Genomic DNA, 72,089 nt, shown 5'->3' with positions numbered 1-72,089 from the left:
TAATTGGAAGGCTTATCAGACAAAAGTAATTTAGAATCCAAATCTATCTAATATATCATTGAATGATGAATATACCAATCAATTAGCAAAATAAGATAAATTCTGCAAATTTCACTGAAGACATCCTATTATTATAAGTGGGAGGATATTTGGAACAGTTAATTACTCCTTATTTTAGGTTCTAAGTATGCAAAAATCCTTTATGTGAATTTTCAACATCCTTCTCTCCCCCAAATTACAGATATTTAGAAATTTTTTTCAGACTTGTTTTAAATAATGGTGTCATGTTTTCAATAACACTGTGGCAGATATAGAAGAAAGACATTTTAATGTGAATTAAAAAGAAAAATCCTTCATTCTTACATCTGTGGGATACTGTGTTGTTTTACAAAAAAGAATAATCAGTGCAAAAAAAAGACAAAAATGTTCATTGCTATATTTATTGAAAATGGGCTAGTTTCTATAAAAAATATACATTACATGGCAACCAGTTCCCTCTCTTTGATGGAATAAATTGTTACTGATAATATTAAATGTTTAGTTAGTAAATTTCTTTCCACTCTTTGATTTCTCTGCATAGAAGATATCAAAAATATCATAGAGGGCTAAGAATGACACTGAAATAATACACTTAAAGACCCAAACAGTCCCTCTCCCACAAAGTCCCTGTGCTTTATTTTATAGATTTGAAAAGCTCTAAATAGTTCACAGTTCAAATCAAGAGATTTAAAATATCTGACATCTGTTGAGTTTTTCCTTTCCCAACAAGGTTTCCAAGTCACAATCTGAAGTATAAACCCCTACCACCCTTCTAGTTAAAATTTCATACAGAAGTTGCAATGACAGTAGCTATCATACTTCAGAGATATAAAAAAAAAAAAATCCAAAGATATCTAGAAGAGAAAAATAAAAGTTTACCTACTTGAAAATAACAGAAATTTAAAAATAAGATTATTTGTGTTAGAAAGGAAAGTGTCTTTTTACTTGTACAAGAAGCTTTCTTTAATTTATTTAAAATAAGAATGCCTTGGATTACCTCAGTCTGTGATAACAAAGACTTTGTCACACTAAATCAGACCACTACACCGTTAAGTTCAGAATCTTGCCCGCAGGCCCAGTGGGTGCCCAGTCTATCAGACAACAGGAGCATCTATTCTTCCTGACCCTGTTGAATGAGAGTCTCCACTTTGAAGAAGGAACTTAACGAATATTTTTTTTTTTTACACAAATTATTATTTGATATTTTTTTGCTGCTAGAGCTTTACAAGTTAGCATTCATCAATTTTATATACAGAAGTGTACAAAATGCTATCTGTCTTAATCCTAAGTAGTATTATCATGACTACGTACAGGCCCATCTCATACACGATATAGAGCTTTGCTCTGAACAGGAATAGCTATATATTTCTGCAATATCCCAAAATCATAATAAAGAACCAGATTTTTTGCACCACTTAATGAAATAAGCAGGCTGGGAAATATGAAGATGAAAAATTGGGCCAAAAAATGTTGCTAGAAAATTTTGCATAACTGTATGATCTAAGGATTCAAATATTTCAGCTTTGATCCAGCAACAGGACTGCATATTCTCTCTCTTTTGGACGTGGCAGTGGAATTCTAGTACAGCAGGCTTTTTGTAAATTAAGTTTTTAAAAATAATAAGTTTTAGAGAGAAGAGAATGGCCATTCTGACCAAGATCCCTATAATATCTAGAATTAAAAAAAAAAGGAAGAAAAAAAGACTTGCCTAAAATTAGACTTCTGAATCCATATTTAGGCAATCAAAAAAAAGGCCTAATTATGAAGACTGCTAAGCAGCCAGGAGCACCTATTTTACTTGGTGTTATCCTATTGCAGAGAGGGCAGTGAATTAGCTGTCTCCTGAAAAATGTAGCTGAGTTTCCATGCTAATTATGTAAAATACTTGCTTTGTTACAGAGTGCAACATCAGTGAGATTTATACAAGCAGATTTAGCTGCCTTTTATATACTGAGTGGTACAGAATGATTTTGGCTCTCCACGTGCAAGTTATATATGATATGAATGAGCACATGAATCAATCATGGATAAAGTGTTTATTACAACTCTTGATTTATGCTCTTCTATTCTGTTTTCTTCCATTTTCATAACTTTTTTTTTGTTTAATCTTCATCTGTGCATGACTTTGGGGTTTGGCAGGGACTTGAAGTTTAGTCATGAAACATTATCAGAGCACAAGTAATTAAAATATTACAAATACATTTTTTCCAAATATTAAAAAATATTAAAATGATTATATAAGAAAACACAAGTACTGATTTCATATTACCATGCCACTTGAAAAGGACAGTCAAATGAATGGAAAAGTAAATCTTATTTATTTTTATGAAAAGTAGCACATTATTATAGATGGTTCTGTTTAAGAAACTGTACTAAATACATGCATAAGTAAAAAACAAACAAACAAAAAAAAAAAAAAACAAAAAAAAACCCCAAAAAACCAAAAACAAACCTAAGAACACTCCAAACCAAAGTCATCTGAATTCTGTTTGAATAGCTGTCAAGTACAAGACAGTAAAAGAAACCTGTCAAGGCTCAGAGTTCTTATGGGACAGGTTTCACTGCAGGACTGAAACATTGATTTCCAGGAAACTTAAAAAAAAAATCTTTTCTAAATGAGGCTATCACCAAACCTTGACATGAAATATTTTCTTCTAGAATCATTGTTGCACCTTCACTGAATGTGCAATGGATTTCATGCACTCAGGTGCAACCTGTTGAGAACACATGTGTGCATCTCTAATCTCTTAAAATTATCAATTTGAAGTCTCCAACTACTTAAGGTTGACTTCTAGTAACCTAGAAGATTCAATTCAGCATATTGAGCAAGACTGGAATCCTAACTGAACTCATTGAGTGACTTTGGAAAGACAAGACAGTTTACGCTCCCAGCTGCATAAATAACAGTAGAGTAAATGTGGCTTTTCATAACACTATGAGTTGCAATGGACACCACAGCAGGCTGAAAGGGATAAGCAAGCTCTCAGAAATTACTCAGGTGATATCATGCTCATTCAGTTAGAAGAACTGAAACCAAGACAGATTTACAAACCTAAGCAAAAAAATCAGACTTGTAAAGAGTATATATTGCTTACTCTCTTATTTTCTTTCTTTCAATAATTTCTGCAAGCGTTTATTTATTTGGGAAGTGCAGATCACCATGAAGGAGACTGTAGAAAAGAAGAATTTCCTGTTATTTTCAGTTCTAATGAAAATTCTCATCTAGTTTAAAACTCTCATACCATTTTAAAGTGCTATTATTCTCTACATCGTGTTCACTGTCCACAATGTCTGAAACAGGAATTTACAGACCTGTAAGCCAAATCCCCTCTTTTACTCATGGTTGTAATATCATATCTCTCTAGAATGTACCCAGGACTAGCTACACTGTATACCTCCAGTCTTTGCTCAGTTCCCTATAATTTCAGTTGCTGTCCTCCTTCCATCCTGCTGGCCTTGACAAAGCATCCCTCGAAGCATGGTACCTGTGGCTGTCCCTCTCTGTTATACATGACAGGGCTCACCAGAGAGTACAGCATCCTGAATCCAGACCTCAAGAACATTCAACATCCTTGCGAATTTTCCTCACCTGTGAAGTAGAGGGGGAAAAATACATCACATGCAGTTGTTTTACCATGCAGCCTTGGTCTGGTTTTAATATCTGCAGTTTTTGAATTGAAATGGTGTACAAAGATGTCATTCTTTATGACAAAAGCCAAATAAGTGCAAATACTGTCATTAAACAGAAAGTTGAGTCTGGGGTGTAATGGGGAGATCAAATTAGAGATGCAGTAGCTTTTGCTCAAGGACAGCAAATGTAAGCACTCTGTCTTTAAAAGTCATGCCACTGCAGCACACCATTTGGGTTACACTGATCTGGGTGCTAAATAGCATAAATACTCCAAACCAGGCCCCCAGCAACTATCACTAAGCACAAGAAAAGTGATTAATCCCTAGACTGAAACAATACATTATCTAGCTGCTGTGATAAATTTCTTATTTCTGCTGGAGCCTGGACTTGCCTGACCACATTCTGCAAAAAAGCCCCCAACTGCCCCTCAGAGTGAGACATGTGCACACATTCTTTTTGATACAAAATGCATAGTTATTAAATACAATTTTTACCTGTAATATAGATACATGTCCTATGAGTGAGGCCTCACAACTTCATTTCTTGACTGTGATTATCAAATAACACATACTTAAACTAGATGACAAGAGGAACCAGAACTCTCTGTGAGTCAATCAAAGACAGTGTGGTTTGTCTAGCTTGGATAAAGAAGCCTTTCATCTTTACATGCACATTATTTGTTCTGCCATTGCACAATGCCCACCATGGTGAAACCCTCATCCAGAGCTAGAGCAAATAGACAGTATAAAATGGAGAAGCTCTTACCTCCTTTCATAACTGATGATTTATCATCTTCTCAGGCATCTAAATACTGTGCTTGTTCATAATGCTGACTGAAGATCAAACGGACACGTAGACAGCCTACCTCCACAACCTCCCATCCCTCTCCCCACACAGCTGTTCACATCATATTTGAGGTCAGTCCATCAAAGTTACCTCAGCTTTCCTACAATTTCTGACAATCCTGTAGGTTTTGGCCGCCAGTGCAAACAAGCTGCCATCACATCCCCATGATCAGGGAAGATTTTAAATTTCAGTCAGCTTGGTCTTATTTGTTTACCTTAGCTAAAGATGAGGAGTTGTCAAACTACAAAATTTACATAGCTGTCAAGGATGTTTTTGAACATGCAAATCTGCAGTACCTTTTATCGCAAACATTGCAAAAAGCTTTAAAAGCAGGACATATGAAATATGTATACTTTTTTTTTTTGTTTAAAAAAAATCTATGTCAGCATATAGGCCTTCACCCTGCATATCAATGTATTGCTGTCTCTTTTGTTTTGTAGCCAAATGGAAACAATAAAGCATCAACAGCATTGTCAGCTCCTTCGATATATCTTGTTTCAGCCTTTTATTATATACAGGCATGAAGAATGTTATTCTTACTCAGTTCTTATTTTGCTTGGAAGCCTTGAAATTTTCTGACGATGTGATCTAATCTCATATACCAGGCCTAATTTACCCTATCAAGGAGGTATCCAAGAGGAGGATACAAGGAGGATAAAAGGAGGGTGTACAAGACAGCTGCTTGTCTAACATCCTGAGGGATGATGAGCAGTCTGGAAGGTACTGGGTTCATTTATCAGTTGTCAGATAAACACTAGTCTTCCTCACTTGTGATCACACTGTCAACCCACAATCCAGAAAACACCTGGCTATGGCGTGTGCGGGACCTTAAAAGTGAGTAAAAGATGTCACCATCTCAGCACTTAATGCATGAGAAACTGTTTCAAATAACTAGATCATTATAGCAAACTCTTTCCAACAGCTATCACCACTAATTAAAGTTCATTTGGGCAAACAAGCACATTTAATATTAATGAACTTATAATAAAATGTTTTTAGGAAATGTGTGTGCAAGTGCCAAATTAATTTCATCTTTGGTGTTGTGAAACAAAGATGTATAAATGCATACAAAGTTTAAACTGATTTGGTTTACTTTAGGCTCACAGGCATCTTTAGCTTTTTTACCCAATGCTGTGCCCTCCTCTTTCTACACAGACCTCAGTGGCTTTTGATGCACACAGGGGCAGATGTGGTGCTGATTCTGTCAAGTCTGATGCTGAACTTTGAATTCTTCCAGCTATATATTATGTGTTATAAACCACACATAAAATGGGTTTTGCACTCACAACAAAATTGTGCCTTTTTAATGAGAAAACACTCTTTGAGTTTTACCTGCCTAGGAGTTTTCCTGGTTAGAATTGGAGGTTTCGTGGTAAATGGCCTACAACAACAAGGGAAGATTTGAAATGGTAATGAAAGATCCAGACAAAAGAGGCTGAAGAATCTGTTGGAGAAACTGTGAATCAACCAAGATGCAGAGAAAGACAGTGAAAAGAGTACAATATTTATCTCTACTGTGGTGTATTGCCTTCATCAGGCAGAAATGTTGAAGACTATTCCCTGCTTTTGAGCCTTTAGTTTAGGTTCATTTTAAGACATTTATTTTGAATAAGTGAGATCACTCTGTTCTGGTTCCAGGACCCCTATACAAAACACCATGCTTCCCCACTTCCCACATGAAATAAACATACAGGAGCAAAACAGACAAGATTTCTTATTATATTTGGCAGTTAGTCTTATGACTCATTGCCAATATACATTTTTTCTAGAAACACATTGGTTATAGTATATATAGAATGTTAAAACCTTTAAATCCTAGAATATTGTAAGACTAAGATGAGCACAGCTATTTCCAGTACAGAAATACAGTTGTCAAAAAATAAGAGTGCCCTTTTACTTTTTTTTTTAAGGACAAGAATCCTCTGTGCTCCCTCAGACATCTTCAAGTGGTTGTTGAAATGTATTATTCTGCATGTTTAATACCACATAGGACTCTGAAGAGATGAAGTTATACAATGCCTTAGGCAATTATGAACAAGGATTTTAGGGAAAAAGAAGGCTGCAATGTAGAGAATAAGCTGCATGATATAAGCAGAATATTCGATATTTAGGGCAACAAAATGAATACCATGCTGTCGTGACTAGCACAATACAAGACATCATATCTTTTCTATGCATCTCAGATCTATTTATCTGAACCAGAAATGTTCAAATTCATTTATGAAGCCATTATTGATTTGTAGAACGTGACTTAAAATCTCAGCAAACACTGAACAATCTGTGAGAAGCTCTTAAATACTGAATGTATGTAACTAGACATCTCAATTTAACAACCAGACATACATTTAACAGCATTAATAGCTAGGCACTTAATGGATCAATTCCCACTGTTTGTGTAATGTGAAAATAAAAAAGGCTTATTAAATGACAAGCTTTCCCTGGTTTGTGCTAATTAATTATATACTGCATCTGACTGCTAATTTAGTGGGAAAATGCAGCCCAAAACTATGGTTTCTGCTTGAACTTTGCCTCAGCACCACCTAATTCTGCTCAGAGTGCAGCTGCGACCTGCCTCTGAACGACGGCAGTATTAAATTAGAGCACAAGGCCATCAATTTAATAAGTACTGTAGCAGGTAATTTGAATAAGGACAGTATTAGTATTCTGACAGTGCACAACTAAAAGCAGCTGACCTTTCAGACCAGAGAAGATCCTTGAACACATCTAGCTGAATCGGTGAACACAATAATAATCTGACCATGTTAAGAGTGCCAAGAGAGACTTTTACAGCTCTGCACCCATTACTATATATCAGCTATTCTACAGTATATAGGAACACTTTATGTACAGAAAAACAAGGTTATAAATAGAACAAAGGCAATGTGAGAGATATATTTCAAGTGGCACATTTGAAAATTTTCCTTATTACCTTGATTTATGGTGTAAAGAATGTAAAATTAATCAATGCACATAAAAATGCACTATGAACACCCACATAACAACCCAGTGACTTTTTACCACAAATTTAGTACCAGGAAGAACACAGGTATGTGTTGTACAGTACAAGTAAAAGCACAAAAAATTATTTTGCCATTATATCTGTTCTAAAAAGAGAAATATAAGAAGAATATAGCATTTTGTCAGGAGAAAGTGAATGTTTTTCAGCTAATTGACAAGGTTTTTTTGCGATTTATAACTACAGTAAAAAGTCCCTAACAACAGACTGTTGGTCAGTTGTCACAGCCTTAAGTGAAATTCCCTTAAATTCAGTGAATCCACTCTGAAAGGAATAAGGAGGTTTTTTTGCAAGGGTCTGCTTATAAAAATTAAGGATCACACATTGATAGCAACAGAAGAAACATCATGATCATACCCATATGACTGAGGGAAGAACAATCTATATGAAAAACAGAATAATGGTTTTTCTGGTTTGTTCATTTTGTGAGGAATTGGTGGCAGAGGGAGTTATTTTCTTTAACCATGTGAAGGGAAGGTTTTTAAAGAGTAGATAATACCAATCAATCAGAGATGTCTTCTAGAAGATCTTTTTAAATGGGGGTAGGGTTTTCCATACAGTCCTAATACCTATTTGTCAAAATGTCCCTTTAAGTAATTCTCAGAATTATATAGTAGAAAAGCACAGTATGGTACTAAAATGTCTCCAGAAGCTGGGACACACAGTAAAACCTGTCTGAGGGTCTTGTCTTTTATTTCCTTCCTGAATGATACAGTTTAGGCCCTCAGGTCTGCCATATCCACTTATTTCAGAAATGGTCATGCACTCATGTACTGTCAGTGATCATACAAAAAACTGTTTACCAATGCATGACTGAAATGTTTAGCAATACTTGATGCCCCTCAAACTGGCAGGCCATTTATTTTAAATGACATAAACCTGTTTAACATGATTTTCCTAGACCTTAACATAGAACTGCACAAAAAAAAAGATTGAAGTTTAAAGGCAACTGTTCTGTGGACATATGAATTGCTAAATAGGTATGAAAGAATTGATATTTCTTTTGTGTCACAGTGCCCATTGGTTTTTGTAGCATTGCTTGCAAATATTTGATACAGTCTGAGTTTTAAACCTGTCATCACAGCAAACAGATATAAGTTCATTTTGGACGTTTACCTTTTATCCTCCCAAGCTGGAGCTAATGAGAGCCACCCATTCAGGTTGGCAGTAAGACTCAGTAGAAGAGTTATGCATATTTATGCAGACTCCTGGAAATGGACAGAGTTTTTCACATCTCCTCAGAAACCAGTTCAGAATTTCAGACCATTTTTACTTTCCTTAGTACTGCAGGAAAATGGACCGAATTTGGAGGGACAATTGATATTTCTGTACTACTACAATACTGAACACTTTTTTCATGGCAGTAACCAGGCATACATCATATTGACAGACAATTTACAAAATGGTATTGTTCAGTTAAAATATGCATAAAGCATTGTGGGCTATATGAAATATTTATGTACAGATGCAAATAGCAGGTTAGAGGACCCCTCTGGGGCAGAGGGAGTCCAGTCTGGAAGAAACACAAAAACAACATGGAGGATAAAAAAGCTGATATGAAACCGGGGAGGTGATTTGCTGACTATAAAAAAATGCAATCCTCACCTGTGGTTTCACAAAGTCCCGCAGTATTCCCACCATGAAATTTTTTTCATCTATACATATTTCAGATTAAAACAAGGATATTGTACCAGATTGCAAGTTTAACAAGTGTGAAAGTGAACTCTTTGGTGGGAGGAAAAAAGACTCAAAATTAGAACAAAATATTTAAAAAGAGACCAAGACTGAATGACAAGCAGGACCATGTGACTCCAGGTTTGTCCAGCTTGTCCATCCTAAATTCTAGTCTAATTCATGCCTTTACTTAATAAGAGGTTAAATGCAATGGATATATCTATACCCAGCCTATCTTTAATGAAAAGATCCATGAAAATAAGGATTGATAATATTAGAATAAAGGAGGAAGTTGAGAAAAAAAGAGATATGTAGGGGATTGAGATATCTAAGGAAAAAAATGTTCCTTTCCTCCCCCATCTATTTCAGCCTGTGCAGATTTTGCAGTTGCCCAACATCAGACAAGATTTCTCTTAGTTTCCAGGGCTAAATTAGTGCTGGAAACTTAAAATCATGAAGTAGACCTGTAAATCAGCATTTTTCAGAAAAAAAAAAGTTTTACAAATTCATTTGAGTTTCCTCTCTAATATACTCATCCTTCATACCTCTTTACTTTTGTCTTTTCTTATTTCCCACAGTTTAAAAAAAGGTATTATTACATGCTTAAGCCACAGAGGACTGAGTGCAATTTAAAATGTTACACAAAAGACACACCGCAAGGTATTTCCAATAAACTTACACTATATGAAAATGGAGGGTAAATGGGACATGATTCATTCACAAATAGAGCCTTTAGTCTGATTTGTGGTGGTAAGAATGCTGTCATACGCTAAGAATACATTAAATTACCTTTTCTGCAATTATTAAAATTCCTTCTCCACCTTACAAGTGAAATTAATTTCAAGTGCAAATAAACTCCCCAGTGAGCTTTCCCATCAAATATTTTATAACTAAAAAGTTAAATACATCTGCTAAAAGGGGACAAGTAATAGTATAATCCATTTTATTTTAAAAAGGCATGCGATTTCAGAAAGAACTAATACTAATAATATAACCACCTAGTTTAAGTGTGATGCTGTAAAATACCTTATCTGCCAGTTTACATATCTAACGTCTACAGTAGCTGTACATACAGATGGTATTGCTTAACAGAAACTGCTTAATTTTAGAACTGTAGTTTTTGAGATCAGTTTTAAAACATCCAAGCAGAAAATGATAATTACTGCAATAAATACTGATTTTCTTCAGGGCATCCATGTCATGTTAGAAAAAAATTCAGTGTCTTAGCTGTGCTTAATTAGGCAACTCATGTTTTCACTAACTGAAATGGGGAAAAAGTAGTCTATAAATTTGTTAATTAACTAAATGTATTCTGGCATTTCTGATATAGCTACAGTTCTGGAGAGAAGGAACCAAAAGGGTGAAATCCCACTATACAGTATAGTAGAAATATAATGACGAACCTATCTTTCTAGACAAATATATTATTTTTCATTGCTAAACCTGAAGCTCTCACAAAAGATACAATGACAACCAGATCTTCTTTTCCACTAGCAATATATCTTTTAGAAATATTTTTAAGGATGAGATTACTGGCTGCAAGGGTAAAAGGTGTTGAAGTAGGAACAGTTTCAGAATGTTTCAGTATAAAGCAAGTTTTGCATCCATTCCTGAATATAGCAGAAATAGTAATTTTGGTGGCTGGCTTTTTTGGCTGGCTGGTTCTCACTCCCTTGTGATTGAATTCCAGAATCTTTGGCTGTGAGTGCTTTGAAGATTTCGGCTCTGGCACAACTGCTGTATTGACAGGACTTTTTATTGCTTCAGCTGACTACTGCAAAGGAAGGCTGTGACTGGAAAAACTTCCTGTTGGTGTAAGGACTAGTCCCTCACCAGGACTTGTAGGTCACAAGTTTGAATGGATTTGTGTTCAGTGGAAAGCCAGTACTATATCACAGTATGGTATTTTTATAAGGACAGTAAAACAATTTAATTGTTTTTGTTTCTGCACTTAAGCAAATAAGAGAATTCCATTCCCTTTACTTCTTACAGTAAATGACCTCTCATTCCTGTTTCTGTGCTAAGGAAATTTAATGAGGTTTTTACATTCATTGTATAATAGAATTAATCTTATCTGAATCCAGCCTTGATAGTCCCAGTCATGCTTGCACCTTAGTAAGAGCTCTGCTAGTCTTTAATTATCTTTTCCTCTTCATCCATATTCCTTTTCACACAATAAATATCTTTAATGCCACCAATGACAGACTCTCTTTGGCCCTCTTATTTCTGTGACTCACCACAGGAGGAAAAAGCTAATCCTCATATACATCCCTATTCCTTGGCTCTACATTAGTGCTTCTTGGGAAAGAGCTCTCTAAAAATGCTGAAAGGCATTAAAAGTGTTAAAAATTAAGACTAGACTGAGAATCAAGTAGAAAATGGCTAACATAACAGAAAACTATTAATGAAATCCTGAAAAAACTCACATCTTGAATATGACTTAAAATCTAGTCACCATGACTCAGAAAACCATCAAAAAGCAAGGTAGGACCATGGACAAAGAAAAGATCCAATGCAGGGAAAATTTTCAATGGGGAAAGGCATAGTAGGTTAGGAATGTATCAGGAAAAAAGAACCTAAAAGTAACAAGATGGGGGATCATACAACAAAAATCACTGAAGTCAATAAGAGTACACTGAGATGTTTAGAGAATAATTAATAGCTATTTCATCCTGAGAACTACTAGGCATTTAGAGAACCAGTATCAGCACAAATGGAAGTAACCAAGTGCATTATGCAAACAAACAGAACCAATCTTTGGCTCAGGATACAGCCAAGTACAAACAGATTCCAAAAGGTTTCCCAGGGCATAAGACCAGGTTTGTATCCTTCTGGATGTCCAGTTCTCAACATAACATTACCATGGTCAAATAAAACTGCGAGGAAAATCTGTCCACATGGCTGTGCCATAATTTACCAATACATGGTCAAACACGATAAATGATTGGAATTTTCTCTAAAAATTAAAATGTCAGGTTTTAATGGCTATTGTTTATGTTTTATTGCAAAGTATGAATTAATGGAATTATCTTTCTTCAAATACTTGAAGTTTTCTTTTTTCAAATACTTGAAGTTTATAAACATGATCCAGGTCTCAAACTCATTTTATTAATTCACAATAAGACAAAAAAACAAGCCACAAACATTATATGTGCTTGAATTCAGACCTTGGATTTATCATTCTCTTCTCAGTGACTGTTGAAATCATCCCAGTCCTGCTATCATACTGATAACTCTGGCATCATTTTTCATTAGGTCCTCTTCCTATGGCTTCAATTCTAAACTTTAACTAAGTGTGCTGATTTTTCCTGCCTAAGGAAAAATCTCCAATATACTGTCTAATCTATTCATCCTCATAAACCATCTCACATCCTGATTACTGGGACATCTTCTTCCATCACACTGTTAAATAAAACCTTGTCTCCTTCATATCCTCCAGGATGCCACTGGAAAGATACAATGTATTGCTTTTTACATGTGATCTTTGTCTTTTTATAATACAAACAACCCATAGTATTATTGCTAAAAAAAATAATAATAATATAATGGTAAATACAAGAATAATACTCAAAAATAATTACATAGTACACACTACAACACACAAATCTCAAACAAATATCTACTTTCCTTTCAGTTTTATTAAGGTAGACCCAAAAAATTACTTGAATAACTTCCCCGCTGACAATGGTTCTCACAAGAGGAGAAGCCCCTATCTTCCAATCTTGACTGGCCCAAAGACCCTAAAACAGGCAATTAAAAAATGTGTAAGGATTTTCCTAAGGATTACCTTATGCTGTTCTAGTTCTTGGGTTTAACTGAAGCCCCCAGACCAATAAAAGACAAATATTCATTGAAAAGGGAATACTTTTTATTTTGGTATTTCTTCTTGCTTTTAAGAATGGTTTTAGTTGTAAGGGATGTTTAAAGGTCCTTTAATGCAACTCCACTGCCATGGGCAGGAACACGTTCCACCAGATCGGGTTGCTCAAAACCCCATCCTGCCTGGGCTTGAACACTTCCAGCCAGGGCAGCCACAGCTTCTCTGGGTAACTTGTTTTACTGCCTCACCACCCACACAAAGAATTTCATACTACACTTTAATACAAACCCTCCCTCTTTCAGTTTAAAGCCATTACCCCTTATCCTATCACTCCATGCACTTCACAATAGTCCCTTTTCTGGTCTCCTGTAGTGTCTCTAGGCACTGGAAAGGGCTAAGGTGACACCAGAGCCTTCCCTTCTCCAGGCTGAACCCCAATTCTCTCAGCTTGTCTTCATAGCAGTGGTGCTCCAGTCTTCTGATCACCTTTGTGTCCTACTCTGGACTAATTCCAACAGATCCTTATGCTTCAGAGGTGGATGTAGTATTCCAGATGGGGTCTCAGAGTAGAGGAGCAGAGTAAAGAATCATCTGTCTGGCCCCACTGTCCATGCTTCTTTTGATGCACACATTTGGCTTTCTGGGCTGCAGGTGCACATTGATACCTCATGTCCTGTCTCTCGTCCACCAGTAGCCTCAACTCCTTCATCTCAGGGCTGCTCTTGATTTGTACATCCCCTGGCTGTTACTGGAAATCTCCCTGACCCATGTGCAGGACCTTGCATTTGGTCTTGTTGAGGTTCATGAGGCTCACATAGACCCACTTCTCCATCTTGTTAAGGTCTTTCTGAAGTCCTTCCACCACAGCAGCAGCACCCCTCATCTTGGTGCTGTCTGCTGAAGCTTTTTGAGAGTGTGCTAAATCCCACTTTGTATGCAATTGATGAAGATATTAGAAAGTATTGGTCCCAGTACAGAATCTTGAAGGCCTATTTGTTCTTGAAAGACTATTTGTTCCTGATTTCTACGTGAACACTGAGCCATTGACTGCAACATATTAGAAAAGGCCATCCAACCAGTATCTTATTCTTCTAGCAGTCCATCCATTAAACCCATATTTCTCCTATTTATAGGTATGCATGGTCCATGGGAGCATACCAAAGCTTTACAGAAGTCTAGGTAAATGACATCCACAGCTGTCTCCTTGTCCACTGATGCAGTCATTTCATTGTAGAAGACCTGTAGATTAATAAGGCACAACTTGACCTTGGTGAAACCATGTTGGCTGTCTCTAATCAGCTACTTTTCTTTCAGCATATCTACCATGAGGATCTGTTGCATGATCCTACTGGGCATGGAGGTAAAAATGACTGGTCACTTTTAATATTTCTAAGGATTCTCCTTTTTTAACTCTTTTTAAAATTAACATGATTTTCCCCTGTTTTCAGTCATGGGTGACTTCACCTGATTGCCACAAGTTTTCTAATATGATAAGGAACTTGGCAACTACATCATCAGGACTCTAAGATGCATCTCATCGGGTCCCGTGGACTTCTGTATTCCTCAGGTGGTCTTGAATCTCATTCCACTTACAGTGGGAAGGAATTAATCCCCCAAATCCCTGCCTTGACATTCAAGGGTTTGAGGGCTGTGGGAAGAGAGATTATCACTGAAGACTGAGGTAAAATATTTTTGAGTACCTTGTCCTTCTTTTTGTCAGGTCTTACTAGTTCTTCTGTCTTACTTAGCATTTGGATACATTTACTTAAGCTACATAAACCAGTAATGGAGGGAAAGACCTTAAATCAAGTGAACTAAGAAAGAGAACACAATAAATGATAGTGAACACAATTTACAACTTTTTAACTAGTAAATTGCATTTCTTAAACTAGACAATACACACATCTTTGTCTCTAAGCATACAACTAAATGAAGAGTAAAATTATATGTAATGAATTGATAACATTGTAAGTCACTGAAAATTAGAGGTTTAAAGTGTAGCTGGTTGAACAACTCTGAGATCTTATCACTTTGTAATTTTAAAAATCTAAGTAATAAAGCTTCTTAGGCTACCTGAAAAAATTAGTTTGGGGAAATTTAATGCACTGGTGTGAGACAGCGACAATTATGAAAAAAAGAAGTATGAAAAAAAGAAGTGTAAAATTAGCTTAGGTAAACCTGTGGGCAAGATGCTTTCCATGGAACAAAAATGCCTTTAACAAAGCCATTTTTAAAACTATTCATATGTGGCTATTTCTGTTCAGAATTAGATAAAAGCAAAAAATGAGGTGCTAAATAGGAATAAATATAAAAAAAATCATAATATATTAAAACCAGAATTTTCATAATAACCTTTTCTAGTATTGTATTCCAGGTGTTGGGATGCAGGTCATATAGCACCAAGAGACATAACTGGTAAACCAACAAGTCAACAGAAAGGTTACAAAATTATCTTAGATCCTTATGATACCTAAACCAAGAATAGAAACAGGAAATGATCCTATAAACATTTTTTTTATTTTATTATTGAGATAAATGTTTGATGTCTCTAAATTAACTCTTTCCATTCTAAATTTCTTTGACAGATCAATCATTTCCTAGGAACTATCAGAAGCTTTACATCATACAATTTTTCACAACAGCTGTGATTAAAAAAATAAACCTCAGAAGACATGAAAAGAAAAAAATCACCATAACAGGTCAGACCAAAGTTGTCTCTATCACAAAAACATGTCCCTTGTACCACCCTTGTAGAGGAGGAAGGGTACATGAGGAAGTGTACATGAAACAGGAGATTAATGGAGAAACCCTGGTATGCCATTGCATCTTTCAGCAGTTGCATCTTCTAAACTGTGAGTTACATTCCAATCATATTTACTAGCCATGAGGATTCATAAACTTATCCAAATCTAACCTATCACTACTTTTGTCTCCATGATAGCCCATGGCAATGAGTTGCACTACACATTTCAGAGATATATGAAAATTACTTCCTTTGTTAATTTTCAACCTGCTACCTGAATACTTCTTTCAATAAAAGAAGCAGAAAAACACAATTAAACTGAAAATAACTTTTTGTGTACCCTACTAGTCTTCTGCAGCAGTAATAACCTTCAGCTGCTAGAACAACAGCAGATGTACAGTAGATGTGTTTTATCATGTTGCAGTTACCTGGGGACTATCACCTTCCAGGTTAGTAACAATACACCACATCACAAGATGGAGACTTTAGAAACAAATGATAAAACCAAAACCAACTAAAACATCTCTCTACTATAAAGACTTCAAGACACAATAAGTTGTTTCAGCGCTTTCCTAATTCCAATAGGAGGACTGCTTTCCAGCTACAGAGAGAATTTTGAGTTCATAAGCATGAAAAAGAATAGTGAAGTGTCCCCACCAGCCTCGAATCCTGCACTTAATTCCAGACCAGCACAGCACCTCTGTTATCCCAACCCCTGCACCATGACAGAGAGAGGATGGATGACTGTGTGAGGCAGAGCAGTGGTTTTCATTTTGTGAACAAATGGGGCAAGAGGGAGAGCAAAACTACTTCTAATTGACACCTGTATGTGGAATTGGGGGCTTAGAGGTGAAAGGCTAGTGTGGTAATTCTCTATTGCAGTCTGGCTCCAGCTACTCTTATTTCTGTATCTAGATGGATAATGACAGTGGGGAAGGAAAAAATGATGAGGTCTGAGCTATACTATTAAACATGGGAAAATAATCCCTTTTAACTAGTGAAAAAGTACAAGGAGAAAAACAGGGCAAGAAAAAAAATAATTATTTTATCCAGTAATCACATGATGGCATGCATTGCTCCAGGTCCAAACTACTTCATCAGAGTACAAAAATAACCTTTTCAAAATCAGGATTAAAGAAGCAAAAACATCACCCATTCAACTATACTAAAAGGCAACAAGACTTATTTGAAATAGACACTATAAAAAAATTACATATATATATATATATATATATATATATATATATATATATATATACACAAAAACAAAAACAAAACCCAAACTGAGTTGCACTGACTCTGCTCATCAGAGTGGTTATTGTTTCTACATCACATATTTCTTTACCAGATAAGATTAAGATTAAATTCCACATAAGCTTATGTTAGGTTGTCAGGTGGCATTCCTCATGATGATAGTACGTAATGGAGTAGAAAACTAGTGTATAAAAATTGACAGCATCTTAAAAAAGTCACAGAAAGCAAGCTACCTTGTAACAGACAGAAAATTTTCTTGTCTCAGATGAAGAATTCTGAAAAGAGAGTCTGGCACATGGAACAGACTATCCATGGAAGTGGTGGAATTACCACCCCTAGAAGTGTTCCAAAGGCTTGTGGATGTGTCACATGGAGTCATAGTTTATTTGGTGAAAATGGACGAGCTGGGTTAACATACTTAATTTTATATGGGGCAGGATAAAGAAAATAAATTAATAAATTGTTTATTTATTAATAAATTAATAATTATTTCTTTATTAATAAATTCATTTATATGAACCAAACTTCAGAACTTCATTTACTACACTTACAACAGAGTGATTTTGTATGCTACTGCAGCAGCTGTCTAAGTTTATTTATGATATTCTAAACACTAACTATGGTTTTTGTTCAGTTTGTTATCCATGTCCAAACAAAATTTTGTCAAAACACAGCATACCGTCTACTAGCAGAGAGGCAAAAATTTTTCAGGAAAGGAGGCATTGTTAGGATTTGGAAGGAAATGTGTGAGCTGGCAAAAATTATGTTGTACTTTGTTGCCTCACTGGAGTAATGAATTTCTCAGGTGTTTAGAATAGAAACAAGTTTTACAGCTCTGTGGCCTGAAGAGTTTCTAAAGGCAAAGTATATGTAGATCTGACCACAGACTACCAACACAGCTATCAACAGGAGTCAAATTACAATCCCCTCGGAAAGGTAGCTATAAAATCTATCATTTTACAAGGGAATTCAGTATGGGAAGAGAGGAAAAGAGACCAGGAAGCTGCGTCATCCCATAGCTGCTGTACAGCACCTGGCCTGTAACAGCAGGTCCTGCTTTCCACGCTGTTTATAGCTGAGCAGCTAAACCATTAATTAAATTTATACAGTGTAATGGAGGAAAAAAAAAGGTCAAGAGCAAATTCATTCAGAGCAGGGTTTCTTATGAGGACCAGATTCTAAGGGAAAGAGGCTGAAGAGATGTACTGCATCCAGGGAAGTGTATTGCACTTCCCTGGCACTGCCAGCTACCACAGGTACTCAGGAAGTGTTTATATACATGCCTTCATGTACATTTTAAATCCATTAAATACACTAAAAAGCCATTTATCATTTCTCCACTGCATGAGAATTTGAGCTGTAAACTTAATCATGTGAGAAAAAGTGAGGGGTTTTGTCTGTTTTGAACCTGGTGCCTCCAAATGCCAACGAGAATAGCTATCCTCTCTTAGTCAGTTTAGCTCCTCTGGGATTAGCCTTCACATGCCACAAAATCCAATGCAGCCCACCACACTCATTGTGCACTCTGCTGAGTACCACAGGGAAGAAGTTCTGCTTGTTCACCCATTTGTTATCAAATACTGACCAGGGTAAGATTTCTCACATATCCCATATCCCATATCTTTTGGTTTTTTGTGGTTTATTTTCTATGGGTGTTTTTTAAATTTTTGTGGCATGTTTTTTTTTGTATTTTGTTTTTTTGTTGGTTTTTTTTTTTTTGTGGCTGGTTGGTTGGGTTGTTTGTTTTGGGGCAGGGGAGGGGGGATGTTGGTTGGTTGGCTTTGGTTTTGATTTTGATTTTTTGATTTCTTATTTTGGGGCCTTTGGGAGATTTTTTAGGGTTTTTTGGGGTTTTTTTTAGTTTTTAGGGTTTTTTGGTGCTTTATCTTGGGATTTTTTGGCAGTGATTGAGGGCCAGGCGGTGTTGAGCAAACCTACAAATGATAGAAAATTTTCTCCTTGGTATAGGTGAAAAGCTTGTATTTCATTCCAAATGTACAGTAGACATTGATGTAAACATCTCTTGGTGAAGTCACAATGTGATCTAGCTAGGATTAGCTATCATTCCATATACATCTCTTTGTTGCTGTACATTTCTGTCCAGAAAAGAAAGATTAAGTTCGAGAGAGAGTCCTGGATCACCTCAACGTTCTTTCCATCTCTCTCTTGTGGCCACAATAATGCAATTTCCCTATCTATCTATCATATTAAGATCTAGTTTTAGTATTTAGAGTGTATGCATAAATACTTAATAAATAGTTCTAAATTTTTTTTATTATAAACCAGGTAAATAATTTTTTTTGGCATAGAAATTCTTCAGAAATGGTTGATCTTGCATTGCTAACAAAATATTAATAACATATTTACCAAACACTAAGATGTATCTTAACTTACTAAATTTCTCTAAGTTATTTCTATCTGCTCTCAAGCATGAATAAGTTTGTACACATTCTTATCTGGTCCTATTTGCATACACTGTTTCTGGGGAAGGGTTAATTACTGCTCATTGTGAATCAGAATGGAATATCCTTACCATTATATTGAATGTCAAAAGTAATTTAAGAAAGTGAACTGGGAAGAAAAATTTGTCTTCTAGATGAAATATATAATCTATTTATAAATGAAAATCTGAAAAATATGAGTTAAATTCTAAATACAATATACCTAGAATCAGCTATCCTCCTTCACAGTTTAACCAAATGAAATCATAAAAACACCTATATTCTTATGCAATATTTGCAAGACTATGAGAGTAGTGTATGCCTTACACTAATGCTAAAGAGAATATCTCTAAATTGGTTCACTTGGTTTCTGCATTAAAAAAAAAAAGAAAAAATAAATCAGCATGTTTGTGAGCAGAAATTAGACTTGTACAAAGAAATCAGATTCTTAGCTAGTCCTACACCTGTTGGCATTCATTTATTTGGATACATGAATTTTGTTATTTGGTGCAGATATGCTCACAATATACCACTCCCAGTGATATTCTCATCTCTCATTAAACAACAAAAGAAACAGTGTTCAGATTTAACTCATTATTTCTTATTATTGTAAGAAATAGTACTATTGTACTATTTCTGTACTATTGTAATATGACTTATTTCACAAATACTAACTTATTAATTATTAAGGAATTATACTACTGTTTTTGTTTTGAAACATCTCAGGTACACAGGTATGAGTCAAGAAATCCACAATGTTTTCCAGAGTATTAGAATTTTTTTCCTAATCTCTTTATAAAACATTTTTTGTGTATCACCTTTTCTGAAAACATTGTGGTATCAAATATTTCCAGTAAAGCTTCTTCTCAGAGTGACTTTTGCCCAAACTGATAGAATTAAAAGATGATGTGAAGAAAATGGCACAATAAACAATAGAGATAGAGCATTTGGTCACATGAGGAGACTGAGACGATAAATAGAAATTCACTAGAATTCACTAGGTTATTAACAAATATGCAGGCACTAATATTTACTGGGCAATGCTAAATATGTAAGTTTCATAACATTGACCAACAGAAAAAGATTTAAGTTGAAAACAGAGTTTTTAGGCAATAAACAAGAATAAGCAGTTTTTTAATGCCACAATGTATAAACAATCAAAATCTTACTACAAATGTGAGAGGTTAATCTCACTCTTAAAGGTTGCACATTGTCTATGGTCCTTGGAATCTACTACCGTATATGTATCTAACAAAGTGAATTCCCCAAAGAAAGTATTTTTATGAGTTAGGAAGATTTCAACAAAAGGGTCTCAATGCAAAGATGGGAAGTTTGTAGTTAAACAACTGGGAGCACAGCTCTGGTCCATCCTGAAAGGGCTGCAGCACCCAGGAGGCCCCTGCAGAGGGGACACAGTGCATGTCTAATCCAGAGGTTGTGGCACCTCCGGAGGTCACAGAGTAGCAGGCACAGGTCAGTAGGAGGCTGTTCTCTAAGCACATTGCCACAGGCCATTTTAACCATCATTTTCCTTTCTACCTGTTTGTATCTATGCACAGGCCAAATATATCTTATGAGTCATGAAGTGCACATATTTTTAAGCATGTACCTTGGGGTGCAAAGGAGAGCTGAGGGAACAGCAATAACAGTAAAACCTGCAGCAACAAGTATGTGTTAGTCTGACACTAATGGGTACAGTATGGATTTTGTGTCATTTTGCCAGAATGGAGCAGGAGTGTCAAGGTAAAATTCAATTTACTGCTATACTCTTGCAAGAGTATCTGCATAACAAAAAGGTCAAGTGGCCCAAAAGAATATCTTTTAAAGTATTAGAGCTGAATGGCTGTGCACAATCTACCTAGCAAAACTCACTATATCCCATCCAGTCTACCCCCGCATTAAATAAAATGGACTATATTCTGCTTCTCTGATCTTTTAAGTTACTCTTTCTTTTATTAGAAAATTAGAAGTGAAAATGGATCTAGAAGAGATGATTTGTGACAGCCATGGCAGATTGTGCATCTGACAAGTGTAAGCTCTAAGAATAAAAGAGCTTTTGATAATTTGATTCTAAGTGACATTCAATGGGATTTAGGTTTCTACATTACTCAGACACTCTTGAAATTTTTCCCCATAAAAGGAAAAATTCCTTTTATGAAGAAGAGAATATTTAAATCCTATCTCCAAGCTGCAACAGTTGTCTCAGGGAAGCTTCAAGATGTAACAGTGGCTCATACCAGAAATGACACAGCAAAAAAGCCTGCCAAGCCAAGGCAAAACCTTCCCTACTTCTGCCGCTCAGATAAAGACACTCATTCAGACTATGAGATGTTTGGGATCCTCAGTTCTGATGGCTGATTCACCCTCCTACTGAATGTTAATGAAGCATAGATCAGAACTATACTGTCTCCTTTTAGACCTGGAAGTTGTAATGAAACTAATAAATGTGGAGGAAGAAACAATAAAATCATGAAGACATGAAAATTACTGAAAAAAAATCAGTGTGCTGACATTAGTGCATAAGTGGATGATATGTTGTTACGTAGTTGGTTTATTTTTAAAATACCTAAATAAATTGCAATCCACTCTGACCTTTCTTCAAGGATTAAAAACATGCTTATTTCCTGCTGGCAACTTCCAGAATAAAAGTGCTGTAGAAAAAAGTCAGGTGGTGCAATCACATTTAGATAAGATGCATAAACAAAAACATTTATGCTACCCATAAAAATCTTAATCTTCTCAGGTCCCTTTGGAGCTGTTTCTTGTTGCTCTTTGCCCTGTAAAGCTACTTAACGCAAGTATAGAGATGTTGTAAGGTTTGGACAAAGTCTCTTTAACCAGAGATGAAAGTCTGTGCAGGTGGAAACATGGTTGATATTTTCAAACTAAAGTGTTTAGCCACACAGTTCCCATTGAAATTAATTAGAAGTGAGCAGATTATTCTCTCACCTTGCTTAAAGAAGCCTCAAGCACATAGCATTAATGAGTAAAGGGATAGGAGGAGAAGAAGAAAGTGAAAGCCCCATAAACTTTTTAAAAAGAAATAGTGTAAGCTGAATGTGTGTTGTAAGAGCCAAAAGATTTGTATGTTTTCTGTAATTTAATGCATACCAATACACAAAGCTTATTAAGAGTACTCAAGCCTCTTGGGTTACTTTAGAAGCATGAATTATTTCATAAACATACCCTGTAGCTCAAGGTGTATGAAGGCACACAAGAGGGAAAATAAAGGAAGGCAATAAACAGCAAAAAACTTGCAAATTGAAATTTAAGGCTGTAACATCTCCTAATTTTTCTCTCAGAGACTGGTATAAAGCCCAGTATTAAATATCAGCTTTATTACTTGCAGTATAAGTTAAATACAGATATACAATGGTATTCCCTTTCTTGGAAATTCAATGCCAGTCATATTGAATATATTTGCAGTTCAAAGCTATGAAGATCAGGTTCCCGAAAAATGCCTTATCCATTAATTGGCCAGTCAAAAGGCTGCCTTTTGGTAATTTCCTATTTCCATTGGGATATACTGCTATATTTTCATATTTAAAAGATTTAGTTATAAATCAAAGGATCATCATCCTCATCTTTAAAAATAACCTATTTCCCAAAAGGAGTATCATTGCCACTGGATTATCTCTGGAAGCATTGCCTTACACATGGCTTTCTATGGAAAGTGATGATCTCTTTCCAGCAGCCACCTCAGGTAAGGAGCAAACAGATGGATATTGCACTCATGTTCCCTTTTACTTTGAAACTCATGCAGAAACTTTAAGTCCCAAGCCTTTCAATTACCCCAGTTTGCTTTGAAATAAATAATGTTGAATGGTCAATCAGAAGTCAGGTAAGATATTAATTTCTGTTTTGTGTAAAGAAAAAAGCAACAACCTCTGGTACTAGAATATTTTTTACTAAACATATATTTTTTACCTAATTGTTCACAGCAATAAAAATGAATGTGTTTTTCCTCTTAAAATTTATAAGTGCATCTAACCAAAAGAGGGGAGACCTTATCAAGCAGTAGAGAATGTAACAGTGTATTCATTTAAGGTATTTTTAAGGTTTTTTCTATTAAAAAAGGATTCTTCCAAAATAAGGCAGGGCCTCAAATTTTCTTCTTCCTTTCTTCTTTTCCTTCTTTTCTGGAAAGTTGACTTTATTTTTGGAAATCCAGTGCTCACAAAAAAAAAAAACCCAAAAAACCTGAAATAAGTCTTATGGCTTTCTATGTCAAGTTCTATGATGATATGTATTATTTTCATTGGTAGAAGCAGGAGGCACTTCAGACCCTCCTTCAGAAACATGACACTGTCTTGATCTTGTCCATGATACTGTTTTTATTCACCTTTTGCCTGATAATCACAGCATCACTAAGGATGACTATCTAACTAAAAGATAAACAAATTTACTTTAAGGAGCTAGACATTCAGTCTACCATGGCGGGTTCTGATGATGCAAATACAGAATGGCTTTTTGCAGGCTTTTAAGTTAATACAGAGCTCCTTATAACCATCAGTCTATGGGGCCACACTTTCACGGATCAGACCTATATTCTTGATTATGCTTTGTGCACTACCATAGTTGGTTATGCTAATGAATTCCAAAATAATGTACAAGGAAAATGAGCAGAAATATATAAGAAAAAGGAGGTAGTCCTTTCCAAGTTGTTGTTCTAAATTCCCCCAGTTTCTTGGCTCGTGGCGACCGCCTGTCCTAAACTGCATATGTAGAGAGGGGAAAAGTTCAAATATACCCGGGACAAGATTAAGACACAAAAGAGGCCAAATGTTGGTAAGCAAAATGATAATTCACTTTTATTTACTCTTAAGAAAGAGAGCAAGGAGTAAAGATAAGAAAGTAGAGAAAATCAAAGGATTACAGAAAGCAAATGACCATTGCCACCCCTGGTCAGAGTCCTCCCACGCACCTGTTCTCCCCAGTCTATGGGTGAGGAGAGCTCAGTCAGACTTGCTGTGCACCCAATTACACAATGTCTAAGTGCTCCTTTGTGGCAGAAATTATCATGTCCCATTATCTTCAACTGCAGATCTTACTGACAGTAGGGCAGTCCTGAAACAAGTTGCTCTTCAACACTTCTCTACACAGCCTTCTTGAGAATAAAGGGCATGGATCGAGTGAACGTGAAGGGGTGAAAAGTCATTTTCATTTCTTAGCATTTCAGTTTCTTTTTGCTATAAACAAAATTTGTTACACGTGTTTTGTATTGTAACAACAATCTACTAAGGTCTATCTACTACAGAAAAGATTTCTGTAAAGTCGAAAACCAATGGCAATTGCTACAACACAATGACATTTATAGATAAGTCTAAAGGTAAGGAAAGCAAAGTTAATAGATGGGATTTCACTGCCAGTTGAAAACTGGAAGCTAAAATACAATTTGATGTTATTCATTATTCTTTTCAAAGTTTATTTAAAATAAAAAAGAAATTTTATATGTTTAATGATATGGTTCTTTACATGCTGTGCTAGGTGCATTAAAGCACAAATAAAAGATACCCCCTCTGCCAAGAAGAATTTGTAATCCAATTTTATGTCTCCCAGATGAAAAAAAAGGTGGAACCAGGCAAGAAGAAAAGACTTTACAACTCAAAACTTATGCAATATATTGGAACCATTCATGTTTCCTGTTATCTCACTTACATATTGTTTGGTTCTCTTGCCTGGATACCTTTCTCATTTACTGTTTGATACAGTCGTGTGGCAAAGAAAAATTGACTGATAAAACTTGTATTGAAAGGGGTTTGTGTTTTCTGAAAAAGGGAGGCTTTGTCTTACAGAACCATGGAATACTTTGGGGGGTGGGGGAGAGGGCGAGTGGGAGAGACACAAGACCCAAAGAAACTTCAAAGGACCCAAAGAATAACTGAAAACATTAAGGGAAACTAGAAATAGAAGGTAAGCAAGGACATCTGATAGGTAGGTCTGAGGAATGCTGTGCAGAAACTTTTAAAAAATACACTTAATAGCCGGAAGAATAACTGGAGGATTTCATTGCATGAAAAGGTCAGTAAAAGGATAGACTTGATGAAGTGGAAGAAAGTGTGAACAGAAATGAGGGGGGTGAGTATCCTGTGGAGAAAATTACTGTACCCAAATAATGATCACATTATTTTGATAATTTATTTGATCACAATGGCAGCGGTAGGTGGATTTACAAATGGAATCCCCAAGGAAAAATCAGAACTCCTCCAAGACTGACAAAAATCTATAGCAAATTGTCACTGACGTCATCCTTAGGAATAAAAAGGCCTTCATATTTTTATCTATTTAGATAAAATTTTTAACATTAACACATTAAATTTGATCTTGAGCCTGGTTGTGAATACAAAAAAAAAAAGAATGAAAGCAGGAAAAAGCATGGCACTCTAGGTAGCTGTTACACAGAGAGGCTGTATGAATTTGCCACTTTCTGGAATGTTTATATATTCTGAACATGCAGAGCAGACTGCTCCAGTTTCCACACTAAACAAGCTTGCTTTTTGACCTCCATATGACCTTGCTTAAGTACTTTTTTCTTAAAGAAAGACATCTGGATGCTTACTTCGAGTATGTTTAGTGGAAAAGAATTATGTAACTTCTTGGCTCATCAGAATTCAGAGCTGTATGGTTATTTGCAACTCTTTGTCATAGGCTTACTGTTTTACCTTTGGGCAACATGGAGTTTCCCTTTGTCTCTGATACCCAGTTTTTAAAAGGGAACAGATCCTCTAGTGAAGTTGTTGGTGAAACAAAAACCACTAGATACCTTGAAATACCTTTTAAAATGCTTCAGAAGTGCCTAACTGTGGTAAAAATATACATTTTACTTGACAACAAAGGGATAAGGATGGGTAGAGGAGTAGAGATTAAAAGAGTGTGCTCAGCCAAAGACAAAAAGAAAAATTTGCTAATTCATGTATACATTTTGCAATTTGCATTGACATTTATATTTTCTCAGCCTCTCATGTATTTGAAATCTCTTGCTCATCCAATAATCAAAGCATTCCTTTGTCTCTCTATAGGTTGTCTTGACTTTTCTTCTGCTTCTTGTATGTCAAGTGCTAGGAAAAACATCACAGGCTCTAGAAGACTTCTGGACTCTTTTCCCATCTCATGGTACGATTTGCTGAAAAATAACAGAAAATAGTTTAAAAACAGCAGAAACAACATAAACTACAAAAGAAGGGTAGTGAAAGTAGGTACAGAGAGACATTAAGGGTACACTGGTGGCTGGACAAGAGTGCTGGGTCCAGCTCTGGGGTTCCCAGTATGGTAAAAAATGGTAGTTTTCAAAAAAGTCGAACAAATACCCACTGAGATGAGGAAGGAGATGGATTTCTCCTGTGAGGAAAGGTTGAGAAAACTGTGACTGTTAGAAGGTTCAGAGGAATTTTAATCATAAGTACTAATACCTGAAGAGAGGGTGTGACACAGAAATAGCCAGGCTCCGCTAAGTGGTACTCAGAGAAAGGCCCAGAGGCAAACACTGAAGCACCACATGAGATCCAGATGGTTGTCACTACACACTTTCTTATTCTTAGTTACCAAACGCTGTCACAGGTTGCTTGGAGAGCTTATGAAGGGTCTACTCTTGGAACAATTCAAAAGCTACCTGAACACAGTCCTGAGCAATAATCTCAAAATGGCTTCCTTGAGCAGGGGACTTTGACCACATGACCTCAAGTGGTCCCTTCTAATCTCAGCCACTCTGGAATTCTGGGACTAAGGAAATTAGGAGGAAGTCTGGATGTCAAATGAAATTTAAAAAGCTCTAGCAGAACTCCAGCACAGAAGATGTACAATTTGTGAAGTCCATAGATTTTGTACAGAGACAAAGAAAATGTTTGGACTAAGATTAAGGGACCTCAAAGAGGTCAGATATTGAAATTTTATATGATCCCATCAGTGCTTCAATCAAAAAACCCAAACCCACCAAAAAACAAAAAACCAAGATCCAAAAATATAAAACAAACAAAAACCCAAACAAACAAAAAAGCCCCACCCAAACACAAACATACAAAGAAAAACCACAAAAAACCCCAAAAACTAAACAAGAAAACCAACAAAAAAACCCCCCACAACCCATCCAAACCCATAAACAAAAAAAACAAACAAAAAAAACCACACAACCCCCCCCCCGCAAAAACTAAACAACCAACCAACGAAAAAAATTAAAATAACTACGAAGAAGATATAAAGTGTAGCTATCAGACGCACAAATAGTCTCATGCAGTTAAAATTAGTAGGGTATCAAATGAAGTGGAAAATGACTGTTGCTAAGTGTTATTACTGCTCATAGCAAATAGGATTTTAAATTAATAAACATTAACATATTACTCCACTGTACATTGTGAAATAATGAGGAATGCTGATATTACACATGCATCAAATGTCAGATCATGGTGTGACAGAACAATTCCTAGCAAAGCAGAGCAATATGCAGAAGCCCAGAAGACCTCCACTGAAGAAGTCGTCCAACGTGAAATCCAAATGATCCCATCTAAACTGTTTATTCTAAAAGGTATTGTAAAATCTGAACTTGCAAAAATAAAAAAGACTGTAAAGACAAAATAGAACTTAATCTTCCTCATCTCCTCCTCTTATGGAAAGACAAATGCTTTGTGACTCTCAGAGAACTGCTTCCCTGTGTTTTCAGTATGAAGATACCAAATCTTGTCCATTCACTGCTCTTCCAGGGTAGTAAGGAAGCTTATTAGAGTGAGTCACATCCACAGTACCAAGTAGAGAAATACTGTCTATTTTTAACATGCGAAGGAAAACCTCCAGTACCACATAGCATGTAAGTTCTTCATCTATTTTCCTTATCTGGAGCCATCATTTGGCCCCAGTCCTGCAAGCAGCAGGAAGTTTGATGATCTTAATTAGACCTTAGCACAATATTAGCCTCAATTTTTATGAATCTGAAAACAAGAGAAGCACCCATTTTGGAGCTTTGAACTCATTCATACAATTTAGTCCCTTCCAAAATTTCATTTTCAAAAAGTGCAAAAAATTAACACTTAAAATAGTATGTAGGGATGTTTCAGTTTTTAATCTATCTAGAGCAGTCTAATCTAATATCCAACATCACTAGACTGAAGCTTCTATGTGATGTGCTATAACTAAATACATGTACTAGTTTGCATCAATTTGTGTTGCAAGCCAATTGAATTTGGAAATTATTTGCATTTACATAGTAACATAATTTGACAACTTTGCCTGTTCTCAACTAGCTTATTTTTTAACTGGGTTCAGTGATTAAGAAATGGTAAATAATTACTGCTTACACTGCATTAGTGTGCAGGGTCTACTGCATTCAATTTTGCACATGAGACTGAGTCACCATTGGAGACTCCATACTGTGAGTTCTTTGCTCCAAAGAAGTTTAAACATGAAAGGACGAACAGAAATGAAACAGCAGCACTTGCAGTAACTTGCCTCATTCATCATATTCATGTCCTCTCTGTTAGGCTCATAATGCCTCTCAAGTGTTGAACATTTTTTCCCCTTAACTTTTGCATTTAACTTTCCTCAGCTCATTTTGTGAAATTTCTTTTTAACTTTTAAAATATCATTTGAGAAATTTTGAGGATCTAAACGTTTTTCCAACAGACACGTTTGTTAAATTAATTTCTAATTCAAAATGTCATGCTTTTGCACTTCATGCATTCAAAATGTCATATACAAGTGCCGTGGCAGCAGACTATGGAAATCTTGGCTTGTGAAGGGAAGATGGGAAGGAATATAGTAACAGATGCTCACACATATTTATAGATTATTGTACATAGAGACAGACACACAGCAGGTAAGGCTAGGACAGAAAGGGATGCAGTTATTCTCTTGAGCCCCTGCATGATCACTTAGAACTGCTGAAATACTGCTGGTTACAATATGACTTTAAGCTTATTTTCCAGTATGGCTGGAAGTTTCCAGTTCTAGTCAGACATTCAACTTTCTGCACCTTTCTAATACTAGGTCTGCTGTCTCCTAATGGTGCAGCCAACCCTGCTGCAAAGTATCCTACAGTGCTGTGCTGTTACCAGCAGAGCTGCTGATCTACAGCCAGCTGAGCAGAGGCCAGGGAAACAGCATGAAACAGCATCTATTACTTATGGAGCTCAACGCCATTTATTTGGCTTTCTCCAGCTTCTTCACATAGCTCAGTGGTCCAAAATAGCCATAAAAATGCTCTCATACTTATGCATTTGGCAATCCTGGAGGTATTCTCAGTTTTCATCTCTTCTTCCACTCCATGCTCCTCCTCACTTCTCCAGACTGGAAAGTGAAACTTCTCAATAACAACAGGAATAGTCTTTGGTTGTTGCTGGCAGGTGGCAAATACCATGAAGTATCTCTAAGACTGATCTGCAGTCTGCTGGTCTTTACCTGCTTCAGTTGCCAGCTTCTTCAGGTAAGCTTCTAGAGTCTTCAGAGAGTATTTTAACATTATGCTAATGCTGCTTTTTAGTTTAACTAGTCACAGGTGCCACAAGGAACTGCATTAAGTTTTTATTCCTGGGATTGTGTGAAACAAGTATTTTCAGGTTACACAAAGATGACCACAACCCATGGCTGAAGAGCAAAGAGTAGATTTATTCCATCTCACTGGCTGGAGGATTCCAAAAAAACAAGTGGAGACACATGCACGGCTAAATTCATTTTAGCCAGGGAGAAAAAGGACAAGGCCAGAGCCCTGTGTATCCAAGAGCCTGGAGCATGCAAAAATCTTCACCAGGCTGCGTTCTACAATCTCAGGACACTCTTATCTCCCTTCCCCACCTACAATGAGGCCCCAGTCTGTAGGAAAGGCATTTAAGTCTTTAACAACATCCTCTTATCTACTCTGAGAAAATTCCTTTTCTTTTTCAGTAGACAGAAAACGAACCAAAGCAAACACAAGTACTGAGTTTTCTCACTGAGTATTTTCTAATATCTCCCAGGTGCAGAGTTGGTCTTTAAAAGAAAACAATTCTAAAAACAACCCATTTTTCTCTCTCCTTAACAACCTTCAGTTTTTCAACCCTGTCCTCCCCCCGGGGATAATTTTTAACAAAAAGAGTGTATGTATTAAAATGCTAGGAAGCTATTGTCTACGTGGTTTCAGTAACCTTCATGAGGAGGTTTCATTTTCAATACTCTCAGTCTGAAAGAGAATCCTAAAATGTTTACTACTCACAATCTAACTGAGGATTTCAGAAAACCTATTATAGAAACAAAGATACCTGTACACTTTTTTTAATTGTATAGCAGTATTGCAATTTTTTTCTCTAGAAACTGGAGTTTTTAAACCAACAAAGAGTCAAAAATCCAGAAACTGAGGTAGTCCATTTCATCACAGCCTTGAGTGAAAATAGTATTTAGCACCCTTCCCCTTAAATACAACTTCATGGTGGCAGAGAACAATAATGCGGACAGACAAAAAGTGACAACCTTTCCCACCTTGGGGCACTGCAAGACTATATTTCACAAGATACAAAAAGATGAGAGAAAAGGTCATTTTTTGCTGCCCTTTTTTTTCCCCCTTTTTTTAAATGTTTCTAGTCCTGAAATTCATCTAAAAAGCAAGACAGTCATACAAAAAAAGAGGTCAAACACAAGAAAGAAAAGGAAAACCTTGCTTTACACACTACTCCCATAATTTTCATTATATTAGAGTTTAGATGCTAGCAAAACCACTATTTTGCAAAACAAATTGATACTGAATCACTCAATATTACCACTATAATGGCCCCTAGTAAATAGTAGGACCATCATAGCTGTGATTTCTCCATGAATGCTTATAGTAATTCAAGGTATAGCTGGTGAAAGCAGTTTATGGAACAAGCGCAACAACAACAGCAAGCAGAAAAAACAAACCACAATGATCACAATTCCTTCTGAAATATTCAAGATAGTTGTCTAGTATATATCTTTTTATTATACATATATGCACTATAATTCCATATTTTTGTAACATCACAAGTCAAGACTGTATTGTGACAGGCACATAAAAAGAAATTCATATAGCTTTCCTGGACTCCAGACCTCATCTGGCTCTCACATACTCCCTATCAGTTGTATGCCAGAACTTGTCCCAGCCACAAAATAAGGGACCTGTCTAAATTAAAATTGAAGAACTATATTGAAAAAAAAGCTCAAGAGTAATATCTAAAAGCAAATGGTTATGTAATTCCATCTGTAATTAAGGTGATTTATAATAAATACACATTCTGTATACACGTACCCACATACTTGCACCTTTGCACCCTTGCACATATGCGCACACACATATTTCTGTATGTTGAAATCTACATGCATTTAGCTGAAAATCTCCCTGTCCAATAGAAAGTAAAGAATAAACTAAGCTAAAACTCAAGAGGAAGAACTGAATCCCTTGTGGTATTGTAGTGTTAAGGCTAAATAAAACTCTTAGGCACAAACTGATATTCCAGCTATACTTTTGTAAGACACACACACAAGACATTTTTCCTCTCAGTTCACGAAGAGTATAAACCTGAAAATTCTTAGGATACTACAAAGGTTCTCTTAGTCTTGGCCTGGAGTATTGTTTTGGAAGCTACTTCTGTTGATTATAGAAGCCAAATAGAGATGTAAGATGCCAGCCCAAATGGAGAATACAAATCACTGCTGCCATCACAGACACAGAAATAAATGTTTAGGGTTTGAATGTGGCCCAGTCTCTAATGTAAAGGAACTGAGAATTTTGTGAGGTACCTGCCTTTACCATCAGATTTGTTACCACTTAATTAAATTAATTTATGATTCTCCTGATGTTTTGATATAAATAAGCATCCATACATGGAAAACAAAACAAAAGATGAGCGAAAAAAATCTCTTGTCTTTTTATACCAAATGCTTCAAGACAAAAGGTATAGGAATAAATGTTTAAGAAAGAAAGGGGAGGGGGAGAAAACACAAAATGGAAAAGGAACCATACCTTTGCAGTGAGAGGTTTTTGAAGCTTATAGCTAAATCTGCTTCTTGTGGTTTACTGAACTCTGATAATTTTTCTTGAAGGATTAGTGGCAATTATCATTAAGGCTCAAGCATTTAACTCTGACTGCTGCAATAAATCTTATTAAAATAACTGAAACATACTTTTTTTGCATGTGGCAACCTGTCTCTGAATTACAACCATCTGTACAGAGTTATTGCCTAGTGCACACAGATGGCAGTAAAACAACTATAAAGCTACACCATTCTTTAATCATAACTTCTAACACAACTAAACAAAGTGAAATTTGAATCAGACCATTAGCATTTGAAAGACTATATGATGACTGTAATTAACAGGTACACTTTAGAATCCCTTTATAAAATGTTTTATTGGTTTCTGATTGAAAAATAATTAACAACATGTACACTGGGCAAATGTTTCCATCTTTGACAGCTGACTTAGAGAAATCATATGTTAACAATAGAATCTCAGTTTTAAAGTTTTTATACTGTACGGCTCCCTTACAGATTTAAAATGACAGTGAAAGGTAGTAGAATAATTTATTCCTTCTTGCTTAAGGCACAGAATCATGAATGCTTCAGGTCAGTAACTGCAGGGCTACACTAAACCCCTGTCACTCCAAATCAGTTACAAAGTGAGCATCTGTACTCTCCGTAGCCCTCAAGGAGGAAAAAATACCCAAAAACAAAAACAAAAAACCTACCCCTCAAACAAAAAACAACTAACAAACTCGCCCCACCAAAAATACAAAAAAACCCCCCACAAACCCACAAACTGTCCTCCCAAAAAATTCCACAAAAAAACAACAAAAAAACCCCACAAAACAAAACAAAGCAAAACCCTACAAAATAAAACAAAGCAAAAAAACCCAAAACCAAACAACAATACCACAAAAACCCCTCCACAATACATACAAATTCTGGGGCTCTGAATGTGAACAGGTCCTAAAGGAAGGCAAGAGACAGCTTCACAAATTTCTCTCTTCTGCATAATACTGTAATACCTGCTACATTCAGTATTATCTACTAGATAGAAGGCACCTGAACATTTCTACTTCAGATACCTGAATTTATACTGTAATTTTGGTTGGAGGTGATATGGGAATTTATACTAGTGGCTGTTCACCCATTCAAAATCTTAAAAACACAATCGCTGGACAGGTTTTGAGACCTATAACACTATTACCAAAATATGGTCTCCCACAGAGACATATTAATATTTCCACCATAACATATCTTTGCTTTACCTAATAAAGCTTACTTTTTAAAATATTAAATCCTTCATCTCCTGTTCACTTCCAAAGAATCTATGGGCACCAAACTTCCTTCAATTTTATTGCCCCACTTTTATCTAAAATAACATGGAGAAGAACAGGGAATCGCAAACAAAAGTGTTTCCATGGCTTAAAAATTTATTCATCATCTGACCTGCATCAACTAATAACAGAATGCTTTGACTCATTACAGAAGCAAAACCAAAGGCAAATCTTGTATTTAAAATGAACTAGAAGCCTGCACATGGTTAGTTGCTAGTTCATGTGAAGAAAGGGGGCTTGTCAAGCCATGGTGACTTGCTGCAAAACCATTACTATTTCAGAAAGCATTTTACAGCATCCTATGGTTGGTTCATTGTGAAGAGAGCTCTCAGAAAAGTCAAAAAAGAAATGAAGAAGGCAGCAGGTCCCTAGATGAAGGCTGCTTGTGCTATGTTATGAGATTGTCAGAGCAGCAGATGAAAATGAACAAATTTAGATTTAAAGTATTTGAATAAGCTAGCTTGGTATTTGAATAGATAACTTGGTCTATTAAAGTATGGATTAGCTACAAAAACATTTCACAGAATATACAAAAGATGTTTCATTAGGAAGTTATTCACCAAAATATCTACAATGTTTTCCTCTTACAAACATCTTGTTCTTGTACAGTATTAAACAGGCACATGTTTATCTCAGTCCTTTGTCAGTTCTGAGTACAAATAAAGGAGACAGATGTGGTGAATGTATATGTATCTTGTGAAGCATAATAGCAATTCCTTGATGGGCTTTGGGTAAGCACTTGCCCTCCCTGGGGCATGTTTGAACTGTTTGCGATTCTTTGCTGCCAGCTACACAGCTTGCTACCTGTCAGGAACTGGAATTGGCAGAAAACAGCTGGTAGAAATCAATGGATATGCCAGTTCTGGTTCATCCAGCAGAGATTCTATGGAACAGTGCCGCAATTCTGATTGGAATTAGGCAGCAGAGACAGGCTTTATTTGCTCATAGCTTCAGTGCCTTCTCAGTCAGGGAATATTCAGGTTCAGATGATGTTAAGTGATTATCAAGTTTTAAAACCTGAAATTCACATAACAAATAATATAAGAAATCAGCTGTAAACTAGGAAAAAGCCAGTTGCTGTATAAGTTACACCACAAATCCCATTGTGAGTGTCAGAAATGTCAGCACTCCTATTGGATGTGTCGGTCCTGGGAACATGAAAGAGCAGCTCAGGGAAACTGTAGAGCTTTAAGGATGGCAGCCTTCAAATGCAAGAAAAATCTAACCTAATACTCTGTGAAAAGGTAGGAAAATAAGGAGACCAGTCTGCCTTGGCAGATAATTCATGATAGAGCAAGGGTGGTAGAATGATGCAGGGACAGCCTATAGCAAAAATTTGGAAGCATTGCCTGAGCATGGCATTAGGATGCTACAGGGAAAACCCTAGCTTAATTGGACATTTCAAAAGTAAAATGAGCTTTTGTTTTACATCAACCATAAAGGTCTGAACAAAGAAAAAATAGAGACATTGTTGAAGAATGTGGGTTATTTCCAAGAGCAGACACGGATGAGGATGAGTTACTCCATACCTTCTTTGCCACAGATATCCCCGTCAACTTCTCCCAAGTCTCCATGCTTAGGGGCAAGATTCATGGGAAAAGAGTAAGACCAGGGGACAAGCATCAAGCCAGTGATTGCCAAAGACAACTTTATCCCTAAAAGTCCACGAGTCTAGACAAACAGCATTCAAGAAAAAGCAGAAAGGGGCTGATTTTCTTGCAGGGTCATCCTCCACCATCTCTGAAAGACGATGGTGATCATGGAAGATTCCTGACAATGGGAAATGGGGAAACATCACAGCCATCTTCAGAAAAGGCCCAAGGGGGAGCTTTTTTAAACATGAGGTTGAACTAATAACACCTTAAGATCCTTTCCAACCTGAATAATCCCAAGTAACTCACGGTGATGAATGTAAAAAAAAAAAAAAAAGAAAAAGGACTGAAACACCTTTACAATATATCTAAATAGATAGATAGATAGATAGATACCTAACTGTCTGTTTAGATAAAATACACCTGTACATATAACATATAACCCTCTCTGTCAGATTTTATAGTTACAAGTTGGTTTAGCATCACGGAGTTATCTTTTAAAAGCGAGGGAAGAATATCTGGAGAGAGGGGGGAAATAAATGTTAAAATTCTTCTATTACATCATCCCCTTTTAGATGTCCACACTGCATAAGCCCCCTACTTAAGTACTCTAGAGCTTAAAATGCCATTTTCACACAGGATAAAATAAGAAAAACAACATCTGCACATTGAAGGAGGAAAACAAAAAAACTACATGAAATTGGAAATTGGAAAAGTCGATTGGATCAGATTGGAATTAAATGTATTTTAATCTTTTTATCACAGAAGTTATAAGTTTAAATAAACTTGGCCAGGCCAAGCAAAAACTAGAAAGGAGAAATTAGGAACAAAAAGAGGACCTAGAGACATCACAGCTCAGTTTGGAAGCAGAAGGCCATGTTAAAAATTTCTAAGTGTGAAATGAAGTGGCTGCCTTTCAGAGACAAACAGGGCGAAATGACCTGATGCTAGTGTGATGGGTTGACCCTGGGCAGACTCCAGGTGTCCATCATTTCCCTTCTCAATAGGACAGCAGAGAGAAAGTATAACAAAAGACTCAAAAGGTCAGGACAAAGGCAAGGAGGAATTACTCACTAGTTACCATCATGGGTAAAGCAGACTTGACTTTGAGAAATTAATTTAATGTATTACTGATCAAGTAGAGCAGGATAATGAGAAATAAACACAAATCTTAAAACACCTTCCCCCACCCCTCCCTTCCTCCTAGGCTCAACTTCACTCCTCAGTCTGTCCCTTCTCTTCCTTGAGTGGCATAGTGGAATGGAGAATTGGTGTTGTGGTCTGTCCATCACAAGTTTTTTCTGTTGTTCCCTCCTCCTCATGGGGATGATTTCTCACTCTTTTGCCCTGCTTTAGGATGGAGTCACTCCCATAAGAGAGCAGGGTACAATCCTCCGCAAACTGTTCCAATATGAATCTCTCCCACAGACTGTAGTTGTGGGAGAGCTGATCCAGACTAGTTCCCTCCCACACAGTACAGTCCTGAAGGAACAGATTGCTCTAGCACGGACCTCTTCAATGGGGTGCAGTCTGTCAGGAACTTGTTTCTCCAGCATGGTTCCCCCCAGAGTCACAAATCCTGCCAGCAGGCCTGCTCCAGTTGTGGCATTTTTTTTCCTGCTTCTGATATATAATATCTCAGAGATTATACCACCATCATTGATGGATTTGGGCTTGGCCTTGGCCAGGTCTGTCTTGGAGCTTGCTGGCCTTGTCTCTGTTAGATGTGAAGGATGCTTCCAATACCTTCTCATGGAAGCCATCCTGGTAACCCCACAGCTACAAAACCTTGCCCTGCAAACCCAGTACAACTAGTGGGTTGAATGTACAACTTTGGTTGAATGGCACCAATTTTCCATGCATGCACATGTGCACAAACACATGTACATGCCCAAGGAAAATAAAATTATGAAAGATACAGGCTTTTGTAAGTGGAACATAGAAATGTGAAAACAGCAATTTATAATCTTACAGAACCTCCTTGTTTCATTGTCAGCACTATGGTTCTAAGGTGTTAACTCTGAGGGATTCTTCTGTTGCCAATGCTAAACATACAGTACCTATGCATTTCATTTCATCTATGAAGAATGCAGGTCAGATGCAGTCTAAATCACACACACACAAATTCACATTAAGTATTGCAAATGCCCACAGGGAATTCAGAATCAGCCTAGGTTAGACTACTGGTTTTGTAGTGACTTTTACTTTTAACAATACTTAGCAGACATCTGGCAGCTAGAGCATGTACTCACTTAAAATGGAGCCCTAAGCTTGATTTGGGTATAATTAATGACTTGGCAGTCATTAATTACTAATTCATTATTTTTATTTATATTTTTAAAAATTGCTATACTTTTATATAAATTTGTACTTAATAATGAATTACATTATTGAAATAAAATAATTTGTTGAAGAGAACATATCACAAGTATTGTCTCTCAACCATATGATCAGTAATTTTGTAAAGACCATTGAAAACTGATACCAGGTGAAAGAGAGATGTGGTCAATTTGCCAAAATCTATTTTATGGTTATTGACGGACAAACAAATCTCTATTCTTTCATGTATGTCTTTAATAAAACAAAGCTTTCAATGCCAACCAAGCTGTAAAGAGCTATTTTCAAGATACAATTAAGAAACAACAAAAACTTTGTATAGGCAAAAGCAGGTTTTTTATATAACTGTTCCCTAGTGAGAGACTTGAGATGAAATCAAGGTGGTACTATTTCCCAATTATCCCAGGCCTAAGGAAAAGGATGTGGGAGAGACTGTGATGACTGGAACAATTAGGGGGCAGGATGCCCTCATGCACAGTAACCCAGGTGCAGAGGGAGAGAACACGCACCAGCTCAGGGGACAAACTGGGTGTTGAGTAAGATAAGAAAAGAGGCAAACTCTGTGAGGTAGAGTACTGTCTCCTTGTCTTTACTCAGGTGAACTCAGCTGTGATAACTCCCCTATTATGGCCCCATAATAGGCTATAATTGACTCAACTGCACTGATGTAGTAGTCAGCTGTAATGTATCAGAAGGTGTCAGGCTCCTGAAATGTCTCATCATCCAGTTATTATATCATTCAGCGTAAAACTTTTCACTCCAGGTGTGGTACCCGGGTGTTTTCACCTAGTCTAAGCATAAAAAACCTCAATGGACTTTGTGTTTTTTGTCACTGTGTGACTTCCTCCACCACCCCTAATGAATCAAGAGCATCACTACAGCCAATGCACAACTAAATTGCAACAACAAACTCTTGTTGCAAGTTCTGTGGGTGATGATATGTTTTTACTCCTTCCTTTGTTTCTTTGTTCCTTCCTTTCTGTAATATTTTTGTGCTTTCATACTGCTATATTACTATAGATAATAGTAAAAAATTGGCTACATACTTGCCATTGCAGCCGTATTGTTCTAAAATAAACCCTATATAAATATATTTACAAACACCCATCCATTTTGTTTTGCTCTAACCTACCCCAAGGGATCTGTTAACAAGAACCTGGGTTACCCTTGCCTTCTGGGGTAGGTCATAACACCTGGTCTTCAGAGATCTCTGAAATACTTTCCCACTTAGAGGACAAACCACAGAATCTTCTAACTTGTCACAATGTGGACAACATAATAACAAAATCACAACTATAATGGTTCAATAGAAAACAGGACTCTCCTTTTTAAAAGACTGTAAGGGACACCAGTAAGAATAACGTGATGAAAATCAATGTTCTGTGACATACAAGCTATAACAGAACTTAACTACAAGCATCAAAACCTATGAAGATATAAAAACTTTTCCCTACTTGAAACAAAATATTGATTCAGTACAGCAAAAGACCAAGGTTTTCATTTAGGTTTTGGTAATATGAATTACTGAAAATCCAGCAGTATTTATGATCAGGCTCTATTCCATGTTTCTATCTGAAACGTGTTATATTTAATACTAAAGTGCCTACCAGTCTCCATGCCAACGCTTCTCTGCTTTTACATCCTTTGATACTTGTTATTCTACCATGACCTCCACAGTCAGTCCAGCTTAATTATGCTTCTGCCCTCCTATGCCTTCGTTTATCAATATACTTATCTCCTTCTGAAACTATGTATCACATCTTTTTCCCTTCCTCCATTAACACAACATTTTTCTACAAATAATAACACCAATTAAAGTGAAAATTCATACTTACTCAAAAAAAATATGGGTGTGCAGATGTGTTTGCTAGTTCCTAAGGTAACCATGCAAACTTAGAGGCCTTTCCTTTGTCTCTTTATCAACACATTACTCTCTGCAGCTACTGTTTTATATCAGGATGGTAGAACGATTTGCAACAAAACCAGTTTCTTGTGTACTAGTGGTGTTATTTGAAACCATGTGAAATCACAAGAGCTATGCTCATTATTCTAACTGGTGGTCTGGTCCTAAAATGCAGAGTGGATGTTTTTGCTTTTTCAGACAGAGATGTATGATAAATCATATACTCCAGTATTTACTTCATTCAGTGCAATGAAGAATATCTTTGCAGAGATTGTATCTTCTAATGTAAAGAATAATTAATTCACTAAAGAATGGGAAAGAAAAATACACACCAGTTCTTCGCATTTTACAAGTTTTAGAATGAATTGATGGCAAGAACTAGAATACAAAGCTCAGTAATCATGCAAGCTGAAGTTACTAGACTTTGGTTGGGGGAAAAAATAAATTATGTGAGGCACTTAAGCTTATAGAGAGTATCTCTTGACTGGTTTATATATGGGACTGTATTCATCATTGTTTAGTAAATCTAACCACTGCAGGCTAGGTATGCAGAAATAGTTTTCTTTCTATTAGTTCATGAAGTCAACAATGTGTGTCTGTAAAGTGAACTGCTAGGCAGCTCATCTATGAATTCTCTACTCATAAATATATAATACAAGCTTTTCATGAACATTCATATCTTGGAAACAAAAAGACAGGGTTTACCATTTTAAATTTCATGCTTTTCTGGATAAATCTTTCTTATGTTAAAAAGAATTTCAGATACTTTTTCTGATGCTGAAATGCCATAATTCAAATATTCCAGGAATCATGTAATCTATTCTCTGCAAGAAACAAGTTCCTCTATGAAAGCAAACCTTTTCCTTCAGACATCCACTGCCCAATCAGAGTGTGGTCAAAAAGTTTGAATGACAGAAATTTGAAGTTCTTGAAAAGTTTTTCCTCTTCCACATTTTTTTATATTCCTACTAAGTTTGCTTCCTACTATGCATATTCTGTGAATTTATGTGAAGTTCTTATTTCTAAATCTGACCCTTTCTAGGCTGGCTAGAGATATATTGAAAGGCTTGCAGCCTCTGCATCACTAGTGATGTCACTGCACTAAAGATATTCACATTAACTCTTGCCATAGTAATAATCATGGCAAAAATGGCAGCTCTAGTTTTCATTACCGTCCCAGTGAACAGTTCTTTTGTTGTTTTTTGCCAAGAAGAAAAATTTTTGTAACAGCTACTGCATATTAGCAGCTGCAACATATGCAAGCTGTTCCAGATTACTCTCCCTGGTCACTTCAGTTGAAGCCAGTCAGTTCTCAAATAAGAAACTTCTTTACCAGAAGGTCAGACTAACTTCAAATATCTTTGGCAATATCCTCTTTATATTCTTATTTCTTCGAAAAGAGTAAAATAAAACCATTATTTTCAGGGAACACTTGGAGGAAAATAAATTTGAGGCTAATATCCTCTGTATTTTTAACTCCTAATCCCTTTAAGGTGTTCTTACGAGTCAAAGGGGTTCTGTTACACATCTACCCATTCTTTCATTCTTTGTTCTTGTTGTTGTTTTGGTTTTTTGGGTTTGCTTGTTTGTTTTTTTGTTGTTGTTGGGTTTTTTGTCAAGGTACCATAATGGATGCCAAGAGTATCTGGTTTTGGGTAGTCATCTGACCACACTGCACACACCTCCATGATTCACTATCTATTGTATCACACATTCAAAGCCATTAACCAGAAATTGCAGAATTTACCCTACTTAAATTTTGAAATTATTAACCTATTCTGTACTACCTTTACATTATGACAATTGCAGGGAGAAATTGCAGCATTCCATTCTCCCTTCTTCCACAAACACTGTCATGAAATCGGAGACTAAATGAGCTAATGAAATTACTAAGTTTTAAAGGCATTAATTTTTTTTTTGAATGCTGTGAAACATAGCAATGTTCCTCGACTAAAGGGTGATGAAGGATTTACTGAACTTCTAAGTGGAAAGCAGACTACAGCTTCCAGCTTTCAGGACTCTTGGGGCAGATAGTCAGCTCAAAGCCAGCCAGTTCTGAAAGTACCCTCCAAGCAGACTGGGTACACAAGTCTGTGCTTCTCCTGCTCTCAGTGGAATGGGAGCAGCTGTTTCAATTCCTGGTCAGAAAGTCACCCACCATGCAGGAATAGCAGAAGTAATTATATATCTGAATAACATACACTTCTTCCTTCAAAGGTCTCCTAGTCACCAGCTGTAATTTCTCTTGTACTTCTAAATAGCTTTAGCATGTCTCATAGAGCAAATGTGCTCCACCAGAACTACCCAACAGGTCTGTGTAGCTGAAGGAAGTTGAACAGGAGCTGAGGGTTCTTTGGATCCAACTCACTGAAGTCAGCAGTGCTATCAAAGCAGCCTGCACAGAGGTCTTTAAGCTAACTAAGGCAAATTCTCACCATTTCCCTGGGAAGCACAAGGGAATGCATGCATGCAGTTCCACAAGTCATTTCTCATACTGAAACTGTTTTCTTTTCTTGTTTCACCTTATTCTATTTGAATAGCCAGACCAAAGACATGATGAAGTACCATTTGTACATGATCACCTTACTTCAGAAATACCTTAAACTAATCAATGATGCTCCTCTGAAAAAGGCAACAGGTTTTCCCACCTGTTTGCTTGAGTAATTTTTCATTCCAAAAAAGCTGGGTGCATTTTTAGGGGGGCTAGCAGAAAAAAATTTGATGTATTTGATGTATACATCTCCAGAAGCACTCCTACATTTCTCTGAAGTAGAAAGTAATGCACAAATACATGCAAAATCATTTTGGTTTTTGGTAATGAGCTGAGGTCCCCTGGGATTTATTTATTTATTTTATTGTGAGAATATAAAAGACCATTACAAATAACTACTTTGACGTAATTGAAGGTGATGGAAGTTGGCATCTCTCTTTTCCACTCTTAATATTTTAGTTATCTCTATCTTACTTTTATTCCATGATTTATTTTCAATTCTTGGTCTTCAATTAATTTAAGCAAGGATGATTGTTTATGATCAGAAAGCAATTTTTTTTATTACATAACTTTTTGCAATTCCTTAAAATTTCTGTCCTCCTTTGATCCATAATCTCCTGAAGTTTATTCTTGGAAAACAGCAAATTATCAATCTGCAAAATTACTGTCGACCTCCATTGAGTTACATGTCTTTAGAAGCAAAAGAAATACCTAAATGAGATAATTTTGGTCATTTTGTTAACCTTGCCCAGTAGAGATTATGAGATTTTAAACAAGAGTAATTAAGCTAAACCACTGACCATATTCTCTGCATCAATAAATCTAATTTTTATAGTATGTGTTGTATATGTTAACAAAGAATTTTGAAACTGTTAAATAAGACAATGAAAATAGACAGTATTAGACTACATATTGTTTAGCAAAAAAATTTAGAAGGCATATATTAGTATTTATTTCACCCGCACAAATTTTGCAGGTTGGAGAATGGACATAAGCATCCATTTTTTTCACAAAGATATCTGGTTCTCCAGGTAGAGCTTAACTGTTGTATAATACTTTGAATCAGGTACACTAAAATAAGTCTTGTGGACTGCTAAAGGGCTGAACCAAGAACAGCATTTATTTCCATACATTTCACCTTCACTCATGGGCTAAAATGTAACTTGAAAATGTTCTTGAAAATGTTAGGCATATTTCTGCATTAGGAAAAATAATTATTCTTGGGATCAAGAATTCTTGGTATCAAGTATGTCCTATATATTCATGTTTCCTTACCTGGCAGGAAGGAAGGGTAAGAACACAGCATAAAAAATGTAGGCATGAAGTTCCCTGATGAGGGCTGAATATGGATATTCTGCTAGTCTTCCCCACCTCAACTTACAAAAAGGCAGGAGAAGGCTCCAGAAAAGGAAAGGCAGAGTTATTCTGCCTTATATCACTGCTGAATCTTACTGTATATCAGCATTATGGATTTGACATCAGAGGAGATGGAGAGGATGGAGCACCTTCCCACATTGGAGCATGGAACTCTGACATTGCTTCTGAGTGTTGGTTGTACAGATCCAGTATAGATGATTGTAGTACAGTAGTTGCAGTGTTTGTACCCTTATAACTTCCATTTTATGCATGGGAAAAAGGTTTAGTTGCTCTAGCTGAGGAAGGATTTCTGTGATCAAAGGGTGCAACTGGATTTTCATTGACAACTCTGTCTCCCATTCATATAATGCATTAATCAGAGTTTTCACAAAATTATTCTATTTCATCAGACAATCTTATTCCTATCCAGATGGCAGAACTAATTCAAGCTGCACAGCTTCAAAGAAAGCAGATGGACAGAGAGGCTCTTAAACCTCTGGAATTACCCCACATATACTGACACACCTGGCCAAAAATGAAAAAGAAAAACAAAACAAACAATGAAACAAAAACCCCAAAAAGTCAACCAGCCAACCAGTCAACCAACCAACTAATCAAAACCTCTAAAATGTTATCTGACAATAACCCCAGATGACCCAAGAGAACTGAATTTAGCCACAGAATGTAAAGTCATCCCAAAGCTTAAAATAAAATAATTAAAATATAAAGCCCATACTTCCCTGTGCTGATAAGGCAGTCATGTTTTTGATAAGTTTGCAATGTTGAGGAAATGAGAAAGAATAAGATACTTAAGGTGGTTTAGAGGATAGTTACCTCACAGAGTACAAAGCACCTTGCAAACATAAGCAGTTAGTTCCAGGTTTTTGGTCTGATTTTCTAAACTCTTAATTTACTAGAATGTTGGGTGAGAACATTTTGATTATTGTTAAATCTTAATAAAAGTCAGAATGCTCTGCCTGGCACTCTGCCATCCCATTCATCTGGTCTAGTGGTCACCCATTAGGCAGGCTGTTGCAGAAACCATGACCACAAGCTGTTTGCCCCCCAGCGCTCCAGGAACATTGCATGAAAAAGGACCCCCAAATCCTCAGGTTTCTACCTGGCAGACGATTAGAGATGACCCAAGAAGCCCCAGAAACGCTCTCAGTATTTCACAATGAAATGTCACTCTGACCTTCTCTAAGCAAAATGTCAGAATTTTCATTACATGGAAAATTTCAAAATGTCATTTTTGTTGCAGTTCTGAATGGTACTATTTTTAATTTCCACAGGACAGGAATTATGGTGTCTGTTTAACTCTTGTCAGTACACATTCACCTTTCTACAGCATTCTAGGCTTGATAACTTTTCATCTAATGTTTTAAATTTTTTTTAAACCAAGAGAGTGAATCAGAAGTCAGGCATACAATTCCTATTTTTATGCTTAAAATGTAGTTCCGCCCCTAACACTTTATTTGTATCCAGAATAATTTTCCAAAACTTTCCTAACATTGCCTGAGACCACAATAGCTTTGTTAGCACAACTGTGTGAGTTCCTGAGGAAGCAAATTCTAGTAGCAGTTCAAAATTATTCCAGCAAAAATTTCAGGATACTAAAAAAGTAAAACATCACCCATTTTCTCTACTCATGATTAGAAAATACATTGCATCCATGTCTTCATTCTAGAGTGTAACCAAAACACTGTGTTCAAACTGTGTTAAAAATTGCCTGTTTAACTGAGTAAATTAACATAAAAATGGTAATTTCTGAGATGCAAAGTTAGTTAATTGGCAGATTCAAGGGCTGAAAGCAAGCTGATGAGAAGGCATAGAAAGTGATTATTTGACCTCTCTGGCCACACACACACTATCTGCTTGATGCAGTCTTGTCTTGGGAGATACAGCATCTTAGACATCAGACCTGATAAAAGACAAGGACAGCTTAGTGCCTGAAGAATATTAATTCTTGAAAAGACTGCCACATTATCATTTGTTGGCATATCTCCAGCAGAACTCAGCTATTTTAGCATTCACAGCTCTTCCAGTTAATATTCTTTGACATCTATCCTGAACAGATGTTATTACCGAGGTTATCTGTACTTCTGTCTTCTCTGCTGATGGACTGGGATGGTTTGGAAGGATGAGTCTTTTTAGGCAAGAGGAACTCTTATTTTAGTTTATTCAGGCCTTAATCAGTTTTATTCCTCATCATCTCCCTCCTGCATTACCTTTCTAGTTGCTGCTGGCTTATATTTCTCTTTAAAAATATAAAAGGTTCGTTATGACCATCACTTGGCCTATTTTTTTCCATCTAAACTTCCAGTCTTAAAAAATGCTATGGTGCTTTGCTATCCTTCTCTGTTTAAGCTACTCCTACTCATCCCCTCCAGTTTCATGACTGGTATAGAGATAATAGGCAAGGGAGGGACCACATACTGTTCAAAAGAGCTCTAGTATGAGGCTACATTCATGCAATAGAAGCAATAGAAAAAGAGGAATTGACAAGGAAAAGATGTGGAAGATTGCTGGGGATAGAAGAAAAACCACTAGAATGAGCCTAAGAGTGTAAGGAAGTATTTTGTCACTGCTCTGATATAAACCTTCTAAAGCAGAATAAAAAACCTGTATTTATGAACTGTAACTAACAATAACATCAATCAATAACTTCTAAACCACAGAAGAGGGAGAGACAGAAGACAGCTTTGCAAAAATGTAATTGTACAGTTATGAGTCAAGTTTGCACCTATCAATCATACAAAGGCATGAGTAAATAGCCAAGTAACTAAAAAGGCTTCTGAATGAAAATCATTTTCACATTTACCTGCAGCAGATATTTGACCCACGGCAAATGTAATGCATGACTTTTTACAGATTTGTTTCATGCTTTCCTTTAAAATAAAGATGTAAGAAATGTGTGTGTTCACAGAAATCTAAGTTCAGCACCAACACTACAACTTGAATGGATAAAGCATCAATTTTTACTGTAACCTGTCAAATATGTACTCCTGAGGTATATATATTTCTCTTCCTTTCTTTCTGTGCTAACAATTCAATCAACAGTGAGAAAAACTAGCAGGCTGTTTTCTGCCCAATCCCCCCTTTTCTGTCTCCAAATACAGTCTTATAGAAAGCACCAGAATTTACTATCATTTCTAGCCTTAATGGTACCAAAATATACTAAAAAAAAGACTCTTCCCTTGTTAATTTTTGATGAGATTTCTAAGACTTAAAAATCCCCAGTAACCTTGTTTTGGCATGTATGCGTTGCAGGTTTCCAGTAACCAAATGCTTTCTGACTGAGATTTCCTAGTACAGAGGATGCTCATTCTGTACAGCAAATTTCCATATTTTGTTTATCCACCCCTAAAAGAAAATTATATTTTTATTACATAGCATTTGAGCCAATGTCTGCTGGGTTCAGAGGGCACTGACAGCCTTATCTCTCAGAATTTGCTTTTTTTCTCAAAGGGTCTAGGTCAGCATTGGACTTTTGCTGCTAAATTTAACTTATATCTCACATGTATTTTGAAGACAGGGAAGGATTACATAGGTTCATATAAAAGGCAATTACACCTTTAATTTCTCATGTGCAGATCGTATGTACAGCTGGGACACTTAAGTGATAAATTAAAGCGTCTTCAATAAATGAACATGAAGTTAGGAAAAAAAGATAAATGTAAATTTTTTAAATGTGTGACTGTGTCTGAGCTATATTCCAATTTCCATTCCTGAAAGAGAAATTTTAATTTATATGACAATCTAAAACACCCAGTAGAAGATTTTCAGGGATCTTTTTACTTAATTCTGAGTATTTATTGCATCCCTAGCTGCCAAGATATGCATGTATACACTGAACACTACATAAATGTTACACTGGCTCTGATGCATTCCAAATTAATAAATAACCAATGAGAAGTAATTTGCATTAATTATGTATTATGAAATAAACAGATCTTTAAAAATTTAGACAGAGCCAGTAAATAAAGATGCTATTATAAAACCATAAATATGCTTGGCCTATGATTAACCTTGCAACCGAGTGCAAAAATTGACCACTCAACATGCATCTTAAAATGAACCACAAAAAGAAAGAAAGAAAAATTCTGTGTTTTGGGTAGCCTTTTCCCCACTCTGTGCTAGAAATACTACAAATACAAAGTGGATTTTTCCTTTGGTATTTGATATCTAAACTGCATTCATTCTTTCTCATTGTCTGTATAAGACATATTTTAAAAAAAAATTCTATGAGAAAATATACATTTTCTTAAACTGAGAAGTGACATTGCAATTCTGCCTTTTCAAATCCAGATGTTGCCTTACATGTAATACTCTCTGCTGTTCTAGAAACCCAGCAGACAGCAGTGTAGAAGTTCAATTATACTAACATTTTGTATTTTTAATCATTTTCTCCTATTTTCACTTTTACTTCATGAGCTGCAGAATTGTTTTTGTGACTCACCTGTATTGCAGCATTCAGGTTCACCAGCTCTTTAACACCTGCAGCTTTACCAAGCTGAATTAAGAGATATCAGGCAATGTCTGTGATGTGATGTCTAGTCCATTAATACACATGCTTCTACAAGCCCTAATTACTTTTGATCGGAAACATATTATTTTTTATTGCCCACACTGCCAGCGGTGCAACACTGTGGGAGGGGGTGCCTGCAGCAGCTCAGCTCCCTGCAGTGTGAGAGGGGGGGAAGCTCTACCTGTCCCCAGCTTTACCCTGCATATCAAGGGTTCACAGTAAAATAGTCCTGACACTGACCTCTCAGAGACCCAGCAGCTGAAACAGCCTTAACAATGCATTAACACAGCTATGTGCCCCGTAAACTATTACCAGCTGCAGGCTGGGGTGGGGACCTGGAGCAAGAATGAAAGAGGAAGGGAGAAGAAAAAGGACAGAATGGATAAGAGGAGGAATTATTTGAAAAGGGGATGATTATCAGCTAGGGTGGTATTGGCATATTCTTTTAACCTCGTTTCTGAATTTACCTTGTAGTTGCACAGCAATATGTCCTGAGCTAAGGGTCAGCTTCTATCTTGCCATGCCTGAACTGGTTTCTCTGTTGAGTCCCACCAAACCACACCATATTGCTTTAGCAACAACAAACATAATCAAAACAACTTCAGGGAAAGTAGAGTTTATTTGCCTTAATTTATGTGGCTAGCAGCTTACTGAGCAAAGAGAGAGATCAGCAACTGGAAATACACCATCCCCTGTAGAGTCTCATAGCATTTTATGATCTAGTACATCAAATACTATGCTTCCAGTGCAATCCAAATTTACAGGTGGTCTACCTGCAATATATTAATTAAGATAGACTTACTTCATTGGTGATTTTTTGGGACTTTGGGCAATAACACTGCACTAATAGGAAGCAGATTAAAATATGGAACCTCAATGTAATTTTTAATCCAGCTGAACACATGTACTATTTGCCATGGTTGTTGCTACAGTGTGCAAAACCACAGTTCAGTGGTAGACTGCCTGTCACAGCTGTATCACTGAACTCCAAGAATAACCCACCCAGAAGCTCCAGCTGCTTGAATAGTGACACAATATGTTACCAGAATTCAAAAAGTTATTATTTCAGTGGTTTATAAAAGTTGACATTTAAATGGTTTATAAAAATATCAAGAGGTACTGCAATAAACATCAAGGGAAAGAGTGCTGGATGGAGAAAAAACCTTGGGTTTCAGGTCAGAAGTTTGACACTATTTTGGCCTGAGAGGGCATTTTATTTGCTACTGCAGTTTGTACCCTGATACAGCTGATTCTAGTTTCTGGCTGGTCCAGTATCTCCACTATAACAAAGGCTCTTCTGACCCACTCTGGCAATGCCAAAAACACTCCTCCTTTGAAATAAAAACATTTACATGAATAACAAGTAGCTGAATAGCTGCAGTGCTTTTTATCAAGAGGTATGGCACCCATTAAGTCTTCAAACAGGACGGGAATGGAGCTCTATCATTATGTGTTGCAACTCACTCATTCACTCTAAGAGCACAGCTGAATTATTTGTATACATTATCTTTCATTGTCTGATCATTTGTCTGGAGGTTAGGCAAAACCCATGCCTTGTGCTAGAGGCTAATCAGCAATCCCAATTAATAAAGGAAAAGATAGCTAAAATTAAAATTTCATTTAAGAGCCCATAGTCATAAAATATGAATAATATTTAATATCAAGAAATATAAATTATTATGACCAAATATTATGCAAAGTTATAAATAAGCAAATATTAGTGGTATTGTAGCAATTATACCCTGAACAGAAGATAGCATAGGTTGTAGGGGAATTTGGCCAAATTATTTGCTGCAGTTAGAAACAATGTGCAATTATTAAGGCTTGAATCAGATGTGATAAGAAACAGTAAAATCTCTATCAGTTTAGAAAAGAATCAGTAATATCCTTGCTGGATAGATGTTAAAAATAATTTTTATTAATTTAGACTAGTGTTTATAACAATGGTTAATCAGCTTGAAAGAAAATTATTTAGTCCTCCCACCACAAAAAGATGTTAGCAAGGGAAAAGTTCTTTGTATATGTAAGAGTCTGTAAAGTCAAGGTTTTATTTACTCACATAGTTAATTTCCATTTGAGTTTGACATTTCATGCTTCAAAGCTTAGGTCTTTTGAAGATATTTTACATGTCTTAAATAAAGCTCAGAATTCAGCAGTCAGTTCTGGATGAGTGGATGAAACATTTTAAATAAGTATTTTTCCACTTATAACTGGGTGTGTTGTGCTTATCACCTATCTGTGTTTCATATGTTCTCTCTAATGTCTACAGATTTTTCAGTTTCAACCACTTAAAGTGGATTAAATACTTGTGCATACATAATGCATGTTCCTATACAGAGTCCATGGTTATCAATTAAGAATAATTACGTTTTTGAGAGAAAAATGGAATTGACTTATAAAGCAAGCTAATAAGCCAGGAAGACTGAATTCACAATCTTGTAAGTTGTAAGACATTATTTTACTAGAAACCAAAACTCTGCAGACAAAGTCAAATCTGACTGCAGTGGCAGAAATGTTGGCCAGGAAGTGGTCTGTCATTGTTTGTCCTTTACCCCTAGTCCCTGAACTGACAAGAAAAATTAAAGAGTCAAAATTTGTGTTTTTTCAGAAATATATAGTAAGAATGGAGAGAATTCAGCTGACTGGGATAGAAGAAGAAAATAACAAAACAGATAAGGAAAAAATAATGAGAAAAGATGACATTCAAAGGGAACATATAACAGGAGCACCACAGGAAAGGAGAAGCAAAGTGGGAGGAAGAGAAAGGGCGATAGCAGTTGGAAGAACTATGTAGAAAAGGTGGGCAGAGGAAAATGTTTAACATAACGGAGTGAAGAGGAGCATGACAGTAAAGAGAATATGACTGAAAGAAACCAAAGTGTAAAGGTCGTGTGTAGAAACAAAACATAGAGGGGGAAAAAAAGCAGAGTTGGGAAGAAAGTGAAGAGGATTTTTTACAAAAACACTGAAAATTTGCATAAAAAATGAATGAAAGTGAGTTTTGATGATGGGATGTATATCGAGGAAAGGTATGCAAAGGCATAGGAAGTGAAAGGAAGAGAATATACATAAAAATATGAAACAAGTAAATAGCCTGAGATCAGTTTGTTTTACTTTTTGGGGGAAAAAAAAGTATATTAAATTTAAAAATTAGCAAAGCCCCAGGTCTTCTATTTGACTGTATTAAACACAATAGTAAATAATCACATGAGCATCCCATAATCTGTAGTTTTGACTTTACCTGAGCAAGCTCTGTAAAAGGCTTCGGGACCTAAAAACCCAGTATCTTACAATTGTAATCGCAAAGATTCTTTCTACAGCGAGGTTGGTTTTGTTGCATGTTCCACGTCCTGGAATTCATCAGTTCCAAGAGAGAAAGACACATTGCACCTCCCCGTTACTTGCAGGCAGCGCCAGCATCTCAGACCCCGTTCCGGCTGCGTCTCGCTGCGGAGGCGGGGGAACCCTGGGGACGATGCTCCGTGCTGGCTCCGCTCCGCCGCGTCCCCGGTCCTGCAGTGACATCCAGCGTCCAGGTTCGGCACTGCCTCACCGAGAGCAGCCCTTGCCCTTCCTCGCTGCCGCCCTTACCAAACCTCATCGCCTGATACAGCCAAACTCATTTTTCTCCTTGAACAAGGCACAACAGGGTACAGCCAGAGACCCTCGGGATAAAACTTTGTAAAATATGAGAGAACTAAAAACTGGCTTAGGGGATGCACCAGAGGTAAAAAGCAATTTATATAATATCATCAGAAGAAAAAAGAGAAATACCTTTGAGTAACTAAAAAAGGGCAAAATTTATGGACTGTAAATTCATGAGCAAAAGACCTAACTTCTTCCCTTTTTAAATTTTTGTTTTAAAGCTATGGAATAAGTGGAACTGATTGAGTGAAAATTCTGGAATTTCCTTTCCTTTCCTTTCCTTTCCTTTCCTTTCCTTTCCTTTCCTTTCCTTTCCTTTCCGAACCTTTCCTTTCCTTTCCGAACCTTTCCTTTCCTTTCCGAACCTTTCCTTTCCTTTCCTTTCCGAACCTTTCCTTTCCTTTCCGAACCTTTCCTTTCCTTTCCGAACCTTTCCTTTCCTTTCCTTTCCTTTCCGAACCTTTCCTTTCCGAACCTTTCCGAACCTTTCCTTTTCTTCCCGAACCTTTCCTTTTCCTTCCCAGAACCTTCCCAGAACCTTCCCTTTCCTCTCCCTTTTGTGATTCTGAATAAAATCATGGAATCATAGACTCATACATTCATGTTGGAAGGGACCTTAAAAAGCATCACACTGTAGGCAAGGAAAAAAATTATAAAATCATCAGGAGAGAGAGAGTTGAAGAAATAGCCTCATAGCAGTCCCTTACAAAAATATATTGGGTTTTTTTCCTCCTTCTTTTTTTTTTTTAATTTAAAAATTATCTTTTTTGCAGTGCTCGTGGGGTGAATGCACTGTATAAATACAAAATGCTCTAGTCGCAATAGACAAAGTATACGCAGATCACCAGAATGCTCAAACCCCCTTTATTCTTGCTACAGGATCACAAAGACCTCTATCGCAGCCTTCCAAAAATAGGCCTGTAACAACCTAGAAGAAAGATTCTGAAAAACAAGCTTTTAGAATAATCAGATTGTATAGGAGGAGAAGAAAACTTCTATGAAACAAGACAGCTTTCCAGCCTCCCACTCTTCTACTCTTCCTACAGAAAATGCTAGCCCTCTAAAGCTGCTTGCAAAAATAAAAATTTCTGGAGGTGTGGTTGTAATTTTAAAATTTTATGGCCCCTATGAGAAATTTGAATATTTCTTTGGTACTCTGTACTGCATAGCCCATTGATTTTGATTATAAGGTGCTCTACTTTTTTTTCCCTTTTTATGCAGTGTTGTATCTGTGTACATCTACCAGAAATGTGAGAAAGGAAAGAAGACTGTAAGAGAGAAGCTAACTTTCAGCCAGAATTTCCATGGATTTAGGCTGATGAGGTACCTTAAAGAAGGCCTAAATAATCTGCCACAGTTCACAAACTCTTAGTTTTTTAAGATGACGGCTACCCTGCTCTTCTGTGATTAGCAGACACGATTTGCAAGGGCTCTATTCATTCAAAACAATCTGCAACCTTTGATGTCAAAGAAGCTGTGGAGTGCCTGACTGCAAGCTGCAGAGGGTCACAGATCTCTGCTCTGCACACAGCCTTATCTATTCATCAGAAATTCATCCCAGCCATGGAAACTTTTTCATTTTCACTGCACAGGCCTCAGAAAGCCAAATGGCATGGGAAATTTAATGTAAGTCAGTCTCACATTCCCTGACCATGAATGTGAAAAAATTAATCCTCTGCAGCTAAATACTTTTGTAGTCATTTGGTATAAAAGGCAATGGTCTGTCACTTATATCCTACACTAAACCAGTAATGAAATCTTGAAAGAGAAGGCGGGGGGTGAAGGAGGCAGTAGTTTCACTGCCACAGTGAAGCCAAAATTAAGCCATTGCCTTACTACTCTGAAGCAATTTGGGAGGTTGCATAATTGAATGCACAGTGTTATTCCCAGTAGCACAGGATGCAAGCAGACCTTCAGAAGTCAGGTGTGATGGCAGATGTTTTCAGTGACATCTGCAGAGCTTTTGCCCTTGCTTCTTTTTAAGCATTTCCACCACTGACTGGAGTTCTGCAGCAATATTTAACATTTGTGTTCTTTTCCTTTGGTCTCACGCCCCAAATAATAACATTAAAAGGAAGTGAAACCTCAGGGGCCTCCATCAGACACACCAAACCAACACTTGATTATGATGCCTCTTCTTGCTTTACAAGCTCCTTAGGGAAGACAGTTCAGGAGAAGGTCAAATTACAGAGCCACAGAATGGTTTGAGTTGGAAGGGACCTTAAATATCACCTGGTCCAACCTGCCTGCCAAGAGCTGGTACATTTTCATTAAGTTGCTCAAAGTCTGTCCAACATGGCCTTGAACACTTCCAGGGATAGAGCACCCACAGCTTCTCTGGGCAACCTGTGCCACCCTCACAGTGAAGAACTTCTTCCTAATATCTGACCTAAACTTGCTGTCAGTCGGTTTGAAACAATCACCCTTGTCCTGTCATCACATGCCCTTTTCAAAATTCCCTCTCCAGGTCTCTTAGAGTCCCTTTAGCTACTGGAAGGGGCTCTAAGATCCCCTTGGAGTTATCTTTTCTCCAGGCTTAACAGCTCCCTCAGGCTGACTCCATGGCAAAGGTATTCCAGCCCCCTAAGAATCTTCATGGCATCCTCTGACCTCCCTCCAGACAAAAGAAACAGGTGACAAATGCAGGTGTTACAGAGGTCTTCCAGTTGCAAATATACACAGTAAATACAATAATGATATGAGAAAAAGTTTAATACATCAGTGGTAGGAAATTGGAGCATATGAGCAGTGATGTTTCTGTGACTGCTGCTTCATAAAGCATACTAATGATGACTGTCCTTAGCATTTATGACACAAATTATGTCTATAAATGGTCATGAACATCAGAAGGAATGGGATCTTGTAAATACTATGCACTTCATAATAAAAAAATAAATATGCTGAGAATATACTTTATGAAAAATAATAAATCATTTTTGTCCTTTTAATTTAAAAAAGAGAAATATTTTGCTGCTCTTATGAAATAGGGGAGGTTAGCTTCTGATGAAAAATCTAAATGTTTTTTAAAATTCACAAAGATCAGAAACATTTATCAAAAGAATTCGCGTTTCTGATAAATATTAAAGTGTGCAAGGCAGAACCACCGAGAACAGTAAATACTTTATAGCTGGCACTTTGTCAAAACTATAAGTGGTTCTGCCTTTGAATTTTACATCATCACTAAATTTACAGTCATTTTATAAGTGGCACAAGACAAGAATTACTTCTTTCTAAATCTAAACCAAGCAATAAATCTAACATCAGGATTCTTCTTATTGTCTGTTATCATCTGATGACAATGCCTTTTACCTTCATTGTCTTGACAGAAATATGATATGTAAAATCATGATGTCACATCACTCACTATGATTTAACACTCACCAGCCCATACCATTTTAATCAATCAACATTGTCGCTTTTTAGTGTAATGATTTTCTGGTGAATTCTTTGTGTTTAATATGATATATATGTCTTATCAGCAGTTGATTTACTATTTCATTTGGGAGTCTAACAGCTTGGAAGGCCATTCTTCCCTCCTTCAGACACCACTGGAATTGGAAAACAAGCATTGATTCAAGTACTACTCAAGAACTAATTGTGGAAATTAACTGGAAGATATGAAATTACTTTTACCACAAGCTCGGTGCTTGTGGAAAAGAAAGACAGGAAAATGCTGTGAAATAAAGGAACTAAGCAGTACAGCACAAGGAGGAGCATCTTTTTTTTCTTCACTGTACTGATATGGACACAGGCATCCCTAATTGGACAATGTGATTGCTGAGTTCCACAGTTTTGTTTTAAAACATACTGAACTGTGCAGAAGGTTTCTCTGAGGAAAGGAGCTCTTTCCATTATGTTTCTCTGTATATTATATAGTCTTTTTTATATACTATTCACAGAAGGCTACTGCATTTATTTCTTAGACAATTTCAAGAAAAATAAGTTTTGTTTGTAAAGCACTCTCAAACACAACACAGTATATGCCTGGAATAACCCACCTACATTTGAACATGTCTTTACATTAGGCTGTAGCAAAGCACAAGTGTTTAGAGCTGTCAAAGAATGCTAAAACAACAAGTTTAACGGGAAAATTTTGCTTTTACATTCTGTTGCAGAATACTGAGAAGTCTACACATTCATGCATGGAAAAATACACATGTTCAGGTAACAAAGGAATGGCTGGAAACTGTTATATTTCAGAGTAACAAGTTCCTTTTAAGAGTCCTCAGTCAGTTAATGTTTGACAACCTATAAGATGTTAAATTTCAAGTTACAAAATCACTCTAAACTCACTAAATATAGCACTTTTCATTCTTCAGGACCAATTAGCCCTCTCTTAGTGACAGATAAAGAAACAAAGGTAAGATAAATGGTGAAACAAATAGCGTTCATGGGGAAAAGTGACATTTAAGTTGCATCACAGATCATACAGCTAACTGAGAAGACATGAAGGCTCTTTCATCAGTTTATAAGTGGGTAAATTCTAAATATCCTACTGAAGATCAGAGAAATTGAAACATCATTTGTTTTCCTGTGAAAGAACAAAAATATTTAAGATTTTTTTTTTACCATAAAGCTCATTTTTTCACAATAAGAAAGCATGTAAAATACCATGTTCAGTGTACTTTTAATTGTTTCATAAATTCTTCTTTCTTCTAAACATAAAATGTGACCTACTCAGATTAGGACATTGCAAATTTTTAGAACAGTAACCAAAAAGCAATTGATTTGCCAGTAAAGTCCCAGCTATGTCTTTCAGAGCAATGTTGAAATTTTATTTACTTTATTTACTGTAAATCTCTACTTTTACAGTGTCTGGAGGCAACTGAATTCCTTCATAAATCCTTCCTTTTTTATTTTTCATTCCTTCCTTCCTTTTTTTATTTTTATTTTCTTTATCAGGCATCACAACCAATGGGACAAAAGCTAAAAATTACTGAGATAATTTTCCCAGGTGCAGGAAAAATGTACTGAGAACTTTTTAGGTCTTAGTCCACCTTTCTTTTGTGAAAAGATCTTTTGTCTTCCACCATGAAAAGGCACTCATCAGCCATTAAATACAATTATGTTTTGCATGTTTTATTTTATTTTGCTTAAAATACTCTGTATCAAGAGTATGTCTTCTTACTGTCTAAGTTCTATCTCTGGCCCTCAGGAATAACTATCTAGTCCTTTTTTCTTCAGTCTCCAAGTTCTCTGCAAACCTAGTAGTGGAAAAAAACTCATCTCTGGTGCCACAGTGGCCTTCTGATACCACAGACTTGGTTCTTACATATTGGACACAAGCAACATAGAAAAAGGACTGCAAGAACCTTGATTAATCTCTCATAAATGCAAATTCCCCCTTTCCTTCTGTATTTTATGCCTCTTGCAACAAAGTTTCAAGAAGGGAAAAGGAAGTCATATTCAGCTGCATAATGACTTAGCTGTTGGAGCTTTGGGAGACAGGAGAGTAAATGGAATGATAAGGCAATATAGGAAGAAAATAAAAGGAAGTACTAAGAAAATACTGGGAAATTTAGTGAATTTAACTGCAAATCTTGAGAAGACAGATGTTTTTTCCTTGTAGTCAGGCATTCAGTCAAACCATAATTTATAGCTGCTGCATGCAGGTACCTGGATGCCCATGAATGCAGGGTATTCATGTGAAGAACACCCTAACCTTCAGCACATTGTTACCTTTCACAGTCGCCAGATATTCGTATTTGATGCTGATGTACCTTTTCCAATCACCTATGGAAAAACAGATTTGGAAAAACAATTACAAGCCATAACAGAAGCCTGTGGAGTACCTCCTTCAATAATTCTTGTTTTTTCTTGTTCTTTTAGAATGATAATATTTCACAGTAGGAATCATTTTACTTCATACACAGTCTGTACTTTTAGCTACTCATCACACAGAAAGAGAAAAAACAGAGTCAACTTAAGAGGCATATTTTATATGATCAGGTTATTGTCTAATCTTCTGTAGTAGACTTCCTTATCTTTCTCCAGAGTCTTTAGTCCACCCATAGTCTCAGTCATGACAGAAGCCTATCTGGTACAGCAATTCCTACTATAAACAGCACACTGCCATACCTCAGACATAATTACTAGACATGACTTGGGAATGCAGAAGCCAGTCGCTTCTCCCTTCATCCTAAGGATAAATCTAATGTTGTAACACTCATCATTTTCTCAAGAAAGAGGCCTACTGAAAATTTTTAATTAAAACATTTCAGAAATAAAGTAGCTTCTGAAAACACCTACCCCACAGCTCAATACATTACAATTAGTCTGTAGCACTCAGATCTAAATACACCCACAATAAAATTCAGTACAATACTATCAGTCTGTAGAGGACACACTCCCACATCACAATTTCCAAAATACCTTCTGATTAAAGAGGAGAAGACACTATATGTCATACCCAAGCTTTCATTAATTTTTTGCGAGGCACAGTTTCAACTCTGAAGTTGTGATAATTTAACACTGTTCTTCCTTGTTATTATCATATTGTTATGTTCTTAATTTTTTAGGTTATTGCTCTTCATGTACTTTTCTCTAGAAATACTTGCTTCAGAGAAGAAGTTTGGCCTAATTTGCACACACCTTTCAGAGCTTTTTGCAGATATAACCCCTCAGAACAAAAAATATACATTAGGAAAAATATAGCAGATTATTTTCTCAGCAAGTAGATTTTATTACATTAAAAAAAAAAGAAAGCAGTAGATTTGAATTTGATTTTAATAAACCTTTGGCACTTTGCCCTTATGAAGAGCTGAAATAAGCTTAGTCTCTGTACCTTTTTCCTCTAATTCTTTGATCCAAGGGTTTTTCTTACATGGTACATAATAAAAGTACTTTAAAATCACAAATACAATTAAAAGCGCTAGATATAGCTGAAAACCCATTCAAGCTCTCATACTCATGTCATGGGAAAACAGGATTTTTAAATAACTTGTTAGATCCACTAATTTCACTCATAAAACACCAGATTGCATTCTGTGTTATCTGTGGCAAGCACAGAGATTCCCTCTTGCTGTCTGAATTCCGTGATACCATCTCAACTATTAAAAGACTGAACTATAGTAACTAAACCAAAAATTCTGTTACTGTTTTTAAAATAAAATTGAGGCAGTCATATAACTCTCTTTCCAGAGTATCAGTTTGGAGTTGCAGGAGCACTGTCCCTTGGAAGAGTTATATTATAGCCCATTGTTCTTAAAAATATTTTGCTAAATAGTGTTTTGAGTTTCTGGCTTTTTTCAGAAATTTGGTCCTCCAAATTAAAATCAGATTTAGATTCCTGCAAATAAACAATGAAGGTCATTTAACAGTCCAGTAATAGGGAAAAAAATCAAAAAATCTATTTTTTTTCCTAAACCCATTGCTCCAGCTGTCATACAACATCTGAAGATCAGGTGATAGCTTCGGGATTAACTTGGAAAATTTAGATGAGTATGCAACACTACTTTCTTTAATAACATTCTGCAGGGCAGATCAGTCATTGAACATCTAGGGCTCAGCAATCCTGCAAGTAAAAATTACTATTAACAGAAAACAATTCTCCATGCAAAGCACTTCAGCTCACACAAATCAAGTGACACAAAGAGAGTTTCATCTGCTTAGCCAAGATCAGGTTGATAAACATGATCAGGTTGATATGGGTTTTAAACGCATTCTTCCCTGATAAAATTGAACTGCTAGAAACAGTTTGCCTTATACTGGATTACATCCATTATAGTTGCTAATGTCATTATTTCTTTCCACAAGTTTCCTTTATAGCCACCAGAAAGTCACATTTTATGAACAAATAAAGTTGAATCTCTTTCTTTATTTCTAGAGAAAAGGTTTCAGTCCTGAATGGAAAGACCAAGTTTGGGTCTGTGCCATTAGGCTTGGCTTGACAGTTATAACCATACTCAGACTGAATTAAAAAAAAAAAACAAAAACAAAAAAAAAAAAAAAACAACCAAACAAAACAAACAAACAAAAAATCCCAACAAAAACAAACAAACTAAAAACCCCACAGTCAGTATGAGGCTAGTGTCATTTGGGGAAAAATATTGAGGAATTTCATCTCCCATAGGCACATCACACTGTTTCAGATTTGGAACTTGTTTGTGATAAACAGACAGTAAAAGCAACAGCCAAATACTTTAATCAGATTATTTAAATTCAGAAGCAGTTTGAATGGGATGAATTTTGATAGAAATAAAAATACCCCTATTCATACCCATGAAGAGAACAGAAGGTGATCCTTAGAAAAATACGCTTTCTGAAATAAAAAAGATGAAAAAGCTCAACTTTATAGCTCAGCTTTAAAGCACACAGAAAATGCAAGTTCATGACCCATACCCTAGTACATGCAACTCCTGATTCTTTAGACAGTACAACAGTAATATTTCTTCAGGAGAATTACAGGGTAGAAGACATTTCCAAAAAGGGGATAAAGCCACAGCCTCATATGTTACATGACTGAGTCATCCATGTCTCTAAAAAGACATGAATTCTACTGAATTAAATCATAAGTAATCTTCTCTGTGCAGAAACAAAACATTCTCATATGCCTTTCATTCTTAAAAATGTGAAAAAAACTCAGAATTGACAGCTAATAAAGCATCATATAAACTTTTTAAATATCTAAAATAATAGAGGGCTGATGGATATAGTACAGGAAACTATAGTTGTCCCTCAAACTGTCTTTCTGTAAATACAATACAGCATCTTACAATATATTACACTTAAAATACCTAGATTTTCTTTTTTACACTAAACAAAATTAAGTAGTGGACAATAACTGGTTTGTACATATGCCACAGTACTTTTTCCACAGTATGACATCCATCAGGCACTTATAAGTAGACTGCCTTTAGCAAATTAGAGGTTTCTCGTCAAATTAACCTGCAGCTGCTCTGCTGCCTATGCTCAGCTCAAAATACCACAGAAGCATAAATGAGACACTAAACTCACTAACAGACTCCAGGAGAAAACACCTCTTTAAGTATAAAACCAAGTTATTACTAACTTATTATTACTTGATTGTATTTTTTTAATATTTGTAATTAATTCATAATATATTTTTAAGTGGAAAGATAAATACAGTGTACAAGCATGCAAAGCCTTTATGAAAGATTTTATTTCCTTCCTACGAACCACTTCAGAAAATATTGTATTTACAATGTAAATACAGAACATTTCAAAAAGCTTTAAAAAGTTTTTTGTAAAGCTTTAAAAATCTGGGCACCTAACTTGCTTTCAGGTTTTATTTAGGTGTCAATACAAAGTCATGAGGAAAAAGAGAAGCTCAGCTTGTCTGTGGCACACCATCAAAACACTAAATTAATTTGCTCAACTTATGCTTGACATAGATGCTGGAAGATTGAGACATTCTCCCATAAATTTTATCCTGTAAATAATGGAACTAGGTCCTCTTTAAAAAAGACCACAGATCCATTAACTCCACTGTCAGGAAAGTTTCAGAGAATTACATTGATATTGTCCATTATAATTTTGCCTGTGATTACATCAAACCAATATCACATATTTGCTCAAATATTTGCTCAAACAGATATGGAAATGCTCATTGCAAGATATAAAGAATTAATTCTGATGCAAGCCATTAGAGGTATCAAAGGTTAACTTTTGTGTGATTATCTTCTCCTGATGGTAAGTTATGGCATTGTGAATTCAAGTATTGTCACATAACTTATGAATGCAACATAGTCAACATGTATTACCTTCCCTGAACTATTCATGTGTGGCAGAAGGTACCAACCACATTAATATGAAAAGATAGGAATTTGAAATATTGGGGTTTATCCAAAACAAAGTCATTAGTACTTTAACTAAGTAGGGGACAGCAAAGTCACATTCATTTCAATATTAGATAATAGAAAATGCATGTTTAGATTTAGATGCATCCTGCACTAAGGTATTCTGATCAGGGCAACATGGTAGTAAAATATGGATAGGATATAAGGAAGGTGACCTCAATATATATACTGTCACCACTCCAATACTACTTTATGTTTGAAACCAGTAAAAGCAAAGAATCTTTAGCCTAACATTCATACTATGTTTTAAAAGTTTAAGGAGGATATCATATTCCCTTGATTCTTCCTGAATAAAGTATAAAGCTGTTGCTATAGGAGTCAGTTCCACTATTGCCACCTCTTTTTCTGTAGCCGTCCCTGCCTTTCCCAGCTGTATAATGCACGTCACAAGTCCTGTATCTCCAACAAGATCCCCAGACATGAAATATGCTAGACATGGCATTCAGGGCAATCAGTGGGCTCTACAAGAACTCAGTACAACTCCCAGAGTTACACAATGTGCTGGTGCAATAAGGAAAAAAAGTTTAAAAATAATTATGTTTTTTAACTGCTTGTCAGGTCCTGTTCATTTCAATTATATTGGAGGGTTTGGAAAAGCATGTTTCTGCTAAAAACATATTTGACTCTTTCCACTGAAAACAATGCCACAGTACTTTCCATATCACCTGAGTATCTGACAAAATCTAAAGGTACAGGCTATCTATTGCCACAGACTGTAGTTGATCCCTTTCTTCTTTCCAAATGAGCTAGTGATGTGCTATTTGATAGAAACACACCATCAAGGAATGCATTTCATTACTTTTTCTGAAATGCTAGCTATCAGAAGCAACTTTTTTTTGCTTTTCTGACAATATCTATGAAACATCTTGTGATATGATAAACCCTTATTACTGACAAACCAAGGAAAAGCAACAAATATCCAAAGCAATTATCCAAACTCATCCTTTGTGAGTGTGTGTCTGTGTGTAAAACATCTATTAGTTTAATATAAAAAGGTGTGGACTCTGTTTTTTCATAGTCAAAATACTCATACAATTAAAAATTTAAGCAACATGAAAACAGAAAACAATCTAAGCTTGTATGCAGTAAGCTTCTAGGCCTGCAACAGCTGTAATGCTGTCAGCCTGGATTAACAGTGAGCTTTGAATGAAATCAGTGGCCAGAACAGCCAAAGAGGCAAGGGCAATTTCTGGTGGAAATCTTCAGCAATACTCATTGCTGACCAGACACAGTTCCTGCCAAAGTCCATGGAAGTTTTACTACAGATATTAGTTTTACTAAAAATATTATCAAAAGGGTATTTGGACAACTATTGAATAATCTGGGAAATGCTGACCAAAAATCACACCATTTTGTGAAGGTCAGCAGTATGGGGAATGTAATCTGAGAAAGCTGAAGGTCCTGTAACAAAAACAGTGTGCCAGAGGCTTGTTCTAATCACATATGTTACATCTTGACCTAAAAATAATTTAAAATTGATGTTTACAGTACAATAAAGCCATATTTAAACCTACCGTTTTCATATAAAGAAGAAAGCTGAAAAGGTTACAGTCTAGTTTCATGACCATATATTTGTCAGCAAAATGTCTAATTGAAAAGAGCAATCTAATACTTACTTATTATAAAAATATTTTAGTCAATACCTAACTTCTTAATATTGATTACTATTTAGACATTTAAAATGTACTCTACAGCAGCATTTGCCATAAAATTCTTACCTGTGCTTGTAAGCATTTAATATAATAACTAAAAGCAGTATGTTAAAACACATTTTGTTTAGCCATCTAAAAAATAGAATTTGATTAGCAAGCAATTTAAACACTCAATAGTTACATATGTCATTTAAATAATGCAGATTTCTGTTACAAAATACATTTAAACCTAGACTTGATTAGACATTATGAGTTCTGATTTCTCTTTCAGGGACATATTACCCGAGGGGAAAATGGCCAGGGTTGGTTTTGCTGGGTTTTGGAGGTTTTCTTTATTTTGGGGAGTTTGGTAGTTTTATTGTTGATTGTTTTTCCTTTTAGTTTGTCTCTTTAATGCCAAACTTCCAAAAAACTACAAAGATTCATTCAATTAAAAGGGTCCTTTAGTGTCTCATTTTAAATTACTGGCATCATGCCATATGAAACATCTATATTTCATTATGCTCTGTGGTGGGTATTCAGAAATATAAGATCATTAGCTTAGTGAATGAAGGCAAACATTCAAGCAAGTCTGAAACCTTGCATTTTTCTATGAGTTTGTGTCTCTGTTATGTAAATATTGGGCTGTATACTGTGCACAACCCTTGGCAAACCAATCTAATGCAGAAATTAAGATAGCTATGAGAATGGATTTTTAATTATTAATTTTCAATAATGACCTCAAAGAGCTATTGAAACAGTAGCTTGAAATACTATCAGACTGGAAGTCTACATAGCTGTGTATTGGTCCTCTTCCTTTTAACTATTCAGCCTATTTTAACAATTGAGCCTATCTTAACTATTCAAGTTGGGTCTTCTCTGTAGGCATAAAACACACTCTTTTTTTTTTTTTTCTTTAAAAAAAAGAGACCTCTTCTCCTACAAAATTACAGAAGTACAAATAAGCCCAAAGACAAGGGTTTGGGGAGAATATGGTGTGCATAGGGGAAGGAAGAGAGAAGGGGAGATTTCTGTTCATGGGCCATTGAGTGTTACTGCATGACTGATAAAATTACATCATCCCATTGGGACATGCTCTGCCCAGGGGGAGGAGCCAAGCATTCCTACCTGGATATAATCTGAAATTTGGAACAGCACAGGCAGCCTTTTCCCACTGAGTTCCCAAAGGATCAGCCTTTTCCCTCTGGATTCCCAGAGGAGCAGCTCTTTTTTCCATTTGATTCTCAGAGGAAGACCAGGCCCATCTACTCCACCACTGGACCTTCAGAGGAAAACTACATCCTTTCTAGAGGCTTATTGTTTCAACAGAACCACATCTGTGACTTCAGGAGGACTGCAGCCCCCATTGAATTGGACTGCTACCAACAGCCTGACCAACAGGGTGTCAGGTCATATTCTGACTTTGTCAGTGTTGTTTTGTATTATTGCATTTGTATTTTTATTGTATTTTTATTTTTTCCCAAGAATGAAGTGTTATTCCTGCTCCCATATCTTTGCCTGAGAGCCCCTTAATTTCAAAATTATAATAATTTGTAGGGAGGGGGTTTACATTTTCCATTTCAAGAGAGGTTCCTGCTTTCCCTAGCAGACACCTGTCTTTTCAAACCAAGTTTGAAGGGACCTTAAAGATCGTCCTGTTCCAGCTCCCTTTTCATGGACAGGGACACATTTTACTAGACCAGGCGGCTCAGACCAGGCCTTGACAGTTCCAGGGATGGAGCATGCACAGCTTCTCTTCTCAACCTGTTCCAGTACCTCAGCACTCTCAAAGTAAAGAGTTTCTTCCCAACATCCAACCTAAACCTGTCTTCTTTCACTTTTAAGCCATTATCCCTTCTCTATCACTCCATAAAAATTTCCTTTCCAATATTCTCTCTCCAGCTCCTTGGGAGCCCCTTAGGTATTGGAAGGGGTTCTAAGTCCTCAGGCCTTCATCTTCTCTAAGCTGAACAGCCCCAGATCTCTCAGCTTGTCTCCAAAGCAGTTGTGCTCTAACCCTGTGATCATCTTCATGACTCTCTGGAGTTGCACTAACAGGTCTATGTCCTTCCTATGTTGGAGGCCCTATAGGTCCAAGATGTCCAGGTGGAGTCTCAGCAGAGCAGAGGAGTAGAGCGGAATCACCTCTCTTGCCCTACTGGTCATGCTGTTTTTGATGCAGCCTGAGACACAAAGGGCTTTCTGAGTACACACTGCCGACTCATGTTGACCTTCTCATTCACCAAAACACCCAAATCCTTCTCCTCAGAGCTGCTCTCAATCCATTCTCTGCCCAGTCTGTTCTTATGCTTGGGGATTGCCCTGACGCAGGTGCAGGACCTTGCATTTGGCCTTATTGAACTCCTATGAGTTTTTTACATACCCAAGTTTCAAGCCTGTCTCGGTCCCTCTAGATGGCATCTCTTCCCATAGAGATGCAGTCATCCAGCATGTGATAGCACTACAGCTTGGTTTTGTCAGTAAACTTGCTGAGTGTGCACTCAATCCCACTATCCAGGTCACCAACAAAGATGTTAAAGGCCTGGTCCCAATACCAACCTCTGAGGACAAACACCACTGGTCGCTACTTGAGTATGATGCTTTGAGTGTGACCATCCAGCCAATTCCTCACCCACTGAGTGATCTATCCCTCAAATGCATACTTCTCCATTTCAGAGGCAGGGATGTTGTGCAGAACTGTGTGAAATGTTTTGCACAAGTCCAGATAGGTCACTCTTTCTTCATCCACCTCTGCTGAGGCACCATCATAGAAATTGTCAGCAAATTTGTCAGGCATGTTTTGCCCTTGGTGACACCGTGTCAGCTGCCATCAATCACCTCCTTATTTCTGTGTGCCTTAACATACCTTTCGGGAGAGTTTCCTCAAACTGTTTCATTGTTCACAAGAGTGCAGAGATCAGTCCCTATCCCTACACTTTCCCTACTGAAGGTGTTGAAGATATGATGAGATCTCTGCTCAGTCTTCTGTTCTCCAGCTTGAACAGACCAAGTGACTTCATCCTCTCTTCATACAGCTTCACCTCAAGGCAATTCACCATCCTCATGTCTCTCCTTTGAAAAGTCTCTAAGAACTTAATTTCTTTGTTATATTGCAGTGCCCAAAACTGGATGCAATGTTCAAGGTAAGGCTGCCCCAGAGCAGAGCAGGACAATCCCCTTCCTTGTCCAGATGGTGATGCTGGGCCTGATGTACCCTCAGGACACACTTGGCCCTTCTGGCTGCCAGGTACTGCTGGCTCATGTTCAACTTGCCACTGACCAGGACCCTCATATCCATTTCCTTTCCATGGCACTGTTTTCCAGCCTCTCATTCTCCAGTCTACACACACAACCAGTGTCACACAACCTTGTCCCAGTTTAGTACTGGAAAACTCAGTATTCCCTTAAGTCCTCTGTCCAAATTGTTAATGAGGAGCTTAAGTGCACAGGGGTGAGGATGGAGCCCTTTTGGAGCCCCGTTAGTGACCAGTTGCCAGTCTGATGACACCCCATTCACTATAATCATTTGCACCCAATCTTTGACCCACTTGCTCACCCATCAATTAACAGGGTTATTGAGGTGATATTTTGTCCAGAAGGAGACTGTGAGAGCAGTTATGAACCCTGAAATTAGCACAGTTGGTTAAAGTGTGGTATTAAGAATGCCAGGGTTGTGGGTTTGATCCACATTCATTGTAGGACTCAATGATCTTTGTTAGTCCCTTCCAACTCAGAAGATTCTGTGGTGGCAAATTCTGTGATAGATCATTTTCTGTTCTTGTTTCAGCAAGTCAAATGCATGTACATAGGGTACAAGAATGTCATCATGTAAGTACTGGGTCTCCAAAGGCCATAGTCATAAAAACCAAGCCTTTTATGAAAGACATATCTTTAAAAATATACTTCATAGAAAAAACATATATATGTTGTGCAAAGAAATCTAATGCATATTTGGCAAACATGAATTTTGCTTGATATGTACTAATACTAACCCAAAAAATTCTAAATGCTTATTCTTGTGTATCAAAGTGAAAAGTCATATTACCAGACTCATTTTAATCAGCTAAATATATCTTTATGTTTTGACATGGTACCTCATTCTCTCAGATACTTTTATAAATAGGTTCATTTGATTGCATTATATGCAGAACACAAGGAAGATTCACAAATATTCAAACAGTTGTTTCATATAAAATACCACACATAGTTGGACAGGAATTTGTATTCTTTTCAGGATGCCATGTTTTATTTCCAATTACTGCTCATATGAATTTATGTGTCTCATTATAGAGAATATCCTCAAATACCATCAGAATGACTCTATAATGAGTCATTCTGATGGTATTTGGGTATATTGAACTGTCATTAGTGATTTCTTCAGATGAGACCAACTGCAACCCAAAAATTCAGGCTGTAAGTAATAACTTTATTTTTTATATATATTCAATGTTTTATTTACAAGAAATTATTCTACTTATCTATTAAATCAATCTTTTTGAATCTGATAATTTTCAAAATATTGACCTAATACTGGTTGTCGAAGTTTGAATAAATCATGACAAGATTTGGGAAACTTGGCAAATACACGAATGATTTTATATCTGCCATCCTACACCAACTACATATTGACAGAATGAAAAAATTTTCAATTTCTTTACCTTGTCTCATTAGTCATTATGTGGTGATGGATGCATAACCAAGTACATGCAGTCTGCAGCTCCCTTCCCAGCTAGAAATCCAAAATTCTCATAAAATTCATTAATTGTTTGCTGCAGTGATGATTATCTTGTGCAAAATTTAATAAGATTTTTATCTCTGTTGGAAAGTGTATTTATAAATTACTGTCAGTGAGAATATTAACTTGCACTCTGTCAGCAGAACCTTTTGAAGCAACAGTTAATGTAGGGGTAAACTTCGATTGTTATAAGAACTCTGCCAACCCTAAAATCAAGGCACAGAAGGCAGCAACAGTTATTTTTCCAGTTCTGTGTCAACAGGTGTTTTTCAATTAGCTGTCAGAAAATGCTGCATATTAAAAAGTCATCTGGTAAACTGAGTTAGATGGATTTGATGTTTCCTTATAAAGTCAGAGAACAAATCTTCTTAGTATAATTAATGACCTAGGGTCTTAAATTACTGCAAAGTTAAAGGTTACTTTTCCAGTTGTAAGTCAAAAGGGTTATCATGGATTATTATTTTCAAACTGTAAATTTGAAAATAATTTTTATATATACTGTGTTAATCAGATAATTTGTAAGCACAGAGTTCACTGAAATCAATCAATATCTTTGAATGCCTTCCCACAAGTTGAATCATAGAATGTTAAGTGGTTGGAATGGACCTTAAAGATCATCTAGTTTCAACCCCCATTGCCATGGGCAGGGACACCTCCGCCTAGACCAGGTTTTTCAGAGCTCAAACCAACCTGGCTTTGAACTCCACCACAAATAGGGCATTCACAACCTCCCTGAGCAACCTGCTTCAGTGCCCTGTCTCCCCCATAGCAAAAGATTTCTTCCTAAAATCTAAACTAAATTTTCCCTTTTTTAGTTTGTACCCATTATTCCTTGTCTTAATAAAGAGTTCCACTACAGTTCCTAATAAAGAGTTCCACTCCAGCTTTCCAGTAGGCCCTCCTCAGTTACTGGAAGGTTGCTAGGAGGTCTCTATACAACCTTCTCTTTTCCAGGCTGAACAGCCCTAACTTTCTCAACCTGTCTTCTTAGGAGAGATGCTCCAGTCCTCTTATCAACTTCTTGGCCCTCCTCTGGACTTGCTCCAACAGTTCCACATCCTCCTTCTGTTGGGACACCAGAAATGTACACAGCACTCCAGGTGGGGTCCCACAAGAGCAGAGCAGAGGGGCAGAATCACCTCCTTCCTCCTGCTGCCCACACTCCTTTGGATCCAGCCCAGAACACGTTTGGCTCGCTGGGCTGTGAGCTCACACTGCCAGCTCATGTTGAACTTTTCATCAACCATCACCACCAAGTCTTTCTCCTCAGGGCTGCTCTCACTCACTTCTCTGCCCAACCCATAGGTGTGTTTGGGGTTGCCACGACCCAAGTGTAGAACCTTGCACTTTGCTTTGTTGAACTCCGTGAGGTTTGCATGGACCCAGTCTCAAGCATGTCAAGATCCCTCTGGATGGCATTGCTTCCTTCCAGCATGTCAGCTGCAACCCCTGGCTTGGTGTTGCCAGCAAACTTGCTTGGGGTGCACATGACATTCTGCTAATATCCATCTGCTAGAGTCACAGTCTAATGTGTTTCAGCTCATAATTCATTAATAACATGCATGAAAGTGCTGTCAGCTGGCAATGGGTGGGGATGGAGGGGATGCTTTCCTGGACTCCTGGGAAATTCAGCTCATGCTGAAATTCTGCAGTATCAAAGTATGAGACTACTTATTTTCTATCTTGTTTAACTCATATGGTTTCTTCTAACTTAACTCTGTCAGTGATTGCTTAACACTGAAGCTAATAAAATACTGCAGAAGTCTAACATTTTAAACTTCAACAAAATAAACTGCAAAGAAAAGATTGTCAAATGAAATCCTTTTGTTCCTTTCCTGTCTCTCCTTTCTGGGCTGAACTGGACAATCACCGAAATATTCTATCCACAGTCATTGCTTAAAAGTAAGCTATCGAACACGATATTAGGCGTTTACATATAGTCACTTTAGAAAGCAGGCTCAAAATTCATATATCTCTAATGAATTAATTCAACCAATGGAAATTTTTAAATTTTTTTTTAACAAAATGAATGCTGGAAAGAAATCTTAAAAATGTATGATTGATAAGGAGAAAGAAAATAAGTTTTTTTAGCATTGTTTTTGCTCAAAGACCAATCTTTCACATGGGAGATGCTATGTGGAAATTTCATGTATTTTTGTTTGCTTTGCATTGTTTTCTGTCTGCTGAAAGAAATCGAATTCTGTCAAAGAAGATAACAGGATGTTGCTAAAGACTTAAAAGCATTTTCCTATAGGGAAAAATGGGTCTCCTTCTAGGGGTGAAAGAGAGATAAGAAGCTTGGACATTGTAAAACACAGCCTTATGAGGGACTGTGCTTGCCCCAGGCCTTTCTGATATGTGAGGCCGGGAATTGCCTGAGTGCTCTTTGCCCATGCTAAGATAGAATAAGCTTAGTAGTGTATGTGTCCTCCTTTTGCCAGCATGGTGATGGAATAAATCTATTCTTGATATTCAGCTGTGGATTTTGGCCATCTTCATTACCCGTATACATTTCTATTCACACAATAACATATTTGAATCTCTCCAGTATGGTGGAATTGCTCCTTTTTCTCCTTTAAATGAAAAAACATATGTTTATTAATATATGTACAATGTATTAACAAGTATAATTAACATTTTTTATCATTAACACTTATTTAATTCCTACCTAACATTAAAAGGAAAAGATAAAAAATAAGCTTTCTTCATGATTCCCATAACAATTTAATAAAGTATCCTCTCCCTCAATTTTGAGAGAGAATATTTTTATATGAAAATTAAGGAATAGGTTACTTAATTCCTTTTTACTTCCATCTGATAGTAGTATGGGTGGTTTACAGGGCTTTTAGAAGATAACTGATTTTTATTAATGCAAGGTCAGAACAAAATCTATCTGTGTATTTAGTGACAATTTCAGGTTAAAGAAAGAAATACTCAGTATGATAAATGGCAATAACTACTATCAATAATGAGGGAAAAGACAGATTTTTAAACCCTACATTTAATGTTCTTGTGGCACTTAAGTCAGTCATCAGTATTCAAATCCATTGATGTCTGTGGGAGCTCAGAGTGCTCAGCAACTTGTATAAGTACAGAATAAATTGCTAGATTAAGCCTTAATCCTACAGACAATGTTATGGGTGAGAGGAAAATCTAATTGCAGTAAGATTTTTTTCATGTTTATTTACCATATGAGTTCAAAGCAACATCGCACCATTGATTTCGACCTATAGTATAATCAAATTCAAGAATGAACTACAAGTTGCTTTGTAGGTCTGATCTTCATAAAAGCCTTTTATGAGTCAAGAAGATATAATGAACATTTATACACCTCTGAGGATTTAAAAAAAAATTTTTCAAAATAAACTTGCACAATTGTGATTAGTGAAACCACTGTCACACCCACTAGCTGAATGCAGGAATGGAGTTGGCTAAATTTCCATGATTCACAGGTGTGACCATGTGGCAGTGCTGGTTGTAGTCTGTCACACAGATTGAAGCCAGCTGGTTCATACTGCTTGAGCAGCGAGTTTTCCATGCAGTTTCACAGGCTAGGTCCTACTAAACTGAGTCAGCAGTTGTGCAAAACTCATCTGTGCTAGATGTTTTCTTTTGCAACAGTAAAAATAAGAGGACCTTATTGCTGAGTAAAAAACACATATAATGATGCTCCTAGTTGTGTGTGCTGAAATGAAGCCTGCCCTTAAGACTTTTAGCCACTTCACTGAAAGGAAGCTTCTGGTGGAATGTGAAGCAACTTGTCATGGTGCAATTGGATTTTCAAATAATACAAACATCTGGTAGTTTGCCTAACAGAATGAATGAATTAGACACAAACATAGAGGTTAAAGTACTACTAGAAGGAGCAGAATTTATATATGATTTTTTTTTTTGTTTGGCATGCAAACAGTAACAAATAAACTGAGGGCCTGATTCAGTTACTTTCCTAACCATATGAATATTCTTCTATTATCAAAACCTGAAAAAAAAACCCCATTGAGATGAATATAGTGTTTCTTTTTACTTACTTAGCAGCAGTGCAAAACTGTCTTACTGAAACTACTATCAGAAGCTTCACTTCGAAATTTGAAAGAATAACACTTTTTGAGGAAAAAAGGAGTCCAAATGAATAATGGCGTTTAAGAATAGATTTTATTTTTTTAAAGTTCTTGCTAGCAAGTCCAAATCCTTACATGAGGTTGAGAGTTTTTTGTTGGTCATTGGTTTTTTTTTTTAATTTTCTCTACATGGCTTCATTTTTTTTCTTCTATAGTATCCCAAATTTTAATGGCATAAACTCAGAATGAACTAGTAATCTA

The 72,089-nt window shown here is 36.5% G+C and overlaps 1 long non-coding RNA gene across 1 annotated transcript; it reads right to left on the bottom strand.

The window, feature by feature from the left end:
• Positions 1 to 24,247: 24,247 nt before the first annotated feature.
• Positions 24,248 to 51,679, bottom strand: LOC139600444 (uncharacterized). The gene is made up of 2 exons (XR_011682543.1): positions 51,183 to 51,679; positions 24,248 to 26,587 (listed from the first exon to the last, which is right to left on the bottom strand). It is a non-coding gene; the product is annotated as an uncharacterized lncRNA (long non-coding RNA).
• Positions 51,680 to 72,089: the final 20,410 nt, after the last annotated feature.

Source organism: Agelaius tricolor, unplaced genomic scaffold (assembly GCF_023055355.1).
Source record: "Agelaius tricolor isolate 1412-34295 unplaced genomic scaffold, bAgeTri1.0.p SCAF_27, whole genome shotgun sequence".
Classification (NCBI taxonomy): domain Eukaryota; kingdom Metazoa; phylum Chordata; class Aves; order Passeriformes; family Icteridae; genus Agelaius; species Agelaius tricolor.
Note: the sequence above shows the minus strand (reverse complement) of the source record. Positions and strands in the feature narration are given on the sequence as shown.